The 72,089-nt window shown below is 33.6% G+C and overlaps 2 protein-coding genes across 2 annotated transcripts; one reads left to right on the plus strand and one right to left on the minus strand.

Annotated features, from left to right (window-relative positions):
• Positions 1-778: 778 nt before the first annotated feature.
• LOC140451602 (uncharacterized) lies at positions 779-30,081 on the minus strand. The gene is made up of 5 exons (XM_072545449.1): positions 29,665-30,081; positions 22,496-22,889; positions 5,151-6,396; positions 3,536-4,661; positions 779-805 (listed from the first exon to the last, which is right to left on the minus strand). Exons 1-5 carry the CDS (start codon positions 30,079-30,081, stop codon positions 779-781), a joined length of 3,210 nt encoding a protein of 1,069 aa, XP_072401550.1.
• Positions 30,082-64,290: 34,209 nt separating this feature from the next.
• Positions 64,291-64,614, plus strand: LOC140451603 (uncharacterized). Its single transcript, XM_072545450.1, has one exon. The coding sequence runs from the start codon at positions 64,291-64,293 to the stop codon at positions 64,612-64,614; it is 324 nt and encodes a 107-aa protein (XP_072401551.1).
• Positions 64,615-72,089: the final 7,475 nt, after the last annotated feature.

Here is a 72,089-nt window from a genome sequence, read left to right on the forward strand (position 1 = left end):
ACTACCATGTTTTCTCTTCAAATTTTAATTTTCACTTCAAACCTTCATCTAAAGATACCTGTCAGTTACGTGATTCTTTGTATAATACCATCAGATTTGGGAATAACGAGGAAGATATACATAAAGCAAAAACCGATAGAGAAATTCATCTCAGAAAGGCAAAACTAGCGAGAGATTCGCTTAACAAAGATAAAAATTTAGCTGATGAAAATATTTATGTTCTTACATTCGATCTACAAAAAGCTTTACCTTTTCCCAAACTAAGCACATCTCTTGCTTATTACAAGATGAACCTATATGTTTACCATTTGGGAATTCATAGTTTCAACGACAATAAGGGGGACATGTTTATGTGGGACGAAACAGAGGGATCTCGAGTTTCACAAGAAGTTGCCTCCTGCCTGACAAAACATTTAAAAATGAATGCAAGAAATTGTGATAATACCATTTTGTATTCGGACTGCTGTCCTGAAAATTAGATTAATTTAGTTGCCACTGCTAAAAAGACTAATTCATTTTAAATAATTGAAATGAAACGTAAAGAATTTCTTTCGACAAGAATGTTGGAAAATATCATCATTAATAGAAAAATCGATACTACAGGCGGAAAAGTTAATTGGTTGAACATAAAATGGCTTAAATATTACAAAAATAAACCGGAATCTATTTTCTATAAACAAACACTGCAAGAAGATTTTCCATTTAACGAGATAAACATTGCAAAAAAGTCCGGAAAGGGAAGACCACCTAAGTTCTTTAATATTGTTCAGGAGCAACTCTACCCAAATCGCAGACCTGTCAAAGACTAAAAAAAAACACATGTTTTATTTACTTGCTTACATTCCACTGCACTACCACGAATTTCATAAAAATTTGCCAGTAATACAAAAGGCTAATCCTCGACCTTCAAGTTCAATGATCGAACTTGAGTCTAATAACGACAGTGAAGATTCGGATAATTAGATAGACTAATAATTTTGTTTCATCGTTGTTTTATTTTTTAGTTCAGTGGACACTTAGCATACGTCATTTTCTCCTTGTTTAAACGCATTAAAAAAGAAAAACGGTTTCATTTTTATTAAATTTTCTAATATTTAAGTTTATTAGTATGTTACATTTCAATAAAAATTATTATTAGTACTTATATGGGAGTCGTTATTTTATTACAAGTTTTGAAACAAGTTAATTTTCTCAGATTTTATATTTAGTGACTTAACCTGATTGGCTTCTGAGCCCTCCATATATATCTTTCATTAATTTATTAAAAAAAATGTCTCTTAATCATCATTTTTCTCTAATAAAATGTTTTCTTCGTTTTCTTCTTCATTTTAGAGTTTATTTATCTATTGTCTATTCTGGCATCAAACTTCGCTTAATAATTTCAAGGACCATAGTATATTTCGTCCTATTAGTTAATAATTTACTATTAGTTTAGTTGTTAGATTGCATCCATTTTGTTTATATGTTTGTTTACATTTTGTTCTATATTCTTTTATTTTCTTACTGATGGAGTAGATATTTAGTTTTATCTTATGTCTTTATTATTATCTCTGTTATTACTGCTGTCCACTCTTCTGAGAAATCTCGTTTGATAGCTTGGATTCTAGAGGTATCTCGTTGGGCTATTAGCCAACTTTTACAGCCGTATAGCAGAGTTTACTCATTGTTATAAAATTTATGGTTATATTGTTTCTTGTTTTGTCCTCATACTTACGGAAAATACGACACTGGACTGCATAAGGAGTAGAGTAGTTGTTCCGTGCAGCAATGAAGAGGGACTAATATATTCAGTATAATATATTGTTATAATTATATAGTTATTATATGTATATGTATATTTTTTTGTGGCATAGACTTTCGTCATTCAGCCAGTCTCGAAAGGTTATAATATATTCCTTAAGAAAGTATATACACATAAGTGCAGATTATTTCTCTCAGACAAATGCACAGCGATATCCCTAAAACGAAATAGACGAATAATTAATAGAAGAATACGTCGAAGGAAAATACAAGGACACTCGCTTCTCGTCTAGAGGCCAGTCAAGACATTTATTTTAACAGACAAATAATACTGGACCACGGATAAGGTATTGTTACAAATAGGATAAACAAAGGGTACAAGTCTAACCCTATACACGCTCATGAAAGTTTTTATGAACGAGTACCAGATTTATAAAGCTATGCATGTGCCTGACAAAAATTCTATAATTAAGTTATATATTGATACAGAACCTATAGCTAACAAGGACTGTATATTATATGGAGCGTATGTGTTGCATTTAGTTAATCTTGTGTACAGGGAGTTTGAATGCTGAATAAATTTAGGACATTCAAAGAAGATGTGATCGAGGTCACCTAGCTTACCGCAATGTTTGCAACTATCATTATCGATGACTTTTAGTTTAAATAAATGGCATGGGTAGCATGCATGTCCAAAGCGTATTCGATTTATAGTAGTAACATATTTACGAGGAGCTTTGAAATTCTGAAACCAGGTTGTTTGAGGTTTAATTGGTTGTAAAAAGGTATACCTTTTATGGTTTGTAGACCAGTAATGTTTCCATTTCTCTTTTCATCTAAGTTGCTGATTGTTTTTGAAAATCGTAGTAACATCTGATGTTTTAAGCATATATTTCAACGTAAAGCCAGTTGTTACACTCATTTTAGCTAAATGATCTACATATTCATTATGTTTGAGACCAATATGTGCTTTGACCCAAATAAATTTCATGTTGACTCCAGTCGATGATAAATGAGACAATCGATATTTTATTTTTTTTTTTTTTTTTTTTTTTTATTAGAAAAAGATGTCGCATCCACCAAAAGGTTATTAGCGACGGAACAAAATATAAATAACATAGTTAAACACCTACAGATTATACAAAATGTTTATGGATCTGAGATAATTCACTATATTGTCACAGGAACAGTTTTGACCTAGAGCCTGTGGTAGAGCGTTTGGGATCTTGTAGCGCTGTCTTTCTTGGTCATATTTACTACAAATTGTTAAAAAGTGTTCGACTGTTAATCGGACGTTGCACTGATCACATATAGGTGGATTTTTCTTTGTGAAAAGGTAGGAGTGCGTTAATCTGGTATGTCCTAGACGTAAACGCGAAACCGCAATTTGTTCTCGTCTATTGCGCGACGATGGAAACCACTGAGACACATTATTTTTAATTTTATTTAAATTGGAATTAGTTTGAGACCACTCATTTCGCCACAAACACAACACTTTATTTTTAAAATAAGCTTTTAAGTCAGTGGAAACACACTTGTCTATCGGCTCCGACAAATCACTTAAAATTGCCTCTCGTGCTATCCTGTCAGCTTCTTCATTTCCTGTTATTCCGACGTGTGAGGGAACCCATAAAAATTGGACGCTTCTTCCATGCTCATGAGCTTGGGAAAGCTGGTATTTTAGCAACTTTTCAAAAGGATGTTTGGGAAAAATGTGTTTTAATGAATTTAAAGAGCTAAGGGAATCTGTTATAATCAGGGCTTTTGTGAGTGTAAGCTCGTTAAGAAGTTTCACAGCACGGTATATGGCATAGAGTTCAGCTGAATATGTGCTGCATGCTGGGGGTAAACGGAAAAGAAGATTGTTTTCTGAAGAAACGATTGATGCCCCCACTCCGTCTTCGGATTTAGATGCATCTGTGTAGATTTTATGGTAGTCGGGGTACTTATTTATGAGGGCCTCAAACTTGGACCGAATTAGAGAATGATGTGTATTAGATTTATCTAAATACTCTAGAGATGCATCGCAAGTTGGTATATCGATCAGCCAAGGCTCGGGGTATTTAATATCCGAGGAGAAAACCTCCGGAAAATTGATGTTTAGGTTTTGAAGAATGGATTTAATTCTTTCGTAATATGGTTTTTTAGTATAGCGAATACCTTGAAATAAGTTTAAATATTTATTTGTAAAAGTATTTTGATGTATTGGCTTTGAAGTATTGCTCGCGACTGAGGCTGCATGTGATAGAGCGAGGTACATGCGGCGGTGATGTAGCGATGGTTCTCCTAAAAGAGCATAAATGCTGGATACAGGTGTAGTTGGGAAAGCCCCTAAGATTAATCTGAGACTTTTGTTATGAATAATATCTAATGATTTCAGTAGAGATTTATTAGCAGTGGAATAGGCAATTGCTCCATAATCTAGCTTAGAACGTATTAAAGATTTATACAGGAGGAGTAGAGTGGATTGGTCTGAGCCCCAGTTTTTATTACAGAGAGATCTTAAAACATTTAATCTTTTATTGCAGGAAAGGATTAGTTCTGAGATGTGATTTTTCCATGTTAACTTTGAATCAAAGATTAAACCCAAGAATTTGTGGTGATCTCTAAACTCCAGCTGTTTCTCATACATTCTTAGGTTAGGAGGTTGTGGCAAGGAACTTGAAGAGAATACGACTCCTATTGATTTTTCTACTGAAAATTGAAAACCTGTAAAGTTGGACCAATTTTCGAGAGTATCTAAAAAGTTTTGAAGGATTGATGACATTGAGGAAATATTTTTACCTTTAATAGATACCACTAGGTCATCAGCGTATAAACGAGCCTGTAAGGGTGCTTGAATGTTTTTGATGATGTCGTTTATTGCTACCAGAAATAGTGTTGGACTGAGTATGGATCCTTGGGGTGTACCATTTTCCAAACTATAAATATTTGAAAAGATATTATTTATTTTTACTTGAAAAGATCTGTTATTTAAAAAGTTTTGGATGAAAGCAAGGCAGTGACCTTGAATATTCCATTTATGAAGTTGTCTTAAAATGTTGTATTTCCAAGCTTTATTAAATGCACGTTCTAAGTCAAAAAATATAGCAACACATTTTTGGTTTGTAGCAAGAGCTTCATGTATTTCACTTTCCAAATCTAAAATGTTGTCTGTGGATGACCGATCTTTTCTAAAGCCATTTTGCTCGGAAATTAAGAAATTAGAATTTTCTAAAACCCATGAGAGTCTGGAGTTAACAATATTTTCTAGTAATTTGCAGGTTGTCGATGTCAGAGATATGGGTCGATATGATTCTGGGTCATATTTAGGTTTATTAGTTTTTAGGAAAGGAATGATTATTGCATTTGACCAAATAGCTGGCCATTGGTGGTGAAGCCAAATTCTGTTGAATATGTTTAAGAGATACGTTATGGCTGAAACAGGGAGATGTTTCAGAAATGCTGAAGGAATATCATCAGGCCCCGGACTAGAGTCCTTCAAGTTAAGAATAGATGAGTTTATCTCTTGAAAAGTGATGGGATGGTTTAATGAATTGTTTTGTGCTTCAAACAGATAAATGGGATTTTGTTCGGCGAATTCTTTGGCTTTGAGAAAATTGGCCGTATACTGTTGATTCGATGAGTGGCCTTCATAGATTCTTCCAAAAATGTTTGCAATATCGCTGCTCGATGTTATGAAATTATTATTTTCTTTTAGCCCCGTGAAATTATATGAAGTATGTAAACCAGAAATTTTCCTAACTTTGTTCCAGACATCAGAGAGGGGAGTATTGCTATTAATTTCCGATACGTATTTGTTCCATGAAAATTGTTTAGCCGTTTTGACAGTTAGCTGTGCCCTTGCTTTTAGCATTTTGAATTTTAATTTATTTTCGGATGTTTTATGTTTTTTGTATCGGTTTAGGGCTGATTTACTTTCACGGATTGCTGTAGCACAACGGTCATTCCACCATGGTACAGGACATCGGCCTTTAACAGATTTAGATTTACCAATAAATTTGTGGGCGGCGCTTAAGATAAGTTGATTAAACTGTTCTACATTCGAGTTAACATCGTCTGTTATATCCAAACTGGAAATGTTATTATCGATATATTGGGAGAATTCTTGCCAATTTGAATTTTTTATTCTCCACTTAGATATGAATATGGGTCCTGATGAGGGATAATTATGGTTTCTAATTAGGATTGGAAAATGGTCACTACCATATGTATAGGTTTGAGCGTCCCAACTGAGACAATGAGCTAAATTTGGGTCGCAGAGAGTTAAATCGATGCATGAGGAATGTCCTGTTGAAATATTGAATCTTGTAGGGCTACCATCATTAAGAAAATTTATATTAAGTTGATCTAAGATATCGGCAATACTTGAACCTCTGACAGACGTGTGATCTGAACCCCATATTATGTTGTGAGCATTAAAGTCGCCTAGAATTATACGAGGACGTGGCAGTTGCTCTAATAACCTGCAAAAGCTATCAGAACTGACTTGTTTGTCAGAAGGAAGGTAAACATTACAAATAGATACTAAACTGGTAGATATGATTCTGATAGCAACGGCCTCCAAATCACTGACTATTGGAATTTGTATCGCCTCGATGGATTTGTTTACTAGTATTGCTACACCACCGCTTGCACGACTTGCATCTGTACGGTCTTTGCGGAAACAAGTGAAATTTTTTGAATTGTACAACTGATTGGTCTTTAAGTTTGTCTCCTGTAGACAAATAATATCTGGAGAATATTCAGATAAAAGAAGCTGTAGCATAGGGAGACGATGGAAGAATCCATCAATGTTCCATTGAAGTATCGAGTTGAATGTTGTTAATAGATTCGGAGTTAGATGATACTGAACGATTGTCTACAGAAGAGTCACTATCTAAGTCAGAAATCTCTTTCCCTAAGTGGGTGAGTAGTTTCTTTTGAAGTTTTGTAAACTTACTTTTTGTAGATCTATCATTTGCATATTGATAGCTGCTTTGTAAAAGATGGAGTAAACCAGCCATATCAGTTGTAAATTCTTTAACGACGCTAATAGTGTCGGGGGAGCCTTGAACATTATCAATCAGTAAGGACAATTGGTGGAAATTTAAAACGAATGGTGGGGTATGATTATCAATGAAATTTTCAAGAGTTTCCCGTGTAGATTGAACTTTAGATGAGCGCGGTTTTTTTGGTTTGGAGAGTTTGGGTTTTGCAAACAGATTTTCTGATGAGATTGCTGAATCTGAAGGAGGCGTGTCGATCTCACCAATACTGCGTTTTATGGAAGAACTTGCGTTTTCGCAATTGCTATTAAAGTTTTCACTTAGATGATGTGGCTTTATTACATTTGGAAGTAATGGAGCAAACTCATTGGTAGTGACAGAAGTCGAGCTTGTAGTTTTATTTGTAAGATTGGTTGAATTGGTAGTTTCAAAAAATTGTGGTGATGTATCAGTTTTATTAGAATTTTCTGCAGTTGTATCTAATGGAAGAGGAGCTGGTAGATTGGAAAATATTGCTTCCGAAGTTTGTGAAAACGGTGTTGCCGCTGAATGAGGTCGATTAAAAGTGTTGCTATGAGTCGGAGTATTAGTAGTTTCTTTGTCGTGGAGATTTGTAGGTGTAGGTGATATGCTCGGATATGATAATGGATAACTTGATGACTGCTGGGTGTTTGGTACCTTGTGTAGTATACTTGTTGAAGCTGTTTGATTTGGTACTTCATTGTTTGACTCAATATGAGTTGATTCCGTTACTGAACTGGTTTTGCATTGGGATGATATGTGTCCTGTATTTTTGCAAATAAAGCAGGTGAGTGTACCTTGTGACAAAAATATGCGGTAAGGTGTTTGGTCGAAATTTATTAGAATAGAATCTGGAATTGGTGATGTTATAGGGCTTATATAAACTTGCCTCCGAAAGCTCAATATGTGACTATATTCGGGAAGAGTCGAGCTAATTTTCAGAAATGTTATTGGGGAAATAAGCTTTAAACCGATATTCTGTAATTCTTCAACTAATACTTGATGAGGAATTGACGGGCAGACTCCAGACAAGACTAGTCTTTCTGCTGGAGAGACAAGTCTTCGTGCTGTTACAACTTCGCCGAGTACTTCTATAGAGCCATGTTGTGTCATGAAGTTATCTACTACGGTTTTGTTTGCCAAATACATGCAGATTCTATTATGAGATAATCTAGATGAAAAAATAATATTTTTTGGGTTGATGATTGTACCCAAAGGAATGAGATAATCCTGCAGTTTAGCATTATCGATACAACTAAAAACAATTGCTTGGTTCTTACTCGGAAAAGAATGTGAAGCGGCTGAAGCATAACTGTTTGTGATATTCGAACGTTGATTTACTGGACTGGTTAGATCGGAAGGTGTGTTTACATTGTGTGAAGTCATTTTAAGCTGCGGTGGCGAAGGCCTTACTCCGACTCTGGTAAATGAAAAACCAGTCGCATGCTACCATAAGCTACTTATAGCAGCTAACCTCACAAAATGTTTGTACGGTAGTGTATATTTATTATTTGACGTTTTCTTTTCACAATAATAAAATAATAATTACGTATAGATGACTTACGTAGTAGTATCTAGTAGATAAACACTTTAATTTTAAAAAACTATTTAATAAAACCACTTGTTTTTATTAAAAACTAGGAGTACGCTATCAGTACTACTTAACCGTACCTTGCCAGGGCCGGTCTCTCCGATATTTTATTTTAAATATGTCGGGATTGCTAAATGTTGAGCGCAATTCAATGGTTTTTATGCTCTGCAAAACTGAAAGGCAATCTGACAGAATTAAAATATGTCTATTGCAGGTGTTTTTAACATATTTACGGCATACTGTACGATTTTGAATGAACTGTTATATATTTGGATGTTATGTATGTCAGAGCTGTATATATTGAATAAGTTTGGAGATAAAACTGAGTCTTTTGGTATACCTTGATAATTATATTGCGGTCCAATTAGCTTGTTATTATGATCTCTTACATAGATGATCCTCTTTGTGTAAAATCCAATTATTTTATCCACGAATGCGATTGGCATATGAAATAAATTAACCATTTTATTTCTGAAAGTTGACAAGCAAACTGATTCTGTTAGAACTGTTGTTAGAGCATCTAGTGTTCCAAAGCTTCTTTTATAACTAAACTGATTTTCTGGTAGCAAATGATTTTTTTGTAACCACCAATCCAACGTGGCACTGAGCCCTCGATAAAAATAATGTGTATTGTTGATGTTGATAATTTTTGCTTTCGTATATTGAAATCGTAACAAAATATGGTAAAAAAGATTGTATTTCTTACACTATTGCTACTAACATATTTAACAAGTACTCTGTATGGTAGGCTATGATAATTTAGGAGAAACAGATCTTAAAGCGACAAAGTAAAGATAGTACTTTCAAGTAATCTTAACTTGGGTCGCGGGATACCTTTTCCTAGTAATAAGTAACCATTAGCGGTCCTTGTATGTTAATAGAATAATTAATCCGTATTTTATTTGGGATGAATATGGGCATACAGTTACTGTTATAAATAATATTTTTGTTTCTTTTTGAGGGAATAAATATAAATTTATTTTATGCAATATATATGCTAATGTATTACAATGCTTTCAATATTTTTATAAGGGAATAGTGTTTATATTTAGATACTTTTAACAAATAACAGACTCGATATAATGAGTTTTTATGTTGCTATATTACACAGGTATAAACTATACATGATACATATATCCGATTTTTATATGCAGTATACAGATTTTTTCTGTATTAGAGATTTTCCGTTTCAATAATTGTATTTGCAGTTATTCCATTATATTGTCTAGAAAATAATGCAAACATTATTACTCTTTCGAAGCCAATTTCCATAATTTATATGAGCGTGCGTTATCTGAGTAGCGCCTTATATAGACTCCGACCGTTTTATTTTAAAGACAAAGTCGCATCCACCTTATGGTTATTAGAGACAGATCTGTTCAATTTTACAAGTATAGGTTTACATGTTTTCAAAAAAGATTTTTTTTACAAAATAGTACTAAAAGTAAACAATTTGATACAAAAAAATTAAATCTTATGGAACACATCGATAGCTTTTAAATAATCTGTTAAGTTCTTTGAATAACTATTTTGACCTAACACAACTGATAAATTTGAATATATATTATAAAGAGCTTGTTGATGTTTGAAATTGTCACATTCTAAGATATGTTTTACTGTTAAGGTTGAATTGCAGCGCTCGCATATTGGTGGGTTACATTTTGAAAAAAGAAAAAAGATAAAAGTGTGTGAGTCTAGTATGGCCTAATCGTAATCGGTTAACTATACTCTGTTCATGACAATTTTTGTAATAAGGTTTAGTTGCTTTAACTGTGTTTTTAATTTGTCGCATTTCAGACGTTGATATTTGCCATTCTTTATGTTAGACTTCTAAAATTTTTGCCGCACTAGACACTGCAATACGCGCACTTAAGTCCTCTTTTTCATTTCCGGGGATACCCACATGAGAAGGAATCCATATGAAGTCAACTGTTCTTCCTTTTTCTTGACATGTGTGAATTTCTGATTTGATCATTTTTTCAATTGGACGTTTATGATCTTAGGATCTTAGTGTTTAGGTCTTTAGATCTGTTTAGTGTTTTAATCGAACTCAGAGAATCAGAAAGAATCACCGATTTGACGATATTGGTATCACTAATAAACTTAATTGCTCGATAAAGAGCTAGTAATTCGGGTGTGTATATGCTATATTGGGGAGATAGTTGAAATAGATATTTACTTGAATTGATCACAAAAGCGGCACCAACTCCATTGCTAGATTTTGAAGCATCTGTAAATATTTTCGAGAAATTTAAGTTTGCAGTATATTTGACAAAATAGTTTTTATTTCTGAGGGATGTACTTCTGACTATATTTTCTCAAATATACATTACACTGTGGAATATTGATTAACCAAGGCATATCAGGATCAGCGATATTTGGATCGAGTATGTCAGGAAAATCAAAGTTTAATTTCTTACAATATGTTCTAATTTTTCATACTATGGTTTTCTTAGTTTTTCATTATAATTAAAAAGATCGTTGTATTTATCTGTGAAGGTGTTACTGTAAATAGGTTTTCTGGATTACAGTATATCGAGGATAAATGTGTTAATGTCAGTTGCATTCGCTGTGGTAAAGGGATGGCTCACCAAGTTCAGCGTGTATGCTCTCAATAGGTGTACTTCTAAATGCTCGTAGTGAGATTCTTAGACCATTATTATGAATTGTATCTAGAGATTTTAAAATAGACTTTCTGGCAGAACAATAAGCTATGCTATGCATCCATAATCGAGTTTATACTTCATTGACGATTTGTATACTGATAATATTGTATTTTGGTTGGAACCCCATTTCCTGTTTGATAATGTTTTTAAAATATTTATTCTCTTATGACAAGTTAATTGTAATTGCTTTATATGTTCTCGTTATGCCAGTTTGTTGTCTAAATGCATTCCTAAAAATTTAATATAAGGATCTACTGTTATTGGTTTCCCGTATAACGTAATATTTGACGCAGTACTTACATTTGCTGTTTTTGCAAAAACCATGACTCTTGTTTTTGTAGTAGAAAATTCAAAGCCAGTATTCAGAGACCGGGCTATTAGTTTATTGATAAAGTTTTGTGAACATTTTGTCATCTTGAAAGTGCTAAATTAAGTTCTTGAAATGTAATGCGACTATTAATTGCAACGTTAGTATTACCATTATTAGGAAGAGTATAAGTATGAGATGATGAATTTGAAGAATCTGCATGTGGATTTTTGTCGTTTGAGAGGCTTTCGTAAAAATCCGCTAGAACATATGCAATATCATCATTTTTGGATACTATTTAATTTTGTACTTTCAAGTATTTGATAAAAGTCTTCTGCGGAGTACCACAAATTTTTCTAATTTTTTGCCAGACTTCCTTGGAGCTAGTTGTGTTATTTATTTCGGATACAAACTTCTGCCATGAATTCCTTTTAGCTTGCGTTATGGTAAGCTGCGCTTTTGCATTTTATTTTTAAAAATTAATTCTGTTTTGTGGTGTCTTGTGCTTCTTATAATTATTAAAAGCAGATTTACTATTTTTTATGACTTCTTTGTATTCGTTAGATCACCACGGTACTGGTGTACATCCCTGTATTTGTTTTATTTTACCAATGTACAATATAGCACCTTTTAAAATGATGTCATTGTGTGAATTAATGGTCTCGTCAATATTATGGGTTATTTGGGCCATAGATATGTGACTATCAATATATTGAGAAAATGGATCCAAATAGGCGTTGTTAGTTTTTCACTTTGGACTAAATTCTAGATGTTTTTGCACATGGTTGAGATTCGTAATAATAATGGAAAAGTGATCACTTCCATATGTAAAAGGAAATGCTTCCCAGTCTAAACCTATAGTTAAGGTAGTATCACATAAAGAAAGATCTGGAACTGAAGATTCACCTCTCGATATATTAAATGTAGTAGGGTTGCCATCATTTAAAAAGTTTAGATGAAGATCTGTAATAATGTTCTCTAATATTTGGCCCCTTAAATTTGTATTTTGTGATCATCAAATTGTAATATGGCTATTCAGGTCACCTAAAATTAGGCGTGGTGTGGGTATCTGATCAAGAAGTTTGCGGAGGTCTTCGTAACTATCTTGTATGTTAGGAGGCAAGTAAATATTACAGATGTAAAATTTTCAATGTGGTTCTAAAATCTTTACCGCAATGGCTTCGAGATCTGTTATGAGTGGAAAGGCTTCAGGGCCTATATAATTGCTTACCAAGATTGCCACTCCTCCACTAGCGCGATTGGTTTTCGTTCTATTTCGAAAATAGTTGAATTGTTTTGGTGAGTATATATTAGAGGAACTAAGGTTAGTTTCTTGTAGGCATATTATTTCTGGGGAGTATTCTGATTGAATGATTTGTAACGTAGGTAGGCGATGGAATAGTCCATCAATATTCCACTGTAGTATAGAGTTGAAAATTATGCATCGAGGGAGGATAATTTACTGTCTGTAATATCATTACCTAGGTAGTGTTGCAATTAATTTTTAAGACGGGTGAAACAATGTTTCGTAGTTTTGTCGGATATATATGGATAAGATATGGTTAACAGATTTATTAGACCAAGAAAATGAGATGTATATTTCTTGACAATTTCTACAGGTGATTGACTGCCTCGGATATTTTCAATTAGCATCATGGGTTGATCATAGTTTAATAAAAGTGATGTGGAGTTTTCATGTATGATTAATTTAAGAGAATCAGAGGTTGGTGCTGTGCATTTGCATTTTTTTGGTTTCTGGGTTTTGATTTTGTGTGATATGGGTGGGGGAGAAAATAATTGGGTATTTTATTCACGGATTAACAGGGTGAATCTTTTACCTATATTTGTCCTTTTAAATTTATTGAGGATTAACAGTTCTTGAAATTACTTTAAATACTATGACGCAAAAATTACTGAGTTCTCGGGAAGAAACGCGTTGAGAATTTAAAACTCGACGTTTCGGCACCCATTTTGGAGCCATTATCAAGAGTGATACGGTTCGGTTCGAGTTCGGGGTCTCAATCTGCCTACTCCCCTCACTCGAGACGTACCAGTATCGCGTTCTATATTGCAAGAACTGTCTCTCGGCACTGAGGTCTCAATCTGCCTACTCCTCAGTGTCGAGTGACAACCGGTCTTACCCTGTGTGGCTGCTTTTATACTCGTTGTATGCGCGGGAACGGTATGCGCTGACGTGGTCTGAACTGACGTGGCCTGAGCGGTGTGGGCGGGAGGTCGCTGAAGCAGGGTTCGCCATGTGGCCGGCAATCGTTTTGCGTCATCGCGCTTGTTCAGGCTGTTAGGCCGTTTTTCGATTTCGATAGCTTCACGAATGATTCTCGCTTTTAATGAGCGGATGGGAGCGATGGTTTTTGCTTTTTCGAAATCTATTTTGTGGCCTGTCTGAATATGATGTTGGGCTAGGGCTGAAGTGGTATCGGAATGTTTGACTGATAGAGAATGTTCGTAAATACGGTTATGGATTCGTCGGTTTGTCTGTCCTACGTATGTACGTGGGCAACTGGAACAAGGTATCTCGTAGACACCATGGTCTTCATTGGAGATTTGGTCTTTTACGGATCTGACGAGATTGGACAATTTGGAGTGAGTGGTGAAGATGGTTTTGATATTAAGAGGGATAAGAGTTCTAGTGATCTTGTCAGTGACACCTTTAATGAAAGGTAGAAAGATTTTGGGTTGATCCGGCGGCAAGGTTTCTTTTTTGGATGGAATGGGGGTTAGAAGTGTTATTAATATAAACGAATTTTATAAGGAATTAATAAATTCTAATTGTTGTTTTCCAACAAACCTTAATCTTTTAATATTTTCAATGAATATGGAAATTCTTCATTGCATTTACAAACATGTTAAAATATGTAAATATAAGTTGTAAATAGTATATAGGCATAATCTGTTAATATGGTTTGAGAAAAAAAAACAAAAAAAGTATACCACAAATTAAAAAAAAAACAAAAGAGTTAAGAAAATAGAAATAGAACAAAAAACAAAAAAATAAATCCAAAAAAAAGAACAAAAAAAAAGCAAAAAACCAAAAAAAAACAAAAAAAGCACCAAAACAAAAAAAAACAAAAAAAAAGAAAACAAAAAAACAAGAAAATAATAAAAGAATAAAAAAACAAAATAAAAATATATCCATAAAAATATTAGGTATATAACTAGTAGTAGTAGTAGTACTAACATTGATAACTGATAACAAGAAAATTTTGACTATGAATCTGCAATCAATAATAATTAAAATTCAGTCGATTTTAACAATAAACACAAACAAGTCTGGTTAATTGGCTCTGCCAAAGCCATTTTTCAGAAAAAAAAAAGAAAAAAAAAAACAAAAAACAATTATTAAGTAAGTAAATTTACATGTACAATACGAATATAAATAAAGGAATAGGAGAATATATGGTAAATTCAATAATTGTTAAGCGCTTACTATTTATTTTTTGTTTTTAATTATAGCTTTATATTTCTTGTATCATTCAAAAAGAAGGTTAAACATTTTTCTATTATTTAGTTTTAAATATCTTTTAAATATGATCTTAATCGATGTACAGGAATTTAAAATAATTACGTATGTTTTATATATTTGAGGAAGCAAATTATATATCTTTATTTGAAGGTATTTAAAGTTTCTTTCGAACTACTTTCTAACTAACTAACTTTCTAACTAAGAATTCCTTACCATAGATATGACTCTACTAAGGAGTAATAAATAATCTTTAGATGATGTATGTCTAATTAATTTTGTGGATATTGAAATTTATATCACAGACATCTTAAGGTTTTGGAAGTTTGATTTATGTGCATGTCTCAGGGAAGATATGAATCAATCTCAATTCCTCAATATTTTGTTCTGCTTGCTCTATTAATCATCGGTTTCTTATAATCAAAGAGTTATAATCGGATAAGCTACTTTCACAACTTGTAAATGGGACGTTCGGTGTTTTATCTATGTTTAACGCGAGTTTAAAAAATTGAACTTATAAGCAAACAAATACAACCTAATTTTAAACAAAGAGGAGACACAGATAACGAAAATAACAATGAATAAAGACAACGGTGATCAAATCAAAGTGGTAATAAATCAACAAAATATACCTACTATAATTTTTCGTAGATTATTTTCCATTTAAGCTTTAAATCGAACCAAATGTCAGACAAAGTATAGGATCGCACTGTCATCCACAAAGCTTAAAATGTTGTTTTTAGTTTGGAGTCAGTATATTGTTTATATATATATATATATATATATATATATATATATATATATATATATATATATAGAATAAATAAAATTATGGAGAAAGCAGTAATATTAGTGATATCTACATGTGTAACAAAATTTTTAGAAGATACTCCAGTGTGGAAGATCATTAAGGGTTTGGTAACACCGAAAAAGTCCTCCCAGAACTGAATGAGCAAATGTGTCCCCTTTCGAATAATAATCGACCAGTTTCAGCATTTTCACTCAATCTTATGTATATTGCCAAATATCGTTGACATTATTTTCCGTGATCCACTTTGTATATATATGATATATATATATATATATATATATATATATATATATATATATCATTTTTTGTTGAATTTCAAGAGTTTGGTCTGCCTTAGATCTTGTGTATAAGTCTCATGTGTTAAAAGTTAATATTTTCCATTTAAAATGAGCCTAACACTCACGTTTCTTTCACAAAACTTAATTATACCCTCAAAAACGTTTACCCCCCTTTTTTTATACAAAACTTAACATCTCCTTTTATAGCTAACCATTAAAATTAGTTTTTGTTTTACAAAACTGCATAAATCCTCTGGCCTGCAGAACTATCCCTCTACTATTTTTGTTTGGTTTTAAAAGCATCCTCTAGAATTAGATGTTGATTCGTGAAACAGAATATAATATTCGTTAGTTCTAAAACTACTCACGGATCGCACTGACAGTTTATAGTAGCGTAGCCCCGCCATGCGACGCTAATTTAAATTCTTCTTCTTCTTCAAGTGGCATCTTCGTTCTGAAGGTTGGCGATCATCAGGGCTATACGTATTTTCGAAACTGCTGACCGAAAAAATTCGTTGTTGCTACAGCTATACCATTCCTGTAGATTCTTTAGCCAGGAGTTTCGTCTTCTTCCTATGGACCTTTTTTCTGCTATTTTCCCTTGCATAATTATTCGAAGCAGTTCATATCTTTCGCCTTTTGTAATGTGTCCCAAGTATTGCAGTTTTCGTTTTTTGATCGTAAATATGACTTCCTTTTCTTTATTCATTCTTCTTAAGACTTCGACATTTGTGACTCTCTCGGTCCATGATATTCTCAGGATTCTGCGATACATCCACAGTTCAAATGCCTCTAATTTTTTGGTATCAATCTTTTTCAACGTCCATGACTCCATTCCGTAGAACAGCACAGAAAGTACGTAACATCTCATCAGGCGAAGTTTCATTTCAAGGCTCAAATCTCTTCCGCAGAACACTCTCTTCATTTTAGTGAATATGGATCTGGCTTTTTCTATTCTTATTTTGATTTCTGCTGAGCTATCGTTATCTTCATTTATAAAAGTGCCTAAATATTTGTATTTGCTAATTCGATCGATAATTTCATTGTGTAAATATAAATTTTGGACATTTTGTGTTGATTTCGATATTACCATAAATTTAGTTTTTTTTATGTTCAAAGATAGTCCATATTCTTCGCTGCAGTCTGCTATCTTATTCACCAATGTCTGTAGCTCTTCAAGTGTTTCTGCGATAGTAACGGTGTCGTCGGCAAATCTCAGATTGTTTAATCTAACACCATTTATTTTAATACCTACGGATTGCTCAGAGCACCTACCTACGGATTGCACGCTTTATTTCAATTTCGTCAGTGGTATTATTCTGTACTCTCACTACTGCTTTCTAATTGTAGTACATATTTGCTATTAGTCGGATGTCTCGTTTATCTAAATTCTTTTCTGCCAGGAGTCTGATTAGGTGATCATGCCGCACTATATCAAAGGCCTTGTTGTAATCTATGAAACACATGAATACATCTTGATTTATGTCAAGACATCTTTGAGACATAAGCTAATTTATCGCTAGGATCTAAAAAAAGACGATCTATCAAAACAAGTGAGAGAGGGCGTTCAAAAATTATGAAGTACAACGATAGTGATCCTCATTTAGTGTTTCTAAAACAGAAGACCAGACCATGTGCCCATTATTCGAAAAATCTTCGTTGTGCTACGGTATCCTACGATGATATAAAAGTTAATCGACAAGCAGTCTACACGGCAGAGAGTAAAGGGAAACAAGATCTTGTTTTGATGAAATATATCTCTGCTTTCGAGCCCCAAAGAATAAGGGGAAGTGGTGCGAATGTCTCTGCACAAGAACGGTTTCTGTAAAAATTTTTCTTAATAGTCAGAAACAGAAAGGCATGATTCCTGTCTGTAAAAAGTTTTTTGCTTTCTCAATGGGTGTACCTGCCTCTCGACTACTGCAGATTGGAAAGGTCATCAATCAAGGTCTGCTGCAAAAAGAAAATAGAGGTGGTTATCGACGAAAAGCTTTTTTCAGAGCCTAAAAGGAAGCAGTCCGTCAATTTCTTGGTAAACTAAATTGTGTCGAATCTCATTATGGAAGAGGAAAAAGTAAGAGAGTTTACCTTTCAGCAGAGTTTAGTGTAAATAAGTTATATAAAATGTTTAAGGATGCTTATACTGCCGATTTGCACGTAAGCTAATTATGTTTTCACCGTATTTTGTAACCAATTTTAACATTGGATTTTCCTCTCCAGCTACAGACGCATGAGCTACGTGCACTCGTCTTAAATATCTTATTCAACAAAATGCTCGCGGCTCGGTTGAAAGAATTAGTCCAATGACTGAACTTTGTATTCACAAGCTAATGAAGGAAGTTCCATGATACTTACAGTTTTGTTTTTGATTTGCACCAAGTGCATCCACTCCCTAAAACTCCAATCGGCGATGCCTTTTATCGCCGACAAATTGCATTCTATGCATTTTGCTGTGTGCCTATTGACTCAAAGGCACCAACATTTTATACGTGGAATGAAACGCAGGGAAGCAGAGGAGCACACGAAATCGGATCTGCACGCCAAGATCTTTCGTCTTTTTCTGCAGTATCGTTGTTTTGTGATGGTTGCGCTAGCCAAAATAAAAATGCTCATATTGTTCATGTTTTGTGCCGTTGGCTTAAAAATTAGGCTCCAGAGAATGTAGAGAAAATTCATGTAACCTTTCCGACTCGTGGCCACAGTTTTCTTACATCTGATCGAGCTTTTGACCATGTGGAGAAGCGCTTGAAATTAACTGATACCATCATCTCGAGCGATGAGTATGCTTCTATTTACGAGGAGTTTGGCTCTGTACAGAAACTGGACATGACTGGGTGATATACGATATCAAAAGCCTTGAAATGATTTATCAAAAAATAAAAGAAATCAGCCAAACCAAACGTCTTATTATTAAGAAAATCAAATCAAGGGACCAGCATATTTCAACCAAAATAAAATGCTGCGTCAACTATAGGTTTGATAGTGGACTAACTTATTCCGTAACTGAAGAGAAAAAAAAATGATGTCCTTCATTTATTGCAAGCCCACTTTGGACAAAATTGGAAAGAGATACCTGATCTTCATTGGTATATTAATGGTCTTCAACACAAGGTTATCAGTGATCCAGATCCAGAAACACACAACTACCATGAGGGCGAGTGTGATTGCTTGGAGGATGAGCCAAAAAATGTTCACATCTAAATTTTTTGTACTCCTCATTTTTTTTTAGTTTTAGTAGGTACCGTTTAATATTTTTTATTTCTAAGATATTGTTAGTATGACAAAAGTTAATATCTCTCATATTTTTTTACAAAACACGATGTCTCCAACAGACACATGGCTATATTTTGTTAATGCAAATCAATAAAAATAATGTTAATTAACGTTTTATTTCTCTTAATCTAACCTCAATTGATTACGTTTTCGAAAAATTTCGAAAATTTTAGTACAACAGCTGCAGCACATTTTTACGTCTCCTGAAAATTTTTGAAAAGTGGATTTATGCAGTTTTGTAAAAAAGCTCCTCATTATATATATATATATATATATATATATATATATATATACATATATATATATATATACATATATATATATATATATATATATATATATATATATATAATGTATATTATAAAGCGAAAATGTATTTTGGTACCGTAAGTTTTTCATTGTTCCAAAAGTTTACAAAATTTTGCTTTAATTAAAATCCCCTTTATGGTGCTTACCTCTAATAAAAGTTTATATAGCAACTCCAGTTAACGTCTATCAAAGCTTTTTGTGTTTTTAACGAGTTGATTGATTTAGGTGTGGCATTTTCTTTACTAACAATCAATTCTCAAATAATGGAGTGGCAGTTTGGTTGGTCTAATACAAAGTTTGTTCACACCCATTCGTTGATGAGTAAACTGCTTATTATTTAATTATCGGTACAATTTAAAGTAGGTATCAGAAAGGTCTATCAATTTATGTATATATGTATATATATATATATATATATATATATATATATATATATATATATATATATATATATATATATGTGTGTGTGTGTGTATAAATTGATATGAGCAAAATCGATTTTGACCAAAAAATAATTTATAAATACGTAGGAATTATCAGGCAAAGTGATCTCTAATAAAAATCTTTTTTTTGTTCTAAGAAACTCAATATTTCACTATTTATTTGATAGCTTCATCAGGAGTACACTGTAAAACAATTTGAACATTACAAAAACTGGCGTACAAATATATTTAGAAATACACAGAAATTCAAAGATTTCACAAATAAAAATATTTATTAAGTAAATATATGTATATATCCGTACCTCAGAACAAAAGTGTATTAAGTCACAAAATATAAATTTTACAGGAGAGCGAAAATAAAAATTATTTTTACTGTTTTGTAACATTTTCCATTTAATACATTAAATTTTATTTAGCAAATTCTTTTAAATATGAATAATAATCATTGTTCTTTTTACCACTAAAAAAATTTTTTTTGAATACTACTGTTTTTGAAAAAAATGGACTTTACATATTTTTGCTCTGAAAAATAAATTTTTGACTGTGACTTAACATTAATTTTTCCCCCTATCTTGTGGCAAAATCTCCATTATGGAAAACATCATACCTATTTTACAAAATTAAGGAAAGATTTGGATATACAGAATTAAAAATACTATACGGAAGTGTTTGTAACAAAACCATTAATACGAGCAAGTAAAAAAAACTAAAAAAAAGTTTAATTAAAAAACAGAAATGGTCGTAAAGTAACTGTATTTTTATTAAGTAAAAAATTTAACAATAACTTTTGAAGTACGTAACAAAATAATAATTAAAAACTAAACAAATGCAGGGCTACTTCCGCTAATTATCAGTAATCTGAATTGTGTCTTTATGTACTAGAGTCTGAAAAAAGTAGTGAAACCTCGCTGGAACCCACTTTAGCAGCTTTTGAAGATCATTGAATTTTTTAGTACTTATCGGATTTAAGGTATCTCTCAAGGAAACCAGAGAATCTTCTAAAGATTGATGATTTCTTCTACCAACTCTTCGGTTAAAGTCTACACTCTGAAATTCCAAATCGAAGTCTGTTTTAAAGTACAGAATCCCAGGATTTTCTTGTCTGAATTGCATACATACTGCTTGTGAAATTAAAAATTTTTTGTTGTTCTCAGTTTTCTTTTTATTTTGAAATGATGAATCGCAAGAATTGTACAGTTTATTAAAGTCTTTAAAATTAGACGTTGTCATTTCATACACTTTGAAATCTTTGTTTTTTCCGGAAATTCTAGCCAACTGTAACCAATCCCATGGAGTAATAATTTGAAAATTAGGACATTTTTTAGCTTCTCGTTCTATAACTGAAAGTATACTGTCCACCTCCATGTGCGTATGCCCTCGCAAAAGAAATTTGTGAGTTATTTCTTTTATATGTGAATATCTCGAAAGTAGATAAAAGTAGCACATAATCATTTGTATGTTCCGGTTTTGGGATGGGCAGTTATCGGTCCAAATAACAACCGAAGTTGTGCTTTGAGGTAATGAATGAATGTATTGGACCAAGCATGAGGCCATTTCGTTTCCACCTCGGCCAGCAATTGATTCATCCCACATTAGACAGTTCGCCTATTTTTCCGTTAAATCATAAATTGTATAATTAAAACACCAGAGTTTTAGACTGTAAAAACTTTGAGAGTTAGTTAGCTTTGGGCAAGGAAGACATTTTTGTAAATCTATCATTAAAACTTTTTGTCCAGTGTTATTGATGGACATCTCCTTGTCTATCTGTTTCAATTTGTACCGTTTATCGGCCTCTAACAAATTAGCGTTATACTGCACTTGTAATGTTTCTCGCTCAGCTTCAGATTTTGACTGTCTTAGATTGATTAGAAATTCATCACATTTATCACAAGTATCTTTCGAAGGAACAGCGAACGATAAATTAAATTCTGTATTAAAAATGTGATTGTAAAGCCAAAGTTGTTTTTCAAATCACACTCTTCCTTAAACATCCTAAACATTGTAGAAATATTTAAGTGACCTCCTAAATATTTTTTCGCCGTCCTTCTTCGACTATAATGTGATTCTTCACATGGGTAGGCCATTATATGCTCACGAATCCTGTCCTTTACCTCATTCTTTACTTTATTTATAGATGGCTGCTTTCCTCTTTTGTCACATTCTACAACTCCACTTGTTTGCATTTTTTCAAGTGCACATCTAACAAAAGATTGAGAAATATCTAGAGTACGCAAAAAGAACTTACTGCAAACTTGAAACCTCTTTCCTTCAATGGTAAAAAAATATTTCCAGTTACAATGGCGTTTTCCAGCTCGAGCACCTGTTCGTTCTCTTTTTCTTTTGATACACATTTTTTCAAGACAAGAACATAAAAACTATCTTTTTTGATCTATGGCTGTCTCGTGATTTCAAAATTGTCGGTGAATTTGTGCTCTCTAAGGACCTAAGATGTTTTCATTGCATTTTAAACGGCAGTTTCTACAAGGCTCTCGAACCTTCCTTTCCTTTATAGTCTTTTTAGTTTTGGAAGATTTATATCGTTGGCCTGCCATCCTCTTCTTTTTTCGTTCGTTTCGTTGCCACTTACTTTCGTTCCTTAAACGTTTCTTACCTTTGCTTTGATGATCGGCTACCATGACCTCTTTTTCATTTTCATCTTCACCCTCATTTGTGATTTCAAAATCATTGTCAGTACTCGAATTAATGCTAGGAACAAATGAACTACCCGAATATTCAAATGGATCTTCCTCGTCTTGGTGTATGGTACTTGTAGATGAATTGAGCTCCAGTGGTGGTTGCTTAATTTCGTTAATAAGCAAGCTGCTACTTAAAGAAGGTATGTCTTTAGGTACATCTGAAACAACAGCAGCTGCATTTAGCTGCATTTCAGTTGTATCCTCCTGCAGGTTAACAAAGTTGTAAGATATATCTAACAAAGACGGTGATCTGATCCTCATCCGAATTCTGACTCTCAAGGTAGTCTAAAACAATAAAAAAAAAGATGTACAGGCAAAAAAGAGAAATACATTGACAAAAGCTTTGAGATTTATTTCTTTTACTTTTCTAAAACAATAATATCAGCTATTATAAGTGACTCCGTATCTTATATAACAAGAACAAAATAATTCATCCTTTTTTTATTTTAAATTCATTAGGTATAACTTTTCTATTAAATGGCGTACGAATGTTAAAGATCGTCACCGTAAATTCAAAACATTTGTCTTTATAATGTAGTTAAACTTATTATTTATCATTAGAAATACTTACGTTTACTAGAAATATTTTCCACTGATGAGGATTCATTATTCACGTTTTGTTTACCGCTCAGCGCAAGCTGAAGAATTCTGTGGGCTCTATCTTCCATTTTTGGCTATCTCGTTTAATTTAACATGCACGACTTAAACAAAAAATATAACACCGGGTTTAAAAGCGAAGAGAACATGCGCTTCAATACACTGCAAATAGCGAACTGAACAAACGCACGTATTGTACTATGTAATTCACACCTCAACAAGCACAGACTTGTCAAATTTTAAAAGATTGTGGACTTAATGCTTTGTCTGAATTACATTATGTGGGACATAATACTTTTTGTTGGACATAATATGGTTTTGCCCTGGGAAATGTACACACCACTTTGGATCTAATACATTTGAAATGCAGAAGATACTGTTTTGCTCTAAGCGCAATGTGGACTTAATACTGTTCATAAAAGGTTATTTTGGCCAATTTCAGTCGAAACAGCGAATAAGAAGCACCATTGAATAGAGCGGAAAATTTTAATCCCAGTGAGCCAAAAAAGTAGAAAACTGAAATTTTGGACTTACAGTTTGGAATACAGTTTTGCTCTGAGGTACGGATATATATATATATATATATATATATATATATATATATATATATATATATGTATATATATATGTATATATATATATGTATATATATATATATATATATATATATATATATATATATATATATATATATTGGATCATATTCAAACATTAAGGGAAGTAATGAGCAGAACAAAAGAATATGATCTACCACTGGCGCTAGCATTCATAGACTTCGAGAAAGCATTTGACTCTGTATACCCAAGAGCAGTCATAGAAGCTCTTGTCGACCAAGGAGTAGATAAACCATATGTCGAAACGCTAGCAAATATATACAAAGAGGCCACAGCTAGAGTAAGCATATATGAAAATACCCCAGAATTTCCCACTCAGAAAGGAGTCCGACAAGGAGACACCATATCCCCTAAGCTCTTTACTGCAACCTTAGAAAATATCTTCCGGAAATTAGACTGGAACAACCAAGGTCTATGTATAGATGGAGAATACCTAAACCATCTTAGATTCGCTGATGACATCATTCTAATTGCTAGAAGTCCTGAAGAATTACAACTGCAAATTAATGACCTTAATACAGCCAGCAATGAGGTAGGCATAAAAATGAACCTAGCAAAGACTAAAATAATGTGCAATGATCTGATCGCCAACGTGGAAATAAAAATTAATGAAACCTCGCTAGAAGTAGTAGATGAATACATATACCTGGGACAGCTCATACATAAATCGGGATCACTACTTCCGGAAATCAACAGACGAATAAAACAAGCGTGGTCAGCATTCGGACGAAATTCCATAGTCTTCAAGTCCAAAATGCCACTATACCTCAAGAAGAGAGTATTTGATCAATGCATATTACCCGTCTTGACATATGGATGTGAAACTTGGATATTAAAGAGAGAAATAACGTCGAAACTCCAAGTAACTCAAAGAGCAATGGAAAGATGTATGCTAGGGATAACAAAAAAGGAACGTAAAAGAATTGAATGGATACGGAGGCAAACCCAGGTGACTGATGTAATCCAAAGAATAAAATCCCTGAAATGGCAATGGGCAGGACATATGGCAAGAAGAACAGATAACAGATGGACCACTAGAACAACTATGTGGTACCCCAGGAACGCTAAGAGACCAAAGAGGCGCCCAAATCTCAGATGGGATTATGATATTAGAAAATTAACAGGAACAACGTGGTCTCGAATAGCACAAGATAGAAAAATATGGGAGCAAATGAGCGCAAATTATTAGAACAACATATAACTAAGACATCGTCGAATAATAATAAGAACATAGAATAACATTGAAATAAGGGAGGCTGCACCGTAATTGGAAACGGTTGATAAAGCTGCACATGATGATGATGATGATATGTATATATATATATATATATATATATATATATATATATGTATATATATATATATATATATATATATATATATATATATATATATATATATATATATGTATATATATATATATATATATATATATATATATATATATATATAAATATATAACTGTTTTGGATGGGTTGGAGTAAATAAAAGGACTATTGGTTAACTATTTTTTTAATCTTGAGCTTTCAATTGTGTTTACAATTATTATCAAGAGCTAAAAAAGACAAAATATCTTACAAGGTTGAACTAAAAAGAAAAAACAATTTTTGTTAACTTACCAAATAAAAATTAGTTTAGTAAGTAAAAATTACTGCTAATACATCTTCAAAATATTTAATATAAAAATGTTTTAATCTAATAAATGTTTCTCCGAAAATTTTTATAATTTTGAATTATAAATTTTACTTAGATAATTTATAATTATATTCTTTCTTTATGATTTATATATAAAATTTGTAAAATGTCATATTTAATTCTCCATATATCTGTTACATTTTTTCAGACATCTGTCAACGGTGAATAAATCTTCTTCTTTTTGTTACTAAACAAAAAAGAATGTTTAAACAAAATTTTACAATATAATTGTCAAAAATAAAAATTTTATGTTGGCATTTATGACATTGAGGCTTATTTGTAATTGGTTGCTATTTTAACTTATTTATAAATTCAATTATTTTTGTATTAATAAAAAAAAATGTTTTCAAAATTATAAAAATTTTCGGAGAAACATTTATTAGATTAAAACATTTTTATATTAAATATTTTGAAGATGTATTAGCAGTAATTTTTACTTACTAAACTAATTTTTATTTGGTAGGTTAACAAAAATTGTTTTTTCTTTTTAGTTCAACCTTGTAAGATATTTTGTCTTTTTTAGCTCTTGATAATAATTGTAAACACAATTGAAAGCTCGAGATTAAAAAAATAGTTAACCAATAGCCCTTTTATTGACTCCAACCCATCCAAAACAGTTATATATTTGTTCCAAACGAGTCACCAGTACTTCTTTTTTCTTATTCTTATATATATATATATATATATATATATATATATATATATATATATATATATATATATATATATATAGGTAAATGTTAAACAAAATTGATATAATTATTTAACAAATTCTAATGTTTATATATAAAATTTTCAATATGTAAAAAATTTATATTTATTGCATTTATCTTCGGCAATATTTTTATACGCGTTCGAAACATACTGTACACATAAACCTAATCTCTGCTCATAAACAGTAGGGAGAGTGGAGTAGATATAGCTTTGTCGAGTATATATTTCCCAACGATCTTTCCAAAAGTTTTTATTGGTGGTCGGTTATAAAAAGCGTGATTCATTTCTCCAGATGGATAGATACGACGCAGTTTTGCGACGTCATTTCAAATGGGATCGTATCTCCATTCTCAATAACGGGCTTTTAACCGAAAGTGTTTTTCCATTTTGTAATCGAACTGAAACTGAAGTTAATTTTTTTTTGTCCCAGGTGTAAAATACACGGTATCTCCCGGGTCCTTTCAAAATAATATATTCGGTAAACTGCATTGTTTGTTCTAAAAAAATAATTACACCTGTTTGTTGCATGGATTTTACAAAACCCGTTGATAATTAAAAAATCGCATACTCCCAACGGTTTACGAACATACACCAGAAAAAGTTTCCGATAGGTAATTTCAGAAATATCAGTACATCAATGGAAATATTTTTATGTTACAAAATTTAATTTTTTGAAACAAAAACGAAAAATGCTTGTGCGTCAGTTGACCATCATTTAAAAACTGAACATCATTTCGACTTTTCAAATGTTAGGATTTTACAACAAGTAAGTAGTTATAAAAGAAACACTGTTGTTAGGAATGTGTCACATTAATAAATAAAAAGATACAATAAATTACAAAGCAGACACTGGATAATTAAGCAATATCTGCTGTATTATTCTATATATTTTAAATTAATTTGTCTGGTCGTACAACAAAATTTTAATGTAGATTTTTGACGTATGTAAAAATATCTAATTTTTATTTTTTTTATTTAAAGAAACAAAGTCGCATTCACCCAAAGATTATTAGCGACATTCCGGTAACATTTGTAATAATATTAAATTTAACATTTGTAACAATCAATCATTGTAACAATTAATTACAATTTGTGAACAATTGAACATTAGTAACAATTAATTAAGTTAAGTTTTGTGTAACATATTTAGACATTTTAAGTAACCTAATAAATTGTTCGGAACTAAACTTTTGTTGAGGAGTGCTTTCAGGTTATTTGGCAAATTGTAAGACTGTCTTTGATTTGCATATTTAGGACAGTCTATCAAGAAGTGCTTTATACTGTCTACTGTATTGCATGTTTCGCATTTTGGAGGTTCACTATTTGAGAAGAGATAGGCATGAGTATACCTACAGTGTCCAAGTCGTAGACGTGTAATAATAGTTTGGCATCTTCTAATTCTGGCTGTGGACTTCTACGAAAAAATATCACTTTTGATGGTTCTGAGTTTCGGACTAGAGTCATTCCACTCCCGATTCCACGCACTTAACACCTTACTTTTAAAATAGACTTTTAGATCGCCTGCGATACTCCGACACTCTGTTTCTGATACGTCACTGGTGATAGCGTTACGCGCACTAGTATCTGATTCTTCATTCCCTTCTATGCCTATATGAGATGGTATCCATAGGAAGTGGACTCGTCTGAAATTTTCTTGAGCTTTTATTAATTCAGCCCTGATAATTTTCTCAATGGGGTGTTTAGGGTATACATTTTGCATAGCTTTGACTGCGCTGAGAGAGTCAGAAAGGACTAGACAACAAGGGATGTTTTTAATATTTATTTGCTTGATGGCTTTGAGCAAACCAAATAGTTCTGCAGTATAGATGCTGGAATTTAGAGGAAGTTTAAATTAAAAAGTGTCATTTGGGGTTACCACTACTACTCAAATGCCAAGTTCACCTTTGGATGTATCTGTATAAATTTTAATCCACTCATTGTATTGTTGATCTAGGATTGAATTTAGTTTAACTTTAAAAATAATAGGACTAGTTTCATGTTTATTATATATACTTAACGCTGTAATGACTTTGGACTGTTCGATAGTCCAAGGTAGATAGTTATTGGTATTCGTTTGAAATACTGTTGGGAATTGAATGTTCAGTCTGGAGCTGTATAATCGGATTCTCTCGTTTCGGATAAGGTTTGGGGCACGGGGCTTGTTATTGTAATAATTAATATATTTGTTATTAAAAGTATTACAGGAGAGGGGTTTTTTATATTTGAGGCTATAGATGTAGCATGCGCTAGAGCTAAGTATATTCTTCGGTTATTTAGAGGTGGTTCGCCGGCTTCGCTAGGTATGCTTTCGGAGGGAGTTGTCCGGAAGACTCCGAATGCAATTCTAATACCAGCGTTGTGTATGCTGTCAAGTTTTTTAAGTAGTGTTTTTGAAGCAGATGCATATGCAATTGATCCATTATCTAATTTAGATCTAATTAGTGTTTTATATATTCTTAACAGAGTTTCCTGATCTGATCCCCAATTTCGGTTTGCCAATGTTCTCATTAGATTCAGTCTTTTATGACATTTTAAAATTGTTTGTTTTATATGTTCTTGCCAAGTAAGTTGTTGATCAAACCACATACCTAAGAACTTTGCCGTTGGTTTAAATGGGAGCATAGTGTTGTATAATTTTAATGTAGGGGGTATTGATAAAATCTTTTTGGAGAAGAGCATACCTGATGTTTTTGTTACTGAAAATTTGAATCCGGACCATTGTTCTAGTTAGTTTAGAAAACACTGCAAAGCGTTTGTCATTGATTCGGTATTATTTCCTTTGATATAGACAAGTATGTCATCTGCGAAAAGTCGAGCCTTTAGAGGTTTAGTACGGTTGTTAATAATATTATTTATTGCCACTAAGAATAAAGTAGGGCTTAGGACTGATCCTTGGGGTGTTCCATTTTCTTCACTTTTCTCCTTTGAGTAAGTATTATGTACTCTTACGCAAAAAGACCGGTTCTGTAAAAAATTTTTAATAAATTTCAGGCAATTTTCACAAATATTCCATGAATGTAGTTCTTTCAGAATATTGAATTTCCACAAGTAATAAATGTCCTTTTCAAGTCGAAAAATATTGCAATACAATATTGTTTGGTTGCTAGCGCTTCATGAATGTCAGATTCTAGATCAAGAATATTGTCAATGCCCGAACGATTTTGTCTGAAACCGTTTTGTTCCGGAACTAAACGATTTGATAATTCTAATGTCCACGTTAATCTAAGATTTACCATTTTTTCCATCAATTGGCTCATAGAACATGTTAAGCTGATTGGTCTGTATGAGTCCGGTTCTAGGATTGATTTTTGAGGTTTTAAAAAAGGTAATATAATAGCTTTAGACCAAATTGATAGAAATTTATTATTTTGCCAAATTAAGTTGAAAAGTTGAAGAATAAATAATTTTGCTGAGTAAGGAAGATGTTTTAGAAATATTGCCGGGATATCGTCTGGGCCCGGACTAGTATTTTTTAATTCGGATAAAGCATTTTTCAGTTCTTCAAAAGTGAAAGGTAGATCTAATGGATCATTTAAATTGTCATTTGCAAAAAGATCAGTATTTTCTGTTATTATTTTTCTTTCAAGGAATGTATCATTGTAGTTACTGTTTGAAGACATTACTCTAAAAGATTCAGCTAGGGTATTAGCTATTTCTTGAGGAGAATTTGAAATCCCATTGTCAACTTTTAATGTAGAAATCATTGGCGTGTATTTCAAACCAGAAATTTTTCTTATTTTTTTCCATACTTCGCTGACAGGAGTTGAGGTATTTATTTCTGAAACATACTTGGACCAGGAAGCCTTCTTAGCTTGTTTTATAATAAGTTGTGTCTTAGCCTTAAGTGATTTGAACATGATTTTATTTTCAGGTGTTTTATGTCTTTTATATTTATTAAATGTAGTTTTACTTGCTCTAATAGCTGCTCCACATTCTGAGTTCCACCAAGGTACAGGAATCTGATTATTCTTTGTCTTTTTTGATTTTCCAACGAATTACTCAGCACTACTTATGATAATGCTATTCAAATTGTGTAAGGATTCATGAATGCTTTCAGCCGTTTTACAGTTAGGCATTGAGTTGTCGATATAATTTTCGAATTTTAACCAATCAGCAGTTTCAGTTTTCCATCTGGGTATGAAAACGTCATGGGTCAGAGCCATAGTGTTTTTTATTACTATAGGATGGTGGTCGCTTCCACAAGTGTATTGTAAAACTTCCGATAGGAAGTTTTATCATGAGTTATGGTGAAAGAGTCAAAAATAGACATTTTTCCAGGGGTGTAATGATTGCCTTCTAAAGCTCAGAACATGACTGTACTCACTTTCAGACATACCTACTCGAAGAAAAGTCATTTTGGATAGAGCGTGAATACCCAGTTTTTGTAATTCTTGTTCAATTATGTCGTTCGAGATTGTAGGACATGCATTAGATATTAGAAGTCTCTGGGCTGGAGAAATTAATCTTCTTACTTCGATTTGACATCCATTTATTTCGATATATTTATAAGAATGAAGAGCATCTACAGTGTTTTTTAAAGAAAGGTATATGCATATCCTATAGTTAGCAATTCTGGAGGCAAAAAGTACATTAATTTGACCCACTAGTGATCCAACAGCTACGACGTAATCTTGGATTTTTGTACCTTCAATGCTGGAAATGACTATTGCTTGTTGTTTTGTTGGATGTTTAAAATAATTTACGACATCTAAGTAACTGTGTTTAGTGGAGTTGTGTGTAGTATTATTGTTGTATGAAGTCATTTTATTAATTTTCTTGATCAGAAGTTGAGCCGGTCCTGTGGCCCGTCCAAAAAACTGGTCAAGACCTAACTGGAATTTTTGTTATCTCTTTACGTAGGTATTATTTAAAGGTTATTTTGTTATTGTTACAAAAATAATACAAAAAGAAGTGCTACTCACTTTTAGATAATATTGTCAGCACTAACGCTGAAATATTAAATTAAATTAAATTAAATTAAATTTGTAGTAGAGGTAAATATTAAATTTTGATTTGGTTTTTACCATTTAAAATGACTATATTTCGGGACAGCTGATAACGTGGTAGATTTGATCGCTATCAGGGCCGAACTCCATATACAAATATGTTACTTGTTTTTATGTTTGTTGTGACTACTGTTTTGAATGAACATGCAACTGTTTGAAGACTTTTAACTTTAAATATGTATGACAAATGAATTTGTAACATAGTCTTTTATTTTTATTTAAAATTATGATTATATTGTAGTTTTCTCCCAAGAATGCTAATAAATAATTAGCGAAATATTCAGCAATAGAAACAAAGAGTTTTATTTCCAAATAGCAGCCCGCATACCTGATATTCCAATATAATTACTGTGTACGTTTCGGGCGATAATAATGAAATTTAAATAAAATTATAATTAAAAGTATTATTAATGAACCTGCAATTGAAACAATTGTAAACATTTTATAGAAGAAACTTAAGATTAAAAATAGACTAGGTGGTGGTCAAATCAAGTTCAAGGAAAATAAAAAAAAATTATGCAACGAACTTAATACCAAATAGGGAAGATTTACTTATAAAATATCCAAAAATACAGTGAAGAAAGAAAAATTTTAAATTAGATTATATGTATCTCAGCTTTTGGAATAAAGAATTTGATGAAATCCAATTGAACTATAAGGGAAGACGATATCAATGGTGACCAAAATAACAAATAACGAAGTTTGCTCAAGCACTACAAAAAAAAAGAGGTAAAGTACCTTGACCAAATACTATCACTGAAAAGGTATAGATAGCCTTAAGGGATACAAGAACAAGTTGGCCAATACTGTTTCTTATAAAATTATTTAAGTGAGATAAGTGCGAAATGATTAGAGAAACAGCGTCTTATTACTGGTACACCAAAATAAAGGAGAACTTTAAAAACGTACATCTGTATCTGTATCTGTACGTACATATTACATTATGGGAAAGAATAATAAATAGAACTATTTGATATTTTCAAGTATTTTTTCTCAAAGGTACCAAGTAGTCTCTCGTTGTTTTAGGATCAAGACCATGTTTCAGCCAATATATATCAAAATCTGTCTTATTGAGGTTTTGTAGATGTTAAACTTCACTGCACATGTTAGATTTTTATTTCTCAGATATTTTTGCAGATTATAGAGAGTTCTATGCTATTGCTATGCATCTTTTACTTCGTCGCTTGTCGTGTTTGTTGAATTTACTAGCGATCCAAGATATGTAAATTCTTTGACGTGCTCAAAGGTATAGTTTGCTAATGTCGATCCTTTGTTAAATATTTTAAGAATTTTTAGTAAGATATATTTGGTATTTTCTCTGTGTACAAAAAGTCTTAATTTATTTAACACGTTCGTAAACTTTCTAAAACACTTCACTGCGTTTTCATACTTCTGTCCACTATAACGATATGCTCAGCGAATACGAGAATATGTATCGATGTATTAAAGACAGTTTCCTTCAATTTAGTATTTATTTGTCTGACTGCTGAAGGCAATATTAAAGAAGAGCCTCGCTAGCGCGTCTTCCTTCCTTAGACCAATATTGATACTAATGATCGTAGAGTTTTCTCCTGAATTCTAAGTAACTACCTTAACTACTTTGAATGAAATCCCAAATTCTCTCATTTCATTATATAGTGCAGTACTTTTAGCACTGTCAAAGGCTGCTTTGAAGTCGACAAAGAGATAGTGTGTGTTTATCTTATATTCTAGCGAGTTTTCTAAAAATTTTTTATGTGCGTGTATTTGGTATATCAATGTGGCGACCTACCTATCGGAATATGAAAAAATCCGGATTTAAAGACTATTTCAAAATATGTATAAAGCTGTAAATGGCCTTAATTTTTTAGAATACATAGTTTATAGCGTTTTTGGCATTTAATATTAGGACTAAAATACAATACATACATACATTACATATATAAGAAACGTAAAATAAAAACTTAAACATAACAGAGTTTTCCAGCTGTATTTCTGTTTTTATAAACAAAAATTAAACGTCTATAAACTTAGTAGATACATACTAAATGCTCCATACTAAAAACAAAAGGTTACACAACATACACATTAGTTTTTGAAAAAATTGGTTATTTTCTGCTGCTTTCTGCACTACACACCTTTTTCTGCAGCCGTGTGGACACTGTACACGTTTTTTTGAAGCCATGTCTCTCATACTTTTTAAGAGCATCACGTCACTTATACAACTATCTTCTTGCCTTGTAACGTAGCACAGCAGAGCCTCGAACGACTTGAATGCTTCGGAGTAACTCATTACCACCGGATTTTTGTCAGTGCTTTCATCCCCTTCGTCGTCTGAGTTTATATCATTATTCTGGCACATCATGTTCAATATATCGCCGTCTGTTAATTTGTTCGGTTTGTCTGCACTCAACTACCTGCTAACATCGTCTTCCTTCATTTTTTTACATCCTGGCAGGTTCTTTACCAGTTTAGCGATCTATTCTTCGTTGAAAGTTACATTGGTACCTTCCTCTGGTTTTTCTCCTGTTCACTCATCAGATGTTTTGTGGTCTAACAGCTTCCTCCATGACCTTACTATTGTTGTTGATTTTATGTCATCACTTTTTTTAGAGTCTCTGTAACGTTTTCTCCTTCATATATTTCAGCAATCAATGCAGTCAGTAACTTTCGTCGATAGACACTTTGTATAGATTCTATAACACTTTTCTCCATAGGTTGATAGAGGGATGTCACATTTGGGGGCAAAAAAAGACACTTTATTTCGCCATATTTTAGTTCTTATGGGTCGGGATGAGAGGGTGCGTTGTCCAACAGCAGGACTGCCTTTCTTGGTAGATTAGTTTTTGCTTGATGTTTTTTAACCTTTAGTACAATATGGCTGTGAAACCACTCTTTGAGTAAAAGACTGTTCATCCAAGCGCTCTTTTCATGACAGGGAAGAAAAGTCTCTCAAAAATGTTTGAAGACCCTAGGTTTATTTGACTTACCCATAAGTCCTACAGGGAGTTTGTGAGAACATGTAGCATTGCTGCAGACTAAAATTGTCACTCCTTCCTTCTCCTTCTTGAATCCTGGTGCACAGTCTTCTTGATTTGAGGCCAGAGTGTAGGTCGGTAGCATTTTATAATTGACACCTGTTTCGCCAAAATTGTCAAGATGGTCTCTCTCTTTAGATGAACCAAATATACAAACACTCATTGATATGGTTGTTAGGGGCATTTTTTATCATTTAGAGTTTCTTTATCCCAGTTGTTGAAACCTGCGATGATCACCATTTTTCCATTTTTTTTTTCTAGATTTTTTCCAGTCACTCACAGTGCTAGTCCCTACACCTATCTCAACATCAATATTTTTAGCCGTTGTACCAGCATCTTTAACGCACGAAACTTTTCTTCAAGTGTAACAACATTTTTCTTCCTTTGCTCGGCTATATTACAACAAAAACGATAAACAAACAACAATCACAATGTCAAGTAGCTGCAAATCTTAAAAATTTCACGCCAAACAACTTCGTTTTGAAGTCAATTACGCTCTGGTCAATCCTTTTGCTCACAATAAATTCCGTATCAAATTCGTCAAGGCTAGGGTGTCCATTATAGTAGATATTGTAGTTCTTCTAGGACTAGGCTCTGGACTACTGAGCCTGTTTACCTTATCTCTAAAGCAATTAAGGCTGCTTTGGATTTATGTATTTCTTGTAGTAGTAGATCTGTAGGCTATAAGATAACACAGCCCAACAAAAAAATGTCTTGCTGCTGAAAAAAAAATCAACTGATTTTGGTTAATTCATCTGTGTATTCCAAAATACAAACCCTTTCTTTGTATCAGCTCTAGTTTTCGAGATACAACATAATCATCAAATACTTAAATATTATTACATTTCTGTATATTCCACAAATATAATTGTAATATGTTTATAACTAAACTTAACAAATCCTAAGACAAATGCATACTAATGACTTCTAATTATGGTGTACTTTTTGGAACTGCCCATAACTTGAAATTACCTCTACCCGCTAAGCGATCTTATCAGAGATTTAAACTTTCCAAAGGATTCTTCTGAGTTGCTTGCCTCCAGACTAAAGGAAAAGAATATGCTTCACTCAGACCCAAAAATTACATAGTACCGTAATAGAGAAAAATATCTTTTGCCATTTTTTTTCAGCAAGATGGTATGTTTTTTTTAACAATTTTAAAGGACTCTTAGAAAAAATGGGTGTATCGGAGTATACACCAGACCACTGGTGTCTTTTTATCGACAGTTCCAAACAAAGTTTAAAGTGTTTCCTTTTTAAATAATGGCAACAAATATGAAATTATACCAATTGGGCATTCTACAAATATGAAAGAATATAAAACAATATCGCCGATGCTAAAAAACATCAAGTATGACCAACATCAGTGGGCAATCTGTGTTGATTTTAAGATGGTTAACTTTCTCCTGGGACAGCAAGGTGGCTATACAAAATATCCTTGTTTCCTGTGTCTTTGAGATAGTAAGGCTAAGGACCAACACTGGAGTAAAAGAAAATGGCGTACTAGAGATGCTTTAGTTCAAAGAGAAGCTAACGTAGTTAACAAAGCATTGGTCGACCGAGAGAAAATATTATTACCTTTGTTATATATTAAACTAGGGCTGATGAAACACTTTGTAAAGGCCCTAGACTAGAATCGTTCTTGTTTTGAAAACTTGTCCAGCAAATTACCTGCACTTAGTAAAGAAAAATTGGAAGCCGGAATATCTGATGGGTCCCAGATAGAACAACTTATAAATGTAATAAGATTAAATGTAATTCATGTTTTTTTTTTGTGAAAATTTTCTTAGAAACAATAAATCGGAAAATTACCAGGATATAGTGAAAGAAATGCTCAACAATGTTAACAAACATGGTTGTCATATGAGTATTAAAATAAATTACCCCCACAGACCGTTTTGCAGAAAAACTTGGTGACCTTAGTGAGAACCAAGGGAAATGCTTCCACCAAGATATCAAAACGATGGAAGAGAGGTATCAGGCGAGATGGGACACTCACATGATGGTGGATTACTGCTGGAGTCTTCAAAAGGACCGCACTTTTAATGCCTTTGCAAGAAAATCTTATAAAAGGAAGTTTTTAGGTGACGCCGAATAACAGATTTTTTGGCAGATATGTATGATGATTTTTGTATATTGTTGTACAATAAATATCTTATTTTTTAATTGTGTATTTAATGGGTAGTAGCACTACGTATATGTAGGTAGTGCTTCGTCAAATTACCCTATATGTTAGAAATGTGATCTGTTGTATTTTCTGAAAAAGATCTGATGGAGCAAATCTGGTGCCATTTTTGGATTCAGCAGACAAAAATTACCTATAACTAGTAAAAAAATTTCTGGCAGAAAACTGTGTGTTTAGCAGGGTAATAGGTACTCCCACCATCATTAAACATAGTCTTATACGAGTCTTCATAGGAGTTCCTGGTTGCAAAACCGAAAAGAAGCAATATTTCGAAAATTATGGCGAAATATTTAAAAATGTTAAATTTTTTCTAAAATTTTATTTAAGTAATTATTTACAAGTGAGCATTTAGGACAAGAATTTAATTTGTAAAAACGGTTAAAAACTATTTTATCGTTATTTACTTGAGCAGTTTGCCTTAAATAATCTAGTTACAATAACTAAACCGCACCCTACTAAAATGAACCGATATGTTTAAGAATCTAGTTTCCGCCGGTCTTAGATGCACTTTCTTGGCCTTAAAGAGACAATGGGTATGAAATGCAAAACTAAATTAGCTAGAAGTCGGAACTCCAGTTGCCTCAGCTTTTGATGGGCGTCTCTCTTTTACCCGCAGAGTAGCAATTTTATGCAGATCTAATTTCACTTGAAGAACAAAGATTATTTTTTAATTAAAAAGTAAATTAATATTTTTAATTCCCAATCTGTTTACTAAAGATTTATTTCAATCAATTTTTATTTTATGGTTGCTCTGTTATAAAATTAAAAGATTTGTTTGATAGGTCTCCTGGTTTTAATTTACAAAAGGTTAATTTTTAGAAAAAAATATAAGGAACGGGAACATTTTTAAATATTTTAATCAATCCTGGCACTATGCCATCGAGCAAAAAGACAGAAGAGGGAATGTAAAGTTGGTGGGGGCAAAAATATTGTTAGACAGGAAGTGCCATTTTGAGAGGCCACATTAAACAAGGAAAGAGAGTCTATTTATAAGTAATTAAACAAAGCAAAAAAGACTTTTGGAAAAAATACGTCCCATCCATAAATACTGACACTCCTTCTAGCAAAAAAAATTAAACACATGGCAGGCAAGAAAACTTATTTAAAAATTTCTGCCATACTTACTCAAAATAGCACAGTCAGTTGTAGTCAACAAATTATTAACATCTTGGGTGAAAATTTTCATAAAAAAGCAACAAATAGACTTACTTCAAATTGGCAGCTTCCCATGTCTACTAATCTAAACTCCAGTTTATCTGATAGCAGAAAATTCGATCAAATTTCTATAAATATGGCAATGGCAATGACAACAAGAAGCACAGAACCGTGAAGAGTGGCGAAAAATGGGAGAGACCTATGTCCAGCAGTGGACAGAAGAGGTTGCCTGATGATGATGGTGATGATGTCGTTTACATTAGAAGAATTATTAGACACATTGTACTGTTGCAAAAATTCAGCTGCAGGTCCAGATAATATCCCCTTTATCTTTATTAAAAATCTTTCTAGGCCTAGTCAAGCTAAACTTCTTGAAATTTACAATTTAATATGGACCAAAAAATCATTTTTAAATTTGTGGCAAAAATCCATAATAATTCCTGTTAAAAAACAAGGCAAACCTTTAACTGATCCAAACTTCTACACGTTAATTTCCGTTACATGTACGATGTTTAAACTCACGAAAAAATGATTAATACATGACTCCTGTGGTACCTAGAAAAATATAAAATAATCAATTTGATACAATCAGGTTTCCGAAACCGTTTTAGATTTGACATCGAAAAGCATTCTAACTATATATTATAGCATTATAAATGGCGTTCCCCAAGGGTCGGTATTGAGTCCTACACTCTTTATACTTGTTTTAAACGATATATATAAAAAAATTGAGCTTCCAGTCAAGTTTGCACTCTACTCAGATGATTTAATAATTTTCTGCCGAGGCAAAGACACTGTTGCCACTTGCAAACTACTTCAGAATGCTTCTGACCGATTGCTTGAATGGACTTTAGTAAGTGGATTTAACTTTTCTGTTAAAAAAACAAAAATAATTAAGTTTTCTCGCAGGATAGCCAGTACTCTAAATCTTAAAAGTACCATGAATGGTACTTGTCTACCTGCAGTTAGTGTTGCCCAAAATCGGTCTTGGTCTTGCAGTCTTGGTCTTGTTCTTGCGTTTTCGCAAGACCAAGACCAAGACCGCCTAATTTTAGCAAGACCAAGACTAAGACTGACCCTGCAAGATTTACGCAAGAACAAGACTAAGCCTGCGAGACTCTTGCCTCTTGCAGTTAGGAGTGTCGTTTTAGCGAGTAAAGTAGACTTATGCGCATTACGAACAATACCATAAACATACATCAAAATCATCAATCAAAATATTCATTAAAAACAACACATTTGACACGTGCTCAGAGGTCATAATTACAATGTAAAAATAAAATATTTTGTACATCTAGATATCTTTTCCAGCATACGACTTCTTCGCTCTAAAATTAATTGTCCAGATTTTGAGAATAGCTGCCCTCTAATCATAAAATGGTGAAAGCCTGACAATTAACGGCAGTGCCTTAGAACAAGTTGAAAACTACCACTATCTTGGCACAATAATTAATCACACAAACGATTACTCCAAAGAAATCAAAGTTCGAATAGAGAAAGCATGTACAAACTTCAATAAAATGAGAAAGGTACTTTGTGCAAGAGACCTAAAATTGGCCTTGAGAGTTAGGCTGGCAAGGTGTTATATTTTCTCGACTCTGCTATATGGGATAGAAGCATGGACACTTAACGCGTCGACTGCTAAAAAGTTGGAAGCATTTGAAATGGGGTGTATAGAAGAATCCTGAAGATATCATGGACCGAGCATGTAAGAAACAACGAAGTCATGAGAAGAATCAACAAAAGAATGGAAGTATTGGAAACCATCAAGACACGAAAACTGCAATACCTGGGGCATGTTATGCGTAATGAGAGATACAACCTACTTCAATTGATTATACAAGGGAAAATCCAGGGCAAGAGAAGTGTAGGAAGAAGAAGAATCTCATGGTTGCGTAACTTGAGGAAATGGTACGGATGCACATCAATTGAACTATTCAGAGCAGCAGCATCTAAGATCAGAATAGCCATGATGATTGCCAACCTCCGCCGCGGAGATGGCACGTGAAGAAGAAGAATCATAAAATAATCTTGCATTGCTACGCCGACAGTAATATCGTATCGAAATTTTTTAAAAATATTTCACCTTAGCTAATAAAAAATATAACACTTTATACGGACACCCACTTAATAATTCATTTTTTTTTACCATTATAATTTAGTTAGGAGGAATCTAAATAAACAAATCTTATCGGCCTAAGACTAAACATTGTTTCTGCTGAGTATGCGAGGAGATTATTCGGTTTGACTAATATTCAAAAGTAACGAGACAAATTAATAACAGATAATGTCGGTTACCGTGTAAACAAAATACCGAAATATTTAGAATAACGAAGTAACGATATATAATTCTCGGTTTGTTATAAGATACCTAGGGTATTGAATAGTGACGGACATTTCTAGTAGTAGTTACTTTTTCAACATTACTAAACTTCATTTGACAAGTTTTCAATTTGACATGGGGGACAAAGATTCAAATAGTTTTGGAATTAGAGATCTAAAAGATCTAAAAGCAAATTTGATAAGTTTTTCAAAATAATTCATGCATCCCAAATTGCTTTGTTTAAATTGTGCCTACATAGAAAGGTTAAAATGAAAATGAAAACAGAAACACTTCAGGTTTAAGGAAGCATCTAATATCTTTTCACAAAAAATAATTACAAATATTTCTTCCTGAAAAACCAAAATTCTGGTTCCTAAAAAAATGTTCCTACTACTTTATTTTGGTAAATTAATGTATTTATTAAGTAGATATCTCCTTAATTTAAAATAACTTCTTTTGATTATCATTGCTTTCTTACCTATTCTTTATTTTTTCAAGTTAGTTTTTATATAAAAGTAGAGCTGAGACTGTAATAACATTTATGTTGCTTTAATAAGTGGATTATAGTTTGTTATCTTATCACCTAAAGAATATGTGCCCTTGATACCTGTATGTGGATTTTTGCCACGTACCAATCTTTTTTAAGATTTCCATTTCATATATGGTGGAGGTCCATCAATACCTTTCTAGACAGAAAATGTTCGTTAAAATGCAGTCAAGTTTATGTCATTAATTTGTTTTTTTTTATGTTTTAACCATGTTTGATTGACTTTCGTGGGGCATGGTAGATAGCTGGGTTAGTTAGAGCATAGGCACGGATCGCTTAGATCGTGGCTTCAAACTCCCCTAGTAACGTTTAATAAATAGCAATAGGCTAATGGGTAACTGCAAGACTTGCCAGACTCTTGCTGCAAGACCAAGACCAAGACCAAGACTGGGAGTGCAATACCAAGACCAAGACCAAGACCAGGTGTATTGGCGCAAGACCAAGACGAAGACTGTCTAAGTCTCGTCTTGTTCTTGCATTTGGGCAACACTACCTGCAGTAAAGAGTATACGAATTTCAGGACTCACATTAGACAGTAAACTTTCTTGGAAATTCTATTTAAAAGATCTCAAAACTAAGTACACGAAAAACATATTAAAAATTCTATCCAATGGGTTCAGACGAAGACTCCTTACTTCAGATTTAGATATATCTTGTTTATTCTAAAATAGACTACTGCAGTTTCAGTTATATGTCAGCCCATCAGATTTAAAACTTCTTAATTCTGTACACAACACTGCAATTCGAATCTGCATTGGAGCCTTCAGGTCGAGCTCCGCAGAGAGTTTATACAGAGAAGCTAATGAACGTTCACTCTGGCTACGTCGCTCGCAATTTCTTTTAAAATATTCGTCTTGAATCTCAGCTAATACCGAGAATTCAGCCTATACAGTACTAAGTAATGACCTTTTAAACTCTCCTTCTCCTATTAAACTTCAACTTATGCCACAGTATCTTTCACGGATACTGAATAATATCGATCTTTCAGCCATAACTCCAATATTACTAAGAGTTCTATAACTGTTGGATGGACTGTAACTTCAAACACAGATTTAATCGTATCTTGTAATCAGCCGCTCATCTGCTACATACATACTGCTGAATTATTCTCTATTCTCCAAGATACAAACTCACTATCACCAGAATACAAAATAGTAGCAATATATTTAGACTCTTTAGCGTCTATCTACTCGTATTCTCTCAAAATTACGTACACAGTACATCCTTTGGTTCAAACTGTTCAAAACTCTTTCGAACGAACTAGCCGACCTCTTTGAAAAATAAACCGCGTCTTCTAATATGGAGAAATATTTTAAAAATATTATCGAAATGTCTTGGCAAGATCACTGGAATAAAATCCTTTTCAAGCTTCGTAATATAATCCCTAAAAAACTCATAAACATTTAATGACTTCCGAAAATCCACCTACATGTACACATTGTGGTAATATTCTATCTGTTAATATTCGTCCCTCTTGCAACAACAACAGAAAAAAGAATCTTTTGAGTCGAAACGAAAATATTCTTAGCCCGCCAGATCAATTTCAAAACCTTATTTATATCCTCTATGAAAACAGGCTTTATTAGGAAATTTAGAAAAAGAGTAGTTTAGAATTTTATTATTAATAATTGTACCAATATTTATTGTATTTAACGTATTTCTCTATCGATTGTAATGTTACTTTATATTCTTGTAATGTAATATAATAAAATTGTACCTGTGTCAATGAAATACGCTGTCGAGACACGTAAAGCTAAATAGAAAAACTTAGTGTTATCACCTATTTTCTTAATCATCTAAGTGAATATAAGTTAATTTAACCCCTAAATGGTATGACGGGGTCATTTTAGACCCAAAAAAAATGGTTATTAAAATTATAGAAAAAGGAGAACACCTGGCAACGCCGCCGCCCAGCTATTCGTCTGTGGCGTTGAGTACATTACTTGAACGTAGTCTCTGCAGTTGACTTTGTAGTTTGTTGAGTGTTAGACGTCGATAGGGTCAAAATTGACCCCGCCACACCTTAAAAAGGCCAACTGTCATTGATTTAGTTTTAAATAATTATGGCTAATTCAAGTGTCAGAACGAGACCCTTGACACAACAGGAGTTAGAAGACATAGCTGAACAGATTGGTGACAGCGATTTCTACATATCTGATGCAGAGACAATTGTTATTGAGCATGATACTGACTCTGAAGCTGGTGATCAAAGTGACACTGGGAATAATAACGATCAAATCTTAGGTACCGAATCGAGTAGTGAGGATGACAATAGTGATAACGAACAGCAAAGTTACTATTACGGGAGAAATAGGAAAAAATGGTCAAAGCAAGCTCCTGCGTCGAGCCGAACTGGTGCAACAAATATAGTGTTACATGTACCAGGACTTGCTGGACCAGCACGAATAAACAAACCTATGACTCCTGCTGAAGCATTCCAACTGTTAGTTGATGATAAAATAATTGACCAGATTATTGAGAGAACCAACGAAAAAATAACCAGTTTGCAAACAAACTATGAAGATAACGCTTTAGGATGCAGTACAACCATGTTGACAAAATTGAAATGGTAGCATTTTCTTTTTTTCTGTATTTGGCAGGCGTGTTCAAATCAAACAATGAAGATATAAATTCTCTCTTTTATATGAAGATATAAATTTCTGAAATTGTTCACCATTTTGTAAATAACTGTTAAACTAATTATTCGTGTGGAGAATACGTAACAGTGGATGAAATGCTCGTCGGTTTCCGTGGAAAATGTAAATTTAGAATGTATATAAAGAGTAAGCCTGAAAAATACGGACTCAAAATAATGTGCCTGTGTGACGCCCGTACTCATTATCTAAGCAATGCCTTTGTTTATACTGGACAACAAGATACAACAGCTAATCCAAAAAAGCTATCCGTACCAACACGAAATGTTCTTTCACTCACTGCACCAATAGTAAATTTCAATCGCAATGTAACTGGTTTTCTTCACTAGAGCTTGTTGAAGAGCTACGCCGCTGTAAACTTACTAACGTTGGTACTATGCGGAAAAATAAAAGAGATTTGCCAACGGAGTTTTTACTGAATAATCAACGTCCGGTTTATTCATCTATTTCTGGATTTACTAAAGACGTGACCCTGGTGTCCTACGTACCGAAAAAAAAACCGATCCGTTTGTCTAGTGTCCAGTCTCTATCATAACAACAAAGTATTGGAGACAGCTAAGAAACGACCGGATATTATAGACTTTTACAACAATACCAAAGTTGGGGTGGATGTACTGGATCAAACTTGTGCCAACTACAAAGTAGGACGGCGTACTAGAAGATGGCCACAAGCTATTTGGTTTCGGATCATGGATGTTGCTGGTGTCAATGGACATGTTTTATATAACGCTGCTAATCCAGAATCTGGGTTGACACGGCAAAAATTCTTGATTGATTTAGGTTAACAGCTAATACACACTCACTTAGTTCGGCGTGCTGTTATGGTAGATATTCCCAGAGAATTGAAAGAACTTATTCGTCGAGTTGGCCACATCTCGGTAGACGACCAAAACCAGGCAAGGCAAAGAGCTCCTAAACGTGGGAGATGTTATATTTGCCCACGTAATGATAATAAACAATCACTTAGATGTAATAAGTGTGAAAAACATATATGCAAAAACCATTGTGTTACATCAAATTTTTGTAGTAGGTGTAATATTGAGTAGTTATCATCATGTTCATACTTGTTTGTTAAATTTTTTGTATATAAGTAAATTTCTCATTTGGTTTTTGATCCTTTATTTAAACATTATTTATTAAGAATTTATTACTTTTTGAAAATACACGTGTGTTTTTTCGTTATTTTTTGAGATTTTTTACTTGGAGTGGTTTTTTATGTCAACCCCATATATTTCTTTCTAGCAGTAAGTGATATAGAATTTTTTGGTTTATGGAGTGTAATAATCATTAATATAATACTTTTTTATTATAATTTACTTAATTTTTTGTTTATTTACACAAAAAAATCCAAAGGTCAAATATGACCTCGCCATACTTTATATGTATTTTTTTCTTGCCATACCAGTTAAGGATTAACTTATAATTTAAAAAATAATGTACGTCGTAGAATATTATACTAACCAGTTAAAGAAAATAAAATCAAGAAAACTAATTATATCGTTACCAATTTACCAACTTACCTTTCGGTTAGGCCTTATTCGCTGACACATGCATTGGGTAGTAGTATATTTTCAGCATCCCTTCTACTTATTCGCCAGCAGAACCGCTTAAAAAAGATTGTTCCCTTGTGTATGCTTTACGTGACCATCTGTACAAAAACTACTTTATCTCCTATTTGCTACCGCTAACAAAAATCAAATGGACTATCGGCTATCACGAACTCAATAAAATCTATATTATAACTGCGAACAATGCAATTTTTCCAATTATTAGTTATACTTATCGTGTATTTATAACAATAATGGTTCAAGAAATTGATGAGATAAAGAGAAGAATTCTAAAGATAAATAGATTAACAGTAGCTTTTACAGCCATTTTAAAGACAAGAAACGGATCTATAGCTGCAAAAATTAGAATAAACGAAACCACAGTCCTATAATTTTACACATGCAAGCAAGAGTTAGACCGTGATCAAAGTATACGAAGAAAATTAGAGATGGGGAACGAAAATTGAGTATCATTTGTCATTTTTAATACGCTCTGTTTGAGCTTTGTGCTAAAACTAAAAACTTTGTTTTTGTTAATATTTCAAATAAATTAGCATATTATCTCTTTCCTTTTTAAAAAAGTAGAGTAGAGTATTTATTTAAATATACAAATATTGTATATAAAAAAGGAATATAAAACGTTACTTTATATACAAACAAGAACACATAAATATTAAACAGAAAAACTTTTATGGCAAAGTTACGGTAAGCAGTTCAGTGGATGTTCTGCAATGAGTCATATATTTTTCTGAGCAGTAAAAACAATGTTTTAGAAGATATTTTTTTATAACTTTATCGAAACTATTACAGCTTAACTGTTTTATACTTTTTGGTAAAATATTCTAGTAGTTATAATTAAGACTACTTTTTTCTGAAAGACTTAATCTAAAGCGATTTGTTCGTAAGTAGTGACAGTTACGCTTATTGTGAACATGGACATCAGACTGCTTTATTAAATGGGCACGTTTTCTGTGAATTTCGGTTAGAACTTGAAATATCAATACAGTAGGTAGCGGCATAATTTTGAATTTTATAAAGAAAGGTAGGCAGTGTTCTAGATAACTAACCCCTGCTAAAATCTTGATAGCTTTCTTTTGCATTCTAAAAATTTGAAGTGCATTTATTACACTATAGTTTAGATAAGAGTGGAATAAGGAAAAATATGTCATTTTTAATGTTTCAGAGTTGACAGTTGCTAGTTGGCGAATAACAAATAATGAACTTGATAGCTTTTTCTTAAGTTATGAGATATGAGCCGACTAGTTTATTGGATTATCTATGGTTATTCCCAATAGTTTAACAGTCTCTTTGTTAACTAGATCATTGTGTAAATTACTTGCAGATATAAAAAATTTTTGCGTTTTATTAGAGTTAAGTTTTAGTTTGTTTGCAGCAAACCATGAGCTAGATTTAGTAGAAACTTCCTCATGAGACATTTTAAAATCATTATTATTTTTTTCTGATATAACGTATGTCGTATCATCTGCGAATTGTATGGTTTTGTACGGAGATATAACTTTAGGCAAAGCATTGACATAAATAATAAACAAAAGAGGTCCTAAAACCGAACCTTCTGGGACTCCATGTTTTACGGGTAGAAAATCGGAGAGATGACCTTTAGACACTACAGCCTGGTGTCTGCCACAAAGATAAGAAGTTATAAACTTAAGAGGGATACCTCTGATCCCATAGTAATTTAATTTGTTAAGCAAAATGTCGTGTGAAACGTAATTAAAAGCCTTCGACAAGTCGCAAAGGGAAATTGCTATGCGATTGCCGCGTTCAAGCCCCTCAATCACCTCGCTCATAACATTAAATACCGCGTTCGTAGTAGAACGAGCACTTCTGAATCCATATTGTGAGTTGCTAACGTAATTATTTGACTTAAAATAGGAATAAAATTGTTGTTTGATAACCTTTTCAATCACTTTCCCAAAAGTAGAAACAATGCTTATGGGTCTTTAATTGTCAGTTTTTGAGGAATCACCTTTTTTGTAGATTGGTAGTACTTTTGAGTATTTTAGTACTTCTGAAAATACTCCAGTTGATAGAATTAAATTAATAGGATAAGTGAAAGGTGTTAAAACTATTTGCTAAGTTTCTTTTAAAATTTTGCTATTAATTTAGTGAACGTCCCTACAATTAGAATTACTAAGAGACTTTATTATTTGAGAGACCTCTTCTTCCAAAACGGGACAAAAAAAGGACTTGTCCGGAGAAGGACAATTTCTATAATTGACGAGGACATCGACGTTAATATTGGAAAGAGATGTAATTATATTCTCTGCAATTGGAGTAAAAAATTAATTCATTTCGTCTGGAGGTAGATCAGGTTGTACCGAACTGGATCTTGTGTAGTTTCTTTCGAAATTTACTATTTTCCAGCAGTCTCTAGGTTTATTACTGGAATTAATAATAAAATTACAGTAAGCTGATTTTTAGCAATTTTTAATTGCCGATTATATTCAACTTTGTGTTGTTTATATCTTTGAACAAATCGGGATCCTTAGTGGCATCTGCAATGTATTTAATAAGAGAAAGAAGGATCTGTAAGATCTTAATTCATTATTAAACCATTTCACAGGTGTTTTTTCAGCCATTTGTCGTAGTTTTGTTAGTGGAAAATGCTTTAATATTAATTTGTTATAAGTTTCGGTAAGATATACTGTTAAAAAATCAGGATCATTATTAATATCGTAGAAAAAGTTCAGGTTTTAGGTTTTAGGTTTTTAAATCTAAACCCAAAACCTAACTCCACCAGCCTTACACCTAACGGTAGAAAGGCTTAGTACTAAGTAAGTAAGTAAGTAAGAAAAAGTCCATATTTGTACTAGCTAGCGAACGTTTAAGCTTCTGTAAACCAGAAGAAGTAATAAACCGTTGAAATGTTTGATAAGTGTCAACAACTTTTTGCTCAGAGTCAATAAATAAAAATTGAACTCGATGGTCAGAAAAACAAGCTTCAAATACGCCCACTCTGTAGATGGTTTCAGAAAAATTTGTCATAATGTTGTCGATGCAACTACTGGACTGGGATGTGATTCTAGTATAATCGTTTATAGTTGTTTTTAGACCAAAAGATGTTAATAGTATTTTAAATATCAAAAAAAGGGTCAGATTCAAGTTTAAAATTTATATTAAAAGCACCAAGTATAATAAGTTTGTCTGCTTTACTAAGCAAAGATGTTATGAAATTTTCAAAATTCACCAAAAATAAGTCAAAGTCACCCTTACCCGATCTGTATACAGTTAAAATATTGGTTTTTATTGAAGGTACATAAATTGCACAAAACTCAGAACTTTGCTCTATATTATATTCATTTAGATTAAGAGAAGAATTTCTTTTCTTTCTAACATAAGATTTTCTTTTACATAAATTGCAACTCCGCCTTGTTTCTTTTTTACCTTACAAAAGAAATTAGCTGATGAAAAGCCGGACATGTTAATTAATTTTAAATTTTCTTTACTTTGCCAGTGCTCCAAAAATCATAAGACGTCATATTATTTTTGATCCGCAAAAAAAGCATTTTACATATCGACTTTATTGGAAATCAACTGCAAATTAACATGTAACATGCTTACCGTACTTTTTCGAGTTAGTTTATTTTGATAAAAGTTTGTAGAAGCTTCTAGGTTTCTTCCCCCATCTTCTTTTTGTGCTGAAAATTTCTGTTGAAGTTAAATATCCTAATGGCAGCTTCTTTGGGCCAAATATTAAGACTGTAGACTTCGTCAATTTTATCGAAAGGGAAAGATACCTTATATATGTAGAGTATTTGTCAGTTCTATGCCATTCATCGTAGTTAAAAGTAATGTCGGGTTCCGTCTCACCCAAAAATTTTAGAAGATCATCTGCTTTCATATCAACACCAATGCGGGACACATGTACATCACCTTGTCTAGGAATGGTGTTTACAGTAGACGATTCATTGCTTCCAATAATCGGTTTGTATTTGTTTTCTTTTTTCGGTTGGGTATTCCAAGATGAGTGTCCTGTTTTTAGATTGTTTTTATTTACGTTTTGTTTATCACTCATGTATGAATGAGGTAGACTTGTGTTTTTGTTTAATGACATTTTAATGGGTTCTTGACTGGTAGAACCTGAGTTGGTTGGGCCTGCTTTATTTACAGTTTTTTCACTGGATGACGTTGAAATGGGCATGGCTGAATTTTTATTATATTTATCTTTTAATAAAGAAATTAAATCTTGTTGCTCTTCCGTACGTTTTTCTAGATGGAATGATAGTTTACTTACTGCTGCAAGTTTACTTTTTATATAAGTAAGTTCCTTGTTGGTCTTTATACACTGTTCACACACAATAACGTCTACGTTATGTTCGACATTAAATGCTTTAATACCTTTTTTGCGCTGTTTGTGTTAATTTATTAACGTAATCTGATAACTGAGGATTAGAATCGGACAGTGGTAACTTTAAATTCACTAATATGTCAATTTTTTCCTGCTTTTTTATCTTATTTAGTTCCGCTGTTAAAACTGCGACTTGACTATCGGACGCCATCTTGAAAAAAAAAAGTATACGTGAGCTGCTTCAAGTTGTGGTCTAGTAAGGGGTATATAGAATCGACTTCTGTTTTGGGAAAGTTTAATAAACACGTTTCAGCTATTGTATCTTTCATATTACTAAGATATATCTAAGATTTTTATTATTTCGATTTATTTTGAAAATACACATGAAATTAATTTTACTAAAATAGCAGAATTTCACAAGGCGAGTTTAATGACCTCGCAAAATATTTAAAACCTACCAGAGATCAATCAACTCTCATCATTGCAACTTTCGTCTTTTTTATGGATACGGTACATTGCAACGAGTGACTGCACTAACGTTTCATCTAGGAAGGTAGGAAGAGAATACGTGCCCCAGAAATAGCGTCTATTCATATATTTTCCTAGGAGTTTAAAAACCGTACGTCTTCCGTAAAAAATGGAAAGTAAATTCTTCAGTACTAGGAGCCTATTACACATACTTAGAAGAAACCTATAAAAATAATAACAATTTTTTCCTGGCGCTATATATTATACAAGGCACGGTTAGAAAATCTCGGCTGATCTCATATTTATTGGAGTGCTAATGGGAATACAGCCTGGCTCCACGTATCTTTGCTTTATATGCAAGTCGGATAGTGGGAAGAGAAAAGCATTATGAAGTATAGGATTGACCTATAAGAACAGCATGAAAACCTAAAGTAAACAGTTTGAAATATCCTGCTAGTTGGTTGACGACACACGTTAAATTTTATGCTCGTATTGATTTTCACGATTACTCTGTAGAAAATAATTATTTCGCAAAGAAATTTTTGCATGATTGTTCTATATATCAATAGTCAGTAATTTTTGTAAAAATTTTGTGTAAAAAGTGCAGTTACAGCGAATAATTACTGTGAGTACCATTCCACAATTTATTATTATAAAACCCAATACTAATTACATACACGAGAAACCGGACCATGCCGTTCACCTCTTTTTGTTCGAACTGCTCGAAAACTATAGCGACAGCTGACCGCAAACTCCAGTGCGATGGATGTAAGCGACAAATACACATCACATGCACCGACTTTTCTTCGGTGGATCGCGTCACCCTACAAAAAATTCGTGGACTGAGTATACTTTGTAACTCATGCAGCTCCAATATTTCTAATATTTCAGAGATAAAAGATCTTCTGCTAGATTTTAAAATGGAAATTCGTTCGAAAATTGATTATTTTGATAATAAAATAACCGAGTTAAACAATAAGATCAGCCAGATTGATTTATTTAAGTCTACCGAATTCACGGATAATATTGCTAACGAAGCTGTAGATCGCATAACACGTGCTAAAAATATTCTAATTAGAGGCGTAACAGAATCTTCCTCTGGGGATGCACAACGCAGAAAAGATGTTAGACTTCTAAAGTTTTCATTCCTCTACTTTAAAAACCCAACCAGATTTTATGCTCTTCTGACAAAGAAACTTCCGAAACTCTCTCTTTAGCATTTTCACAGGTTTTTACTAAAGAATCGAATGATGGTTATCTACCTGTTATTAATTGTAATCGTGTCGGTGCATCCTTACAGCAAGTTGAATTCACAGTGGATCATGTCAAACAACACTTAATTAAACTTCGCACAGCCGCTTCACATAGTTTAGATGGTTTAACACCAAAACTGTTAAAAAGGTGCCCAGACACGCTTCCAATACCCTTAACGTTAATTATGCAAACTTCTTTCATCCAGAACTCCTTACCCCCTAGTTGGAAATTAGCTTACGTTACCCCTATTTTTAAAAAAGGTAACAAACTCGACCCCAACAATTATCGTCCGATTAGCTTGCTGCCAGTAGTTGCCAAAGTTATGGAAGCCATTATCTCCGAGGAGATGACCAAATTTCTTCTCCAGGAACATGTTATTCCAACACAACAACATGGATTTGTCTCTGGTCGCTCTATTCTAACCAATCTCTTACATTGTGTTAACGACTGGACGTCATCCCTTAACAGTTCGCAGCCGGTCGACGTTGTTTATCTAGATTTCTCTAAAGCCTTTGACCGTGTACCTAAGCGCAGACTTCTACATAAGCTTCATTTCGGAGTTCGCGGTACTTTACTTCGTTGGATAGATGATTTTCTGACAGACCGATATTACAAAGTTAGAGTTGGCGAATCTTTCTCACAGGACAGGTTAGTGGAAAGTAGAGTGCCTCAGGGTTCCGTCCTTGGACCTCTGCTGTTTACGGTTTACACCAGCGATGTTCCTTATTATGTCTCAAGTAATATATCGTTATACGCTGACAACACAAAAATATATGCCAATCCAATTACAAACCAGCTAACCCTCCAAATGGACGTGGACTCTATTTTAACTTGGTGTTCCCAGTGGTTACTACCCTTAAACGCGGAAAAATGTGTAGTGCTTCGAATTGGTAAAAATAACCTACTTGTGCCGTACTTTGTTAACGGGCAGCCATTAGATTCAGTGTTTTCGTATAACGATCTTGGTTTTATCATAAACAGCAGCCTAACTTGGTCCGACCATATTACCTCTATTTGTAAACGTGCGAACTCCAGACTGTATTTTATTCGGAGGTGTTTTTCGAGAGTTTCAATGCAATCATTCTGTAAACTTTACACTCTGAACGTAAAGGCGCGTCCACACTGGAGCAACATTTGGCAACTTGTAGCAATTATATGTTGCAACAAGTTGCTAAATGTTTAATTTATTAAACTTTTGACATAAAACAAACTGTCCTCACTAGTGCAACAATGTTAATGAATGTTTGAACTTGTTGAATCACAAATTCAGTTGAGTACAACATTCTGTCCATACTGCTGTAGTTTTGTGACATGATGGAGGAAGACTTATTAACTGCTACCGCGTGCTTTCTAATTTTGTGTGGTGATTCACGAAAACGGAAGCGTAAATGTTGGGTCCGTCCAAGTTTGAAGAAAAGGGAAAAATATGGTGGAAAGGAAATATTATCGGATTTAAAGAAAGATGACGTTTTATTAGAACTTCGAACCGATGGGTGCTTCAAAAATTTTTTGCGCATGAGTAGTTCAGATATGGAATTTTTGCTGCAAAAAATTGCACCAGTGATAAGAAAAGCAGATACTAACTGTAGAAAGGCTATACCTCCACAAGAACGATTAGCTGTAACATTGCGCTTTCTGGCAAGTGGAGATTCCTACAGCAGCTTGATGTATTTATTTAAGATTTCGAAACAAGCTATCTCAAAGATAGTACCAGAATTATGTGCTGCGCTAGTAAATGCAATTAAAGACCAAGTTAAGGTAAGTAAACTTTATTGTACTTTTTTATTGATAACTTTAGAAGTTTTACATGTTACTTAATTGAAATGCCTCTGCGAGAATGTTTGAGGAACCAAAAGCAGTAGAGGAGTCTGAAGAGTTTTGTATGTATGTCTTCGCTGGTGATATAGCTGGTGTGCTGCAATACGATGAATGTGATTGTGGTCTCGTGAAAAGTTGCATTGATAAAATTGGCTCATATGTGTTAGTTGATTGTGGCATTCCATAATCATATTTACCCATACTTGCATCGAACAAAATATTACCTATAAGATGTTCTACAATATTTTGTGCGCAGGTGGTATTCAAATCCCTAATTTTACACGCCATGTGTTCTCCAAATACATCGAATTTGTCTCGCTGTCGTTTATTTTGTATGTCTTGAATTATTTTATATGCCTCTTCTTTTCGAGCGTTATCATCGATTTTTCTTGTAAGTGTTTGTGTGACACGTCTAGTTTTATTAGGGTGTTTAAATTCATCAAGATTTGTGCTGTTCGGATTTTCCACGGTTTTTTACGAGGCTCTTGAGAGGATTTGTTAGATGCCGAAGGCTTCTCACAAGCAGCGTTAGATGTTGATGGGTTTTGAGAACCATCGTTATACAAGTCTTTCATGCCTTCGTTGCCATTTTCTGCATCTTGAAATTCTTGGGTCTCATTTCCACCTTCGTCACAATCTGTTACTTGTGAATCATCTAAATCCGTTTCGGAGGAAGTGTTATTAAGGTCATCCTGAAAAGAAAAATACATTGTATAAAATGTAAACACTACAAAGTAGGAAAACGCCTAATATTACAGTGATCTACATTTTTAGCATAAGTAATGATATCTTTGTATTTCAGATGCCTAAAACTGCTCAAGAATGGGAAACAATTACTAATGGTTTCAGTGTTCTTTGGAATTTTCCAAAATGTGTAGGCGTCATGGATGGCAAGCACATTGCAATACAAGCACCAAAAAACAGTGGAAGTGATTTCTTCAATTACAAAACGTTTTTTAGCATTGTTCTGTTAGGCGTAATGGATGCTAATTACCGATTTTTGTATTTTCATGTAGGCTCCCAAGGTAGAATATCTGATGGAGGAGTTTTCGAAAATACATTATTCAAAAAACTATTAACTCGCTGCAAACTCAACCTTCCAGAATATAGCTCTTTACCAGGACGTGAGAAATTAGTCCCTCGCGTATTTTTAGGGGATGATGCCTTCCCATTATCACCAAATTTACTGAAACCCTACCCTGGGGCGCAGGACAAAGGGTCTCCCAAAAGGATATTTAATTACCGTATCAGTAGAGCGAGAAGAATATCAGAAAATGTTTTTGAAATGTTATCTTCGATTTTTAGAATATTTAGAAAACCCTTACTTTTAGAACCAGAAACTGCAGAAGTTATTGTTATGGCTTGCATTTACTTGCATAATTTTTTAAGGAATAGTTTAAGATCTAAAAATTCCTACAATCCCCCAGGTACATATGACGGTGAAGATAAAGATACAGGACGTGTTTTAGAAGGATCGTGGAGAAAAAAAAACTCAGAGTAATACATTTACTTCATACAAGAAAGTTGCACGAAATGCATCAACTAAAGCAAAAGATATTAGGCAAGAGTTTGCAGATTTTTTCGTTACACCTTTGGGGATGGTGCCGTGGCAGAATAATTATTGAATTATAATTCATGTATAAATTGAAATTGCCTATTTATTTGTTTGAATAATTAATAACAGAAAAGTTAATATCTAAAAACATTGTGTGTTTACTTACCACGTTCTCAGCTTCACTTTCCTTGCATGGGCGGACTTTGTTTTTGTCTCGAAGAAATACTAATGCATCGTAGGCAAACCACTTGGAATGAAACTGAGCGCCTGCTCCAGATTTTTTCATGCTGCGATATTTTTTTTGCTCTCTATAAAACTGAGCCACCAAATTACGGATTTTTCTTTTTGCCTCTTCCTGAGATGAGCACCCTACAGCTGAACAAACTGCATTCCATGCATCATTTTTTGATTCTCTGCATTTATATTTAACATTTTTAGGATTCCAAATACATGGATGTTGTCTATAATTGTCAATTAAATTTAAACAATTCTCCGAAGTCCACTTAAACGCCATCACTAAATATAGACGCGGCGGTCTGTCTACTGTCTAGTCACTCAATTTGCAACAGGTCTCAACTCGCAACAATCCGTCCACATCGAAGCAATGTTGACAAATGTTTCACTTTGTTTCATATTATCCTTTGATCTTTACCGCTAGAAACGGATTTATACAACATACTACAACTTGTGTTGAATCGCAACACCAACTTTATGCAACGCAACACAACATATTACAACAAATATAAACATTTTATGTTGTAACAAGTTTTTGTTGTGTTATGTTGGAAAATGTTGCTCCAGTGTGGACGCGTCTTAAGACCCATACTTGAATACGTTGGACCAACGTGGTATCCTGATTTGGTTCGAGACAAGATTATGTTAAAAAACGTCCAAAGAAAAACCACTCGAATTTCTTTGGGACCGAGAAGACCTTCTTATGCAGAAGGACTTAATATGGCTAACCTAACTTCTTTTGAACTTCGCCGACAACGTGGAGACTTAATTACAACTTTTAAAATACTAAAATTCAATTTTGGAAATCTCGATGAAATGTTTACCATTAATCAAGATGAACGCCTCAGAGGTCATCAGTTCAAACTGAAGAAAGAAAATTTTTCTACAAGATCAAGGCAGAACTTTTTACCAAATAGAGTTTTTGAGTGCTGGAATAACCTTAACGATAACATTGTCTCTGCTCCCTCTACCAACTCGTTAAAAAAAACAGACTTGACCGTTTTACATTATAGTTAAAATATTGTTTTTCTTTTAAACCAAAAATTGTAATTTTATTTCTTTTATTTGTAATTTTTGTTTTTTACTAGTAGGTTATTAATGAAATTTCTTTGTTTTTGGGCATAACAGGGACTTAGTTCCTCTGCCCTCGCTTATTTATAATAATAATAATAATAATCCACCGTCTGCTGATCCTTCCAAAGTAATATTATGCACACGCAATGAACAAATCAGAAAAAGGATTTTAATATATTAGCAAGGAAAGTAAAAATTAAGGTAGGAATTTTTGAAGGTGTTAGGTTTCTGTTAAAGAATTTCTTAGGAAATTGCCTAGTTTGATAAGTATAGGGAGCAAATAGATGACTTGTTAGAAGCATACAAGTTGATGGGATTTAACAGGTCTCTTAAAACTATTTTCTCTGTTTCCATTTAGATTTGTTCTTTGCAAATTAAGGAAGGGTCAATGATGTATACGGTGAAAGGTATGCAAACTACTTATAGCTGCAATATCCCATGAACGTTTTTGTAACGCATTTAAGTTTATATATTTTTTTGCAAATTTCGTGATTTTAAAATTTTGCATTTTTTTTATTTAGACAAAAATGATCCTGAATCAACTACTGAGAGTTATTAGCGGGGGGTATAAATACAAATTAAAAGTATTAAAGCTCTTACAATGTATACAATTTAAATATACACTCCGCGTCATAGAAAACGGGCCACCCCAAATATTTAAAATATTTTCGAATTTATTATTTATTGCTACAAAATGAAGCATTTATTTTTTTGTATATTGAATCAATAACTCGTTTAGTATAAAATTTCATCATTATCGTAAAACATCAATCGAAAATAAAAAATTTAAGAAAAATAGGAAATTTATTAAAAAAATCAACTTACAGTTTTTAAAACAACAATGAACTGTATATTAAAAAAAAAAGCTGGTATCAATTTTCAGTAATGGGTATTGCCACCTCGATTCTGGATGACACTCCTCATTCGATTTGGCGTGGAATTTATAACGTTTTGGATATCTCTTTGGGGAAAAGTGGCCCATTCCTCAACGAGTGCCATCTGAAGCTCTCCAGGTGTTGTTGGAGCAGGTATGCTACGCCTAACGCGACTTTTTAGCAGGCTCCATATATGCTCAATAGGATTGAAATCGGGGCTTTGACCAGGCCAGTCTATTTTTGGAATACCAACCTCGTCAAGGTACTCCGTTACTATCCTTGCCGTGTGTGGTCTCGCATTATCCTGCATTAGCAGGAATTCGTTGCCAATAAATCCAGCATAGGGCATCACATGATGTTGTAAGATTTCCGTTATGTACCTTACTTCTGTTAACGCACCTCTGTCGATCACGACGAGATCCGTATGCGCATCAAAAGAAATCCCTGCCCAAGACATTACTGAACCACCACCAAAAGCAACCCGTGGTGCCAGAGTGCAACCAGCGAAACGTTCTCCAGCCCATCTGTACACCTTACTGCGTCCATCTTGACCATAAATAGACATTTTACACTCATCCGTAAACAATACTTTTTTCCAATCGTCTGCTGTCCAATTTATGTGCTCACGGGCAAAATCGAGTCTTCGTCTTTTGTGAGCTGGGGAAAGTAAGGGCCCCGTTGCTGGACTGCAAGCTGTCAAACCTTGCTCCCTTATCTTCGTCGAATAGTAGAAAGGCTGATTGCTGGTCCTTGAGCTTGCTGTAAATGGCCTTGAAGTATTCTAGCGGTTTGGGTCTGATTCCGTAATGCAGCAAGAATGACGACGTGATCTTCCCTAGCGGTTGTTTTCCTTTTTGGACCTGTACCAGGTCGTCGTTGGTGAGATCCTGTCACAATAAATCGTTGCTGGGTCCTTTGTGCAGTCGAACGACTAACATTCAATTGTCTTGCAACTTGTCTTTTACTTAATCCACTTCCCAGTAACGTTACAATTTCAACCGATTTTTGAAAATTCTCCATCGTTATTCATTCAAGTCTACTTCAAACTAAGTCGGCTACTGTAATACTGAGATGCGTTTAAAACTCATTAGAACCCTTTACAATGTCATACATTTCTCAAAACAATCGCTTCCTCGAAAACTTTTTCTCAAAATTGTTTTGTTTTATAGGTTCTACGAATATCCTCAATCCAGTTACATGGTCGGTTTGCTTTCGCAACAACCCATTTAACTTAAATAACCCAAGACAGATTAAAAATAAAATAATATTAATTCAATACAAAAAAATAAATGCTTAATTTTGTAGCAATAAATAATAATTTCGAAAATATTTTAAATACTGGGGGTGGCCCGTTTTCTATGACGCGGAGTGTATAATACTAAACATTGTAAAATTTAATGTCTTTTAAGTATTGTGGAGGTATTTTCTGAATTCTAATAGGATATGTTTAACGGTGATTGAGATTTTGCAGTAGTGGCAGAAAACAGAGAAGAGGTATAGCAAGAAAATAGGTTTCTTAGCTAAAATAATATTCGTAAATGGACTCAGATACCAACTGCAGGATAATTATTATTCCATGTAGCAGAAAATAGAGAAACTTGCGCAATGGTGATCGCCAACGTCAGAAAATTTTGATACGGCATGCGGCATATTAAAAAAATAATTGTAACGTTTTACTTAAGTATAAGACAAATCGAAGTTACCTAAATAAATATTCAAAATTCACAATACTTTTTATTGAGCATTTGACATTCTCTTTCATATGGGATTCTCTTTCAGGCGATTCCACATGACCCTATGAAGATGAAGAAAACTAGAAAACATATTATGCTTTAGCAATAATATAATTTTAAAAATCTTTAAAATATCTAATTTCGTCATTTTGTTTCAGGTAAGTCCGTTAAAAAAATATCTCAATGGTATCTGGTAAGTTTTTATGCTGCTAAAAATTTTAAATTGTAATGTTATTAGCCAATAATGTGGATAACTACGCAACCTATTTAAGTTTAAAACAATATCATTAAGAAACAAGTAAGTTTCTTAGAAAGAATTAAAATTTTCGATCGACATAAAATGATTCTTTATCATTTATTTCCGTTAAGCTTCACATATCTATCTTTTTAGAGCAGGATAAACAACCCATAACACTGAGCCTTAAAAGTAAAACGCAATCATCATCATCAATTATATACACTGGGCCGCTTCTAGCCAGTTATCCGCTATACGTTTTATATCATCGGTCCATCTAGTCGGTGGTCGTCCTCTGCTTCTTTTATAGTTTCTGGGCCTCCATTCCATAATACGTCTTGTCCACCGTCCATCTTATGTTCTGGCTAAGTGCCCTGCCCAGTCCCACTTAAGCGTCGCGGTTCTTTCGATGACGTCTTGAATTCTTGATTTTTGCCTGATTTGTTGGTTTGTTATGTGGTCTTGAAGGCTCACGTTCAGCATTGCACGTTCCATGGCTCGTTGTGTAACTCTGAGTTTATTCGCAGATTTTTGCGTGAGTGTTAAAGTCTCTGCTCCATAAGTTTGTACAGACAAAACACATTGGTTATAAACCTTTCGCTTAAGACACATGGGAATTGAACTTTTTAGAATATGGCTTAATTTGCCAAATGCTGCCCATGTCAAGCCTATTCGCCTCTGTATTTCAAGTGTTTGAATGTCTCTGCTTATTTTGATCTCACGTCCCAGATATTTGTAAGTGTCTGATTGTTGTATGGTATTATTGTCTATAGTTATATTTGCACTCATTACGAGATTTGTCATAAGTTTAGTTTTCTCAAAGTTTATCTTTAATTCTGCTCTTTCAGACAGACTTTTAAGGGAATGTATCATAGAAACTGTATCCTGTAAGTTATCTGCGATTAATACAACATTATCTGCAAACCTTAGATGATTTAATCTTTCTCTATGTATATTGATGCCCATATCTTGCCATTAAATGTTTTAAATATTGACTCTAGAGCTGCGGTGAACAATTTTGGTGAAATATTGTCTTCTTGTCTAACTCCTCGACCTAAGCTGAATTTTTCTGTGTCTTCGTGTAGTCGTACACTTGATGTAGATGTTTTGATTAGTGTCGTGTACCTGTAATCTATCCGGCTTTGATTTAGGGCTTACAGTACTGTTTCAAACTCTACAGAATCAAAAGCTTTCTCGTAATCGACAAATGCAAGAACCAGTGGTATGTTGTACTCGATACACTTTTCTATTAAGATCTTTATGGTATGCAAATGGTCATTTGTGCCATATCCTGCCCTGAAGCCTGCCTGTTCCTTGGGCTGATAGAAATCAAGTTTAGGTGTTAGTTTCTTTGTTAAGATTTTCATAAAGAGTTTGTACATATGGGTCTATAATTTTCTAATTTAGTAATATCGCCTTTTTTAATCAGTTCGATTACTGATTGTAATAGAATTCCTCTTTCTGCTTTTATTGCCTCAATAACGAGTCCATCATTACCAGGCGATTGATGGTTCTTCATTTCCTTTAAAGCTGCTCTTACTTCTGACACGGTAATGGGTAAAAGTATTTCCGATCTCTGATTTATGAGAGTCTTTACTCGTGTCGGAAAATTGTCTTGTGGTCTTTGGCTGGTATAGAGTTCTTTATAAAACTCTCTGGTTATTTTCCGAATGTTTTATTTATCTGTTGTTGCCTTTCCGTCTTTATCTCTCAGCTTGTATATTTCTTTTTTACTTTATGTGAGTTTTCTTTTCAAAATCTTTAAACCTTTATTCTCTTCTACTGTTTAATTACATTTTTATTACATTAGTATTATATCTTCTAACATCTTTTCTAATTTCCGCTGAAATTCTTTTGTTTAGTTTTCTATATTCTTCTTTGTTTCCCTTTTCGTTCTCGCTTAGGTTTCGTCGTGTTGCCATGAGAGCTTTTGTATCTTTGCTAATCTTTTCACTTTTGTTGCTATTTTTCTGGCAAAATTTGAGTTGTGCGTTTCTAACCGTGTCTGTTATTAATTTATTGTGATCGTCGATACTTAGAGGTTTGGGATTATTACTCTGTAAAGTTTCGGCTATATTTTTAATGTAAGTTCTGGCTGATTTGGTGAATTCCAAACTATGCGTTTGCAACTGTTTATGATCTTTGCTCTGCTTAAAACGCAAGGACTATTTTTTCGTCACACGTGGTAATAATTTATATTTTAGACTAGGATATAGACTCGTGCTGTAAAGCAGCAGTAGCTACAATCTAGTCCAGATACATTAGTCACCAATCACATTAGTCATGGTTTTGTCAATGCTTTCTTTTTAACTTCTTTACGAGCAATTAACACGACAAGACTCTCTCGGTCTTGAGCTATTCTGAACAGTTTTAAACTTTCCATATCCTGGTTCATTCCATTTTCTATATACATGTATTAGATATACAGATATTATTACTTGCTCATTAAGTTTGAACGGGAGTGGTAAGATTGAACCGACAGTTTCTGGAACAACTGTTAATTTGTTGAATGTGGAATTGAAGTTATTCTGCCATAAATTGGTAATATGTTGTTTCTATAGACGATTTATGGTCGTTTCATGTTTGACTTAGGGATGCTTTTATCTAGTGTAGCTTAATCCGCAAGTTGGTCAACTGCTTCGTTTCCGTTGATTTCCACATCTTATGGCACCCATAAAAAGTTGTTTTTATATTTTTTGTTGATAGTAGTATGAGCTCATTTTTTATTGGCATTACGATAAATATAACAATTGCTGTAAAGCTTTAAATGTACTTAAATAGTCAGATATTAGAATGTAATAAGGTGCGGATTTTCTTCTGCAAACTTTTAATGCTTTTAAAATAGCCAGTGCTTCCCCAGTAAATATGCTACAATTCAGAGGAAGGAGTATTATAAATTTTTCTACTACATGTATGTAAACTGCTGCTATATAGCCCTGATTGAATCGTTGTTGCATCAGTGTAAATATGTTCAGAATTTAGATATCAGGATATAGACCAATCAAGTTGTAAAAAATAAGAATTTTTTCGGCACAACTGTATATACGGGTTTGACAATTATTGAAATGTATAATATGAGCACATATAGAACATGTAGAATATTGTACTATGACAGCCACTAGTACGGTGGATACCGTAGACCAATTATCTTCTCTCATTAACACCGTCGAAATAAATGCGGCATCAGTTTTCAAACGCGATCCTCCTTTTATCTCTAGCGTGAAAAACCGAAAGGATGCTCAGAGAAACCCTTCGAGACATTTTCAGTCTAGAAACAATTCTTCTAGCAATAACTTTCCCAAGGACCGTTCTTCAGACAAGAATTACATACCTCCCTTAATTTTTAAGCCAAATTCTTCCACTGCGTATTGGAATTGTCAAGGCAAAGGACACAGTCACCGTAAATGTCGTCGTCCAAGGAAAATATTCTATTACCGATGTAGAGAACCTCAAGTTACCTTCCCACAATGTATGAATTGCAATCCCCTAAAAACTAACTTACGGAATAAATAGTATCGGCTATTTTATTCCCAGTCACCCTAAAAAGTCCGGTATTTCTCAATCCTCTAGTTATTCTTCAAATATAATTCAGAATAATTTATCTCGAGGATACTGTTCCCCCACATTTCACCGAAATACCTTTAACTTCCGTTAGCGAAAAATCGATTAAAAACCGAGACTTTTTACATAGAAACTCCTACCGCTTGACCGAAAATGAGTGATAATAATAATAATAATAATACTGATAAAACACCTATGCATGTTCCGCGCTTAGCTACTCGTTTGGTATTGTTAAGTGAACAAAAACGGATACAGAAAATCTTCAGCGAAAAGTACGAACACACCTCACAAAGGCACAAAAACACCATCCTCGAAGTGCAGTAGAAAGAACGACATTACCGCGGTATTTAGGAGGACGAGGAGTTATGGATATAAGTGAGCAACTAGAAAAACACATTACTAATTTAAGAACTTATTTTCAGGTACAGGCTGAGACATCTACTCTACATCGCGCGATTTGTGCAGTAGATAATACAACACCGATCAAACTGAGGAAACCAGAAATGCGCATAAACCATCTTACTAAGGACGAAAAAATGCGCACCTGGATGGGTAAACCTCTTCACGGGCGACATCCTAATGAGGTCAGTCAAGACCACGTCGACAATAAAGCGTCGAACTATTGGCTGACATTAGGAAAGTTATTCCCTGAAACAGAAAGTTCAATACTCGCCATTCAGGATCAGGTTATACCAACAAAAAATTACCTGAAATATATCGTCAAAGACCCTCAGGTCCAAAATGACAAATGCCGATATGGATGTCAAGCTCAAGAAACCATCCAACACATTACCGGGGGTTGCCAGGCATTTGCTGCAACTGAATATAAGGAACGGCACGACTCAGTAGGAACGATCCTTCATCAAGAGATAGCCATCAAACTGGGACTTTTCCAAACAAACCATCTCCCATATTATCAATACGTTCCTGAAAGTATACTTGAGAATGATAACTACAAGCTATACTTTAACCGCACTGCGCTCACAGATCAAACAGTGGCACATAATAGACCAGATATCATACTAGTTAATAAACTAAAGAGACAAACAACACTAATTGATGTGGCGATACCCAACAACAATAATCTTCGTATTAAACAAAACGAAAAGATCGCCAAATACAGGGATCTGGAAATTCAAATACGAAGACAGTGGAGAATGGAAAGTACCCAGACAATACCTATTATTCTCTCTACTACTGGAGTTATTCCGAAGAACCTCCTAGAAAACATAAGAAAGCTAGGTCTGAATGAACATCTCTACAAGACCATGCAGAAAGCTGTACTTCTCTCAACATCCAGATGTGTACGAAAATTTTTGGGAGATACTCCAGCATACCAAGTCACCTAGGGCTCGATAACACGGAAAGAGTCCCACCAGAGCTCAATCCTTTTGATACCGTAGGTATCTGGGATGAGTGAATTTTCCCCTTAGAGGAAGTGAGAGCCGTATGGCTAAATCTGGGATACTCATAAAAGACCTTTTATATCTGTAAATATCTACAATCAGGATTTTACTGTACTATTGGATACCGGTTGTTCCATTACGTGTGCCGGACAACAAGGTCTCCACTTAACTTAAATAAATAAATCCGTTAACACGAAAGTGTATCTAGCCGACGGTTTCAATAAAAAAGTGACCGGTCTCATAGAACAATTTTGTCTCTCTATTGATTTTAATACCAACAAATGGAATACTAAGTCCGACAAACCAAACCATACTTTCTCTATGGCCAATCCAGGAGCTATCTTGTCGCAACTTTGTTCGTTAGAATCTCTTAGTCTAACCGACCGTACCTTAGCGGACAAAATTATTAATAACTTTAACGAAGTTAGTAGCGCTGACGGTATAGGTCGCACAGACAAAATCATTCAAGCGACGTCCTTTCCTCATGTCTCCATATATGTCGAATATCTTAAATAAATAACTGGATTTAATGCTCCAGCTAGGTGTGATAGAACCCACTTGTAGTTCTTGGTGTTCACCCGTTTTGTTGGTTAGGAAGAAAAATGACGAATATCGTTTTTGTTTTGATGGTCGGACTTTAAACGATGTCACTTAACATGACACCCACCCGCTTCCAAATATTGATAGGATCCTTTCTCTTTTACGAGGTGTAAAATTTATCTCTTCTATTGATCTTAAGAAAGTTTTCTGGCAAATTCCCTTGGAAAAATCATCTCGTGAAAGAACTGCTTTCGCCGTAGTAGGTCGAGGGTTATTCCAATTTACCGTTATGCCTTTCGGCTTGTGTAACTCAGCATAAACACAACAACGTCTAGTCGATGCAATTTTCGGACCTGAATTCGAACTGTTTATTTTTTGTTACCTTGACGATATAATTGTATGTTCCCCTACATTTAAAGAACATATCTATCTTCTTTCTAAAATTAAAGAAAAGGACGCAAATCTTACCATTAACGTAGACAAATGCGAATTCTTCAAAACTTTCCTTAAATTTCTCGAATATATCGTTGGTAATAATTCTCTTCGGTCGGACCCCGAAAAATATTTGCTATGATAACTTATCCCAGACCTAGAAACACTACCGAAATTAAACGCTTCATTGGACTTTGCTCTTGGTATCGCCGTTTCATTCAAAGTTTCTCTACTCTTATCTCTCTAATAAACGATATCCTAAAGGGTAAAGGAAAAGAAAAGAAACAAGCCATTACATGGAACCCTGAAGCCGAAAAGTCTTTTATCTTAATTAAGCAAGCCTTAGTATCTGCTCCCGTACTGATTCAACTAGATTTTTCGAAACCCTTCGTCGTTCAAGACGACAACAGTCATACTGGAGTTGGAGCTGTTTTAACGCAACAATTAGAGAATAGCGAATAAGTCATATGTTACGCTAGTCGATCTCTGACTAAAGCCGAGCGAAATTTCTCTGTCGTACAACGTGAGTGCCTTGCCGTTCTTTTCGCCATTGAAAAGTTTCGACCATACGTCGAAGGAGAAGGAACCAAGTTCACAGTCATAACTGACCACTATTCCCTTCTCTGGTTGACTACTCTTAAAAATCCCTCTGGTCGTCTTAATTGTTGGGCCATGCGCCTAAAACAACATTTACTCTCGTTCATCGAAGGAGATCCTGCCACAAAGTACCGAATGCACTCAGTCGAATGCACGAACAAGTCCCTCTGGACGAATCTCCTGTAAGTCCCGAAATAGCTTCTCTCGATGTCGATCTAAATAGAATCAAACCCTGTTATGATAACTTACGGTCCAAAATTGTCGCTAATCCAGATAACTCCCCCAATGGAAAGTAGAAAATGAATATGTTTATGTATGTACCTACCTGTCTATCTTTTAAATCCAACGAAATAGAATGAAAAATATTGGTACATTTACCCTAGAAACACGACGCTCTCAAATCCTGACATTAACCCCCTAATTGTACTCATTTAGGCTATTTTAAAGCTTTATCCCGGGTCAAAGAGAAATTTTACTGACCAAAGATGAGGAGACACGTCGTCAAATACTCTCGTTCTTGCCAAGTCTGTGGAGCTCAGAAAGCTCCAAGTTTTCCTCAAATGGGCTTAATGAGAAATCAAAAGAAAGCTGAGTTCCCGTGGAAAATAATTGCAATTGATTTTATCGGTCCCCTCACACGCAGTAAAAAAGGTTTCTCTTGATTACTCCTCGTGACTGACTTGTTCTCTAAATACACTTTAATACAACCCCCACGCAAAGCTACCGCCCAGAATGTCGCTAACTTCCTTAAAAATAATATTTTCTTAACTTTTGGTGTTTCTCAACACATCATATTATGCGATAATGCCTCCAATTTTATTAGCAAAATCTTAAAGAACCTTTGTCATGAACACAGAGTTCAAAAAATCTGGTTCACTGCCGTTTATTCCCCCCAATATAACTTTGTAGACAGAAGTGATCGTACCATTTGCACCGGTATTCGCAGCTATATTACCGAACATTTGAAATGGGACAGATAAATTTTGAAATTTTAACAAGCTATTAATACCGCCAGCCATGAAGTTACCCAAGACTTCCCAGCTTTTCTGATTTTTGCCCGCAATGTTCCCTTATTAGGAGATTATTATAATCGTCCCCATGACCAGCTCAAAATTTCGAATTCTCTCCCGGTAACAAAAAGACGAATATGCCTCTGAAATAACCGGTTTGTCAATAGTCTTCAAGGAAGTCCAAATCCACCTATCTAAAGCCTACGAAAGAAATGCCAAATACTATAATCTCCGCAAACGAGATGTTCAATTTTCTGTTGGTGATACCGTGTGGCGAAAAATATTGTTCTTAGTAGTGCTTCAAAACGTTTCATGTCTAAGCTTGCTCCCAAGTAAGTAATGGGTACAATATCTAAAAAATTCTCTCGTATCAAATACGAAACGAAGACGGTACTAATACTGCACGCTGGCATATAAAAGATCTGAAGCCGTGTTATAATCACTCCTTTGATTTCTATCTAACTATGTCGTTATTTTTACTTTCGACGTTATGCGATTTACTTTAAATTTTTCATTCTACCTTATAACTTATAACACACCTTACCTAATTTCTGTTGATAAAATACCAGTTATATATGCTGTGCTGTAGTCCTTACGAGCGAAGAAATCTTATCGTGCTTTACTTTAAAAAAAAATTACCTTACCTTCAAATGAAAATTGAAAGATACGTTACCTGTTGGAAACACACCTTACCTTTCTACGAAAATTGGAAAATTACCGTATCTTGAATAAAATTACCTTGACTTCAGATGAATTAATTGAGGACTGCCTTACTTAAGGAAAACTAAGATTTCCTTGTCTTTACCTTTTACAAAACACAATTACTTTATACGTTATCTTTACTTATACATTGTTTCTAACAAGATTTCCCCTAAATTCCTGAACATTCCGTCTAGCTGTGACATCTCTGTCATGTTTAGAATTTTCAAATCGAGTAGTACTCTTTCTTCTACTTAGCTTAACTTTTGATGTGAGACCCAACATAGAGATAACATCTCCTTTACACCTTGTTGTCATAGAGATCAGCATCTGCCAGAAATACTAGGCACTGAGAAAGGCTAGGACTGATGTTAGCGGACGTTCGCCAGTTGACTTGCCGAAAATAGTATCTGGATCCTAGTTTCTATTGATAATCTGTGGTTAGAATTTACTCGTTCTTTAACCGGAAAGAGGCCCGGAAGACTCTCTTAGTGTAAATTTTGGTGCCTAAGAGATTAGTCCCGTCAATACCAGAATAAACACCCTATGTGCACTTAAAAAATTACGTACCATACGTACCCCCTGCTCCCAAACCTCGGGTTTTGCAACCACCTTACTGAAATATAATTTTTTTAACTCTATTGAATCTCCATCTCTTGTAAATGCTGTATAGACTTTTGATAATCATCAAGAAATACTGCGTACTTAAAATCTCCATTACAATTTTTCTTGCTAGTTACAAACTCCCCTTTTACCTGGTCAAACTTAACCTTAGCCTTATTACCTTTATACCTGGTTACGAAAAACATTTACGTACTAATCGTCAATTATTACCACCTATGGTTAAGTACCATTATCTAGATTTTTTTCTACCTTCGTACATAACTAAATGAATGTTCAATCCATATTTTTAGTGATGGTATCTAAGAAAAATACTCGTACTATTTACTGATACGATGTTATTTAACCAAATGTGCCTTACGTTAACAATATCGCAACGAACTCACTCTCGCGTTTATTGTTTAACGATTCCCATGTTACCATGCGTAAATCAATGTAATCTCCTACCTTGGTACAGGTTTTCACGGCTAATCTAAATAGATCATATTCCAATCAATCTTTTCGGATAAACGCCTATCTGTTCTTCCTCACCCTGTGAATGGACCATGTTGCTTTGTTTGCCTTACATGCCTTGCTTTGCTGTAACAATATTTAGCGGATACCCTTTTACACCTTTTGACACATATACATATATGTGTATATATTAACATAGTTGTACAAATATATTATATAGGTTATATACATTATTAAGCTTATACCTTTATACCTTTTGTAAAAATTGTAAATTTGCTTTTATCTTTTGATTATCCTCTTAGATAGATAATATTTAGTCTATCATTTATATTAGGTTATAATGCTACTTAGTCATATTTTACGTATGTGTTATCTATCGTAGTACCGTAAATTTTCCTTGTCTTTCCCAACTTGTCTTTGCGTTTCACAGTTCCGATGCAAACTCAGTACATACAGTTTAAATCGTCGAAAGGGCAGTAGAATTTTAACCATTAGCTCTTACACTATTGAATATCTCTCAAAGTTCTGTCCACTGCCTTTAACGACCTCTTGTGGGCCAAGGTACATTCGTCCCAAACGATTTATTAGCATACCTGTAAAATCTTCTACATTGCACGTTATTTTTGGCGATGTTGCAAGCTAGTATTTCATTGATTTTAATGTTTAATGATAATTTCATTGCAGAATACGCAGTTCGTCCACCCTCTAATAAATTTGCACCTATTCGACATGAAGCTAATGCTAGTGTTACTGTGATTTGATTTTCGCCAAGAACAATACAATTAATAATGCTATTTCTGTCCCTCTGCTATATGTCAAGTTTAAATGGTACTTTCACACATTTTCTTAGAAAAACAATTCAAGCTATACACAAAATTGAAAAAAAAAGACTACAGACCAATTGTATAAGCATACTACTAACTGGTCTTTTTTCATAGTTTAAGCTATCTTCCTTGCTTAATATTTTTATGTGCGTTTCTGAACGCACCCTAGTTGACAGGTACGAACTGTTTGTATGGGAAAATAAAATAGTGACGTTAAGACAAAGAAGTATATTTATAACTGTTTGTATTTTATTAATATTTATTGTATTGTAATATTGTATTATTAATAATTTTCACATACGTTTTTATTATTTTCCTTACAATATCATATTATCATATTTTGTCAACATTAAAACCTTCCTTGGAATGCTACAAATATAATAATATATACTAATTAAATGACGTTCATAAAAGGTCATTAAATTAATATATATTTATATATATATATACCTATATATATATATATATATATATATATATATATATATATATATATATATATATATATATATATATATATATATATATATATAATAAATATATAGGTGGATACTTAAAATAAAGTAATTCACGGTAAGAAATATCCTATTACTTAAGTTGGACCAAGCAATACACTTTCACAAAATTTCATATATAATATGTATGTATGTATGTATGTATGTATGTATGTATGTAGGTAGGTATGTATGTAAGTACGTACTCATTTATGTATGTATATATCTATGTATGTATAATCTTACGTTGTACACAAGAAAGAAAAAATTATATTTCGCCGCCGCTGTATAATAGAAAGTTGAGACAGAATATATAGCGGAGCTGAAGGTTTGTTGTTTTTTCTTTTTAGGTCATCCGTATTCGTTCCCGTAACAAAGTATTATTGTGCCTTGTCGGAGCTGGCCACTATGAAATTTTGATAATATTAAAACCCGTGACCTCCTAAGACTGTCAGTCGAAAAAATAGATTGTTAGCTGAAATAAAATACATCAATAAGCTATTGATTGTTTTGCTTATTTTTAATGTAATTTTACCTTATAGATAACAGAATATTTGTATTGTGTCAGTATGATGCACAAGTATGGCATAAATGTATTATTTCAGAAACAGACGACTTAAAAAACCATCTTAAAACACGTAAATTTTATTTTTTGAATATCTGTCAATTGCTATACTATTTTTTTAAACACAAATCGAAGTCACGTGTATTGTTCAAACATTTGTTTCTACAGGGTTAACCAAAATTATGTAGTCAGTTAAGTATCATGCAAAAGTAAGGAATAAATTACTTGCTTTAAAAAGCGTTTTGCTTATTTTTAATGTAATTTTACCTTATAGATAACAGAATATTATTTGTATTGTCACAGTATGATGCACAAGTATGGCATAAATTTATTATTTCAGAAACAGTCGACTTAAAAAACCATCTTAAAACACGTAAATTTTATTTTTTGAATATCTGTCAATTGCTATACTTATATGGGTTCAACATTTTATCGTCAGTGTTGGCGTAATGACGTAATTGACTATTTTTTTAAACACAAATCGAAGTCACGTGTATTGTTCAAACATTTATTTCTACAGGGTTAACCAAAATTATGTAGTCAGTTAAGTATCATACAAAAGTAAGGAATAAAATAATTACTTTGGAAACTTCTAAAAACTTTTAGATTTTAAACTATTTTAGATTTTTTCTGAAAAAAAAATCTTAAACAATGCCAATTTAAATCAATTGCTATACATGTGTTGGACATTACGTCATTAGTATTGGCGTAATGACGTAATCCACGATTTTTTTAAATACAAACAGAGGTCACGGAATACCTCATTTAAAATGTCTTCCGATCACCTTTGCAACGATGTATTCTTCAAATATTTATTTCTACACGGCTAAACAAAATTTTATACTTAATATACTAGTAAGCCGGACGGCCAAACATGCCAAATATTTGCGTCATCCGTATTTGGCAGAACCAAATGGACGTGGACGTATTGACGGTTGCTGCAACTTTTTTACTTAAATGCAGTTTACCAATAATTGTTGTGTAAACCCAAAATGACTAAATGACCGCGTAGTCATAGGAAACCACAGAGCAGTCGACACATACATTCGGCGTGCATTACACTTATTGGTATGCTTTGCGAGTACTTGGTTGTTCTTGCGAATAAAGCAAATAATGGACGAATGTACCCTCCACACTTCGTCTTATGCGACCGAATCTGGCGCATAACGAATAACACAACAACGACGAATCAGAGCAGGAATTCCAAAGGACACTGTTCTGGGACCCGTACTTTATTTATTATATACCTATGGCATCCCTGCTACAGAAATATTAAACTGGCCACATTTGCAGACGATACTGCAATACTAGCAGTCTGTGAAACTTTCGAAGAAACAACAAGTCACCCCTAAAATGCATTAAATAAAATAAACATTTTTAATATAAAAATTAATCACGGGAAATCTATCCATTGATTTCACTTAAAAAAAATAAATAATTATATTGTTAGACTAAACAATAAAATCGTCCCGTACAAAAAAAAAACAGTTAAATACCGAAGACTACATTTGGATAACAAATTAAAGTGCATGAACATAAGGCCGGCTCCACACATGGGATCCAACGTTGGCGTCAACGTTGGAGGCAACGTTGGGTCAACTGTGTTCCCACGTTCGGTGAGGTATCCACACATTGGGGTTCTCTCTAGAGGTTCCCTCTAGAGCCAACGTCAACATGTACGACATAATTGCAGCGAATGCGACTGTCGTGATTAATGAGTGCATATGATTATATTTTGCTACAAAAAAGGCGAAGGCCTCGTCAAAGAAGATGGTGACGATATGGAAGTACATATTTTAAAAGTTACATGACCACACGACGGTGGTCTATTAGGACAAAATGATCTATATTTTAAAATTATAAGCATATATTTTTGTAAAATATTTAGATAAGTACATTTTTTTGGGTGCCTGAAAGGTACTGAAAAAACCAGATATGCATATTATTTATTTATGTAAGAAATAGCCTTTTGAGCAAAAACCCCGTTCTGATAGTCCACCGTCGTGTATCTGAGTGTTAATCCTAAACAACTCAACGGAGGTTACTGAAGTGACCGAAGATCGATTTTTACATGTTGTAAATTTGTTTTTTAATACCATCACGGAATGGAAATTTTCTTCGATAAAATAATTTTTATTTTCTAAAAATAATGCTGTATAAAATGGCAATACAAGCGTTTTAAAAGAAACAAGAAGACGAGGACTCTTTTTATAAACTGCGGCTTGTCATTGGTTTATTTTCTTTTGCTATGCTAGATTGTGCAAAATTAGGTAATTTTGTAACACTGATGTAGCGTCAATGTGTGGTCGGCAACACAAGTAATGGCGCCAATCCCTTTGATGTTTACGCAAGAACACAGCCCACGGAAAACTCCCAACGTTGGAGCAAGTCATAAAAACGTTGGCGCCAATATTTATAAATAAATATTGGCGCTTTTTTAATATTATTAAAAATAAACAATAAAACACATTTTTGTCGGTACACACATTGGACGAACGCTATTGGGGTCGACCATATACATACTACAAAAGACTAAATTGGCTACGGAAGAAGAAAGCTCAACTTGCGTCGTTAGCTTTTCTATCACGATGTCGAGACAACGGGATACTACCAAATTTCTTACAAACAAATCGATCCATCAGAACAGGTCAATCCAATAGAATATATGCAGGCA

The sequence above is a fragment of the Diabrotica undecimpunctata genome, chromosome 10 (genome assembly GCF_040954645.1).
Source record: "Diabrotica undecimpunctata isolate CICGRU chromosome 10, icDiaUnde3, whole genome shotgun sequence".
Lineage (NCBI taxonomy): Eukaryota > Metazoa > Arthropoda > Insecta > Coleoptera > Chrysomelidae > Diabrotica > Diabrotica undecimpunctata.

What these genes read in the sequence shown, in the direction of transcription:
- LOC140451603 (XM_072545450.1), top strand. Translation starts at nt 64,291, where the DNA reads ATGATAACTTATCCCAGACCTAGAAACACTACCGAAATTAAACGCTTC.
- LOC140451602 (XM_072545449.1), bottom strand. Translation starts at nt 30,081, where the DNA reads ATGTTCAAATCACTTAAGGCTAAGACACAACTTATTATAAAACAAGCT. An exon ending in GAAACGTTTAAGGAACGAAA is followed by an intron (nt 6,397 to 22,495) that starts GTAAGTGGCAAC and finishes GTTTCCGCAAAG; the next exon opens with ACCGTACAGATGCAAGTCGT. An exon ending in TCTATGCCATATACCGTGCT is followed by an intron (nt 806 to 3,535) that starts GTGAAACTTCTT and finishes GTTTTTTTTTAG; the next exon opens with TCTTTGACAGGTCTGCGATT.